Genomic DNA, 72,089 nt, shown 5'->3' on the forward strand with positions numbered 1-72,089 from the left:
AGTTGTCTTAGAAGTTTGGGTCATGGCACACACTTTAGCCCAATGCACTGTGCTAAGTGTAGAATCTTGTGGAACTGAACTAGTTTGTAACAGATCGTCAAAAGTGGGATGTTGAAGAGTGGATGCTGCAGCAGAGTTGGTCTCTGTTATAAGGGTAAAATAAAATAATTGGGAAACCTCTCCTAGTTTTTGACACATTAATGGACATTTCTGACTTCCTCCCCTGGATATAATTCTGAAGATTATTATTAGGATACAGTTCTGTGACAGAAGTGTTGGTGTGGTTGATTCTGAGAAACTAAAATTAAACGACTGAGAATTCCTAGGAAGACGTAAGTTGATTGGTCATATATATATGGAGAGAAAGAACAACCTAGATATAAAAAGAGCTGGGAATGAAGACCACAGAAGTTTGGGGAGGAACTTTTAACTTGTAGTTGCTGCTTTCCCCCATTTCCCTGCATGGGTTGTTGCCTACAGTAAGGAGAAGAAAAAAAAAAATAGTGCCACCAGCCTAGCACAAGTGACAGATGGTGGGAAAATAGCAGAATGGCATGTTTGTATAGCTGGGGTGGCGGGTGGATAACAACAGTTTCTCAGGTATTTTGGCGGGCTTCTGAGAATTCCTTCCTACCCAAAATCCCTGTGCAAAATACAGAGGAGGAAAGGAGGGTTCCCAAAGGGTAGAGTTTCTTACTGTTGGGACACAGAGAGTGGTTTAGCCCAGATTGTAAAATTAGAAAATCTCAAACTTGAGGTTCATCCCTCTACCCTAGAGAACTAGTGGACCAGAAAGTTAAATATAAACAAAAGCTTAAAATATAAGGTAAGCACAATCAATATTCTCAAAGAGGTATAGAAGACTATTGGAAAAGATAAGCAGAATTATAATCTTTAAAGAAAAAATGAAATGAAGAACCCAATAGATGGATTAAAGCATGAGAATGAGAACAACTGGTTAACAAATTAGTGAGCTCAGAGATTAAGTTGAGGAATTCAGAGAAAGTTATCAGGAAGGGTAAAGAAAAAGAATAGTAAAACAGAAGTTTAGCGTTATGGAGGATGGATGCTCAAGTGTTAACCTCCGCATTAAAGGTTTCCCAAAAAGCAGGAGAAAGAAAATATTTGAAGAAATAATGACCTAGAATTTCTAAGAATTAAAGAAATATAAACATTGAAAAGTTTCATAATGCCAACACTTATAGACAATTAAAAACATATTAGAGTGAATTTAAAAACATCAAAACAACTTTCTTAAAGTTCCCCAACACAAAGAGCAGATTATTTAAAAAGAAACAAGAAATGGATCAACAATATATTCTCAATGTTAATCTTATATTCAAAATACATACAATGTTGTATCTTTCATGAATACCATTGTTAAAAAGTTGGAATAAAATAACTTTAAATTGAGAATACTATATTCAACAAACAGTAATTTAAATGCAAAAGAAATATACTTACATATTCTTAGACAGGAACTGAGCAGTTTCATCAAGCAAATGGCTGTTTTGAAAACACTCCTTCAGAGGTACACCAGTAAATTATCCAATAAAGCTAGGAAGATCTGAAATATATATATATATATATATATATATATATATATATATATATATATATATATATATATATATATGGACTATAGAGGTGAGGAAATAACTTAGTAAGTTTTCTTGTTGCGTAAACAAACCTAAATTCTATAAAAGATCCATAAATCTCAGAGTTAAAATGGAGAATAAACAAACGCGGTGGTAGGAGTGAGGAGAATGAGAAATGAGAGTTTAGGTGGTATGGATATTAATACACATAAGAAATGGATAGAAAGGAAAAAATTAATGCAGATATATATTGTTTCACTGGTGAAAGAAAGAGAGAGAGAGAGAGAGAGAGAGAGAGAGAGAGAGAGAGAGAAAGAAAGTACACCATTAAATTTCATACAAGAAGAAACTTGATATGTCCAATGGAAAGTATGAAAGGAGAAGTAATGTATAGAAAATATGTAGTAGAAAAACAATCAATCAAATATGAAGGTAGAAATGAGTGTCAACAGCAATTGCAATAGACGTAAATATGTTAAGCTCACTGACAAAATAGAGGCCTTTAGAAATGGATCAGAAAAATATCATCCAACAATATATAAAATACAAAAGAAAGGCTTCAAATAAACGAAATAGAAATTGAGAATAAAGATAGGGCTTACAATTACAAATAATGTTGGATTAGTTTATTAGAGCCAAGTCTTTCATTATCGACAACTAAAAGACTGATAAAATATTAAAATCATTTTTATATTTATAGAAGAATTGATAAGACCAGGCCAAATTGAAGGGAAAGGAGAACCAAGAGAAAAAAAGCAAGTACAAAAGCTATTTTGACTAAAACCTGGCAAATTTGAACTATGCCTCTACTTCGTGAATGGGAAGTGCACTGTTTCCCCTTGAGGTCTTTTGTCCACATACACAGAAACATAGAAGTTACCGATAATTTACAATAGTCCCTCTTTGTACAGCCCTTACTTAACCAATAGCTGACATATGCAGGAGTATGACAGCTTAGCTTCCTTGATGTGGGCAGCTGTAAACTATAGGTTTCTTCAGTTCCCCTGCAGGCTCAGGCTCAAGCTACTGTGCAGGTTTTTACTGAGATTACACTCTTTGCTTGGCTTTCTTCTCTCCCCTCTTCTGCTTCCACCATTTTCTTGCTGGTCTCTCTAAAGAGTATTGCCTTACTAAATCATTTGTTCATGAATTCTTACTGCTTCTGGGAAAATTGACCAAAGTTACCATCTCATTAATAATGTCCCTTCCTTTTTTCTTTTTTTAAATTTTGTGGTACTGCAACTAAATGTCTATTACAGATTCATGTTATTCTCTGTTTTTTAACTTCCCTTTCATATGTTCCAACTCTATTTTTACATGTTATATTACAAATGATTTCTTCAGCTCTGTCTTCCAGTTATGAAATTTCCCATTAACTGTATCTAATCTACTATTTAATCCATCTGTTGTTGTTTTCTTTTCCTTTATTTCAGTTACACACTTCTTATATCCAGAAGTTCTTATTTGGCTGCTTTGCAATCCGCTTTGAATTTTTATAGTTTTACTCTTTTATTTATTTAAACATGTTAAACATATGATTTTATATTTTGGGTCCAAAGTCTTTCTGTCATCTGTTGTTTCCATTAGACTCTAGCGATTCCTTGTGGGTATTGTTTCATAAATTTTTTTCCCTGTAAATTCAAATCATGCTGGTACTTTATCTGTAGGGATTTTCAGCCGCCTGTGTAGAAGTTGTATTCCATCAAGGAGAATTTGCCTGGGCTCATCTCAAATGCCTGAAGGCACTACTAATGTGGAACTACTTTAGATTATTGGATTTAAGTTTGTTGAGTAACCAAGTCAGTGTGGGTGAAGGCTACAAAATCAGCATGAGGAGTGTTGTTTGTGAATAAATACAGAAGAGAGATTTTTTTTTCCCCCTGAACTTAACACTGAAGTCATGGCAGAGAACTTTTTTGCTGTCTTGTGCTATTGGGTAGGTTTATTTCTGGTACATCCCACACTTAGGATATGGCTTTTTAGGGTCCCAGTAATATGTAGAGATGTCCTATTGTTTTATCACCTGTGGTAAACTCTAGGCTTTGTCTTCCATGTCTTTTGACTTGTGAAGAAGGAAAAAAAAATAAGAAAACTAAGGTTTAACAAAATTAAATATATAGCCCAAGGTAAAATGGCTTCAGTGTTTTCTTAACTATCTAGATAACAATTTTTATTTCGTTTTTGACTTTGCAAAGTTCTTACAGTTTTGAAAGAACAAGGATATAGTTATGATTAAATTTATTTTTTTAACATTTTAGTTGTTTTTTATTTCAGTGCTTTTCTCAGAAATGTAAGTCAATTTCTCTGTTATTTTTTGTTGTTGTTACAATGCCCAGCACATGTGTGTTTCTCCAAATATTATATTCACATGACAGATTATTTATTTAGTTATCTCTTTATTTATTTATTGACATGGTTATGGGGGTTGGTCCATGCATATCGAACATGCTGCTGACTAATCATTCTATTAGTCATGAGGCAGGACAATTCAGTCTAGTCCATTTAAGTTTTACACAATTTATATTAATTAAAAAATAATGCATTGATCAACTGTGTAGCAATGTCTATGTTAACATTCTAGAATGCACCGATGAATGACATAGCATTTACCTTCAAAGAGTGTGAACTTTAGCAAAGGAAATAATAAAATAATATATGTTGACAAAGGTAGTGATAGTCTGCTTTGAGGAGGGCAAAGTTGATTAAGGAGAAATAAAATTAACAAGACAAGTTTACTATTTACATTTGAGTAAAGGAAAGGGTAGGAGTAAAAAATGACTTCAAAACCCCTTGCTTTTTAAATTACGTCCCTTATTTATTAATAAATGGAAGGAAGGACGAGGAACAAGTTTTGAGTAAAAACAATAATGAGCTCTTCAACTGTGAATATTTTTGAGATACATATTGAATATCCATGTGATGAGAAATCAAACCTATTAGAGGGAGGCTATGATTAGAGTTTAGGTTTAGAGGTTGGTTAGAGTTTATAAAATGAGAAAAGGAAAAAGCTGAGGAAAGAATCCTGGGTCACATCAACATGTGAGAAATAGAAGAGATGAGTGCAAAAGAAATAGACAAGAGGAGACTATGGTAGCATCTTAAAAACAAATGAGAAAAGGTTGAAAATGTAAGGGTAGTTATTGTTCTCAAATGTTACAATAAGGATTAAAAGTATGATGCTCTGTTTGGCAATTAGAATGTCATGAATAACTTTTTTCCCTATAACTTTAAGAGAGAGTTAAAAGTAAAATTAGACTACTCTGAAGAATTTGGACTGTGAAGAGTGAAACAATGTTAAAAAAATAATGGTTTTTTTTTTGTTTTTCTTTTTAAAGATTGGGGATAACCAAGCATGATTAGATATGGAAGTTAGGAAAATAAAAAGAGACCAATGGAAAGGTGGAGGTTGAAATAAATGAAACATTTGATGAGAAAATATTTTTAGAAGGTATAACATTGAAATTAAATTCATCGAAGCTGACATGTAAATGCTGCTCTGAAAGATCTCCAACTGATTCTAAAACCAATGTGTAAATATGAGACCAAAAATAGCCAAAACAATCTTGAAACAGAATGAAAAGGTTGTAGGACTCACATTTCTCAATTCAAAAACTTACTACAAAGCTACAGCAATCAAAAACTTGTATAAAGATAGATATATAGATCAATGAAATAAAATGAGTGTCCAGAAATTAACCCTTATATTTATGGTCAATCATTTCTGACAGAGATGCCAAGATAATTCAATGAGGAAAGAATAGCCTTTTCAATAAATAATGGTGAGACAACTGGATATCAACATGCAGAAGAATAAATCTAGACCCTTAATTCACATCACACACATAGATTAACTCAAAATTAATCCAAAGCCTAAATGTAATTGCTAAAACTATAAAATTCTTAGAGAAAACTATGAGTAAATCTTTGTGACTTTGCATTATATAATGATTTCTTAGCGATGACACCAAAAGGGCAAGCAAAGAAGGGAAAAAGTGATAAATTGGTTTGCATCAAAGTTTAAAATTTTGTGCTTCAAATCACATCATCAAAAACTTGAAAAGCAAAAATACTTATAAATCCTGTTTCTGATCAGAGAACTGTACCCAGAATATATGAAGAACACTTACATATAACAAAAAGGCAAATAACCCAATTAAAAATGGGCAAAAGATTTGAGCTGATAGTTTTTCAAGAAGGTACAGGAACATCCAATAAGCACATTAAAGATGCTCAACCTTATTAATCATCACAGAAATGGAAATCAAAACCACAATGACATACTACTTCACAATCCACTAGAATAGCTATAATAGAAAAGACTGACAATAAAAAGTTGTGAGGATCTGAAGGAACGGAAACCCTCCTACATTACTGGTGGGAGTGTTAATTGGTGCAGCTACATAGCAAAACAGTTTGACAGCTCCTCAAAATGTTAAATATAGAGTTACCATATGACCTACAAATTAAACTCTTAACTGTTTACTCAAAAGAAATAAAAACATGTATACATCAAAAATTGTGTACAGACATTCATAGCTGCATGACTCATAGCCAAAAAGTGGAAACAATCCAGATTTCCAAAAACTGATGAATAAATAAACAAAATGTGGCATATCTATGTATCTATACAATGGGATATTATTAGGCATCAAAAAGGAATGAAGCACTGATACCTGCTACAACGTGAATGGACCTTATAACAGTATCCTAAGCAGAGGAAGCCAGTCACAAAAGATTGCACAGTGTATGACCCTATTTATATGAAATGTCTACACTAAGCAATTCTATAAAGACAGAAGGTAGATTAGTGGTATCTAGGGTAGGGTTTGGGAAAGTTGGGTGTGGGCAGATTGGAAGTGAATGCTGACGGTTACAGATTTTTTTGTTGTTGTTGAGGTAATGAAAATGTCCTAAAATTAGATTATAGTGATGGTGGCATAAGTAAGTAAATATACTAAAAACCAATGAATTTTAAATGAATGAATATTATGGTATGCAAATTATATATCATTAAGCTGTTTAAAAGGAGTGTACCCTATGAATGCTTATCATAGAAAATGTACTGCTTCGGTTCAAATAGAAAGGCTTTTATTATTCTGGAATTTTTCCAAAGGTTGCTCTCTGGGCCATATACCAGGGACTTTAATACTATTGTTTAGGAAGATTGACCAAGCCATGGTAGTGGGTTGTTGCTGGACTGTTTTACAACTCTATCTCATTGTCACAAGAATAAAACAAAGAGAGTAGAACCAAATAGTTTTTAAGGATGAAAGCTCCATACTGTCTATCATTGTATATTTAGTTTGTTGACTGATTGGATGTTCTTTTGTACTTAAATTTTATTTCTGCTTTTACTCTGAGATTATGGATAAGAATTAATGATATTTTCCAACTTGACTCTTAAGGAAAGTTGGCCTGCAAAGATTTAAGTTTTATGTCTGAGGTCAGTGCGTTACTAATAGAAAAGACTAATAGAAAAGACTAATAGACAATAGAAAAGGGATAATAAGGTTGTGTCTACCTTATTCATGCTACTATGGTTTAATTTAATGGATAAATTAATATCCTTTGACAGGATACTAAATTCCTGCTTTTAGTTATAAAGTGAGTTGACAGAATTACATTGGATAGTCTTTTAATTTATCTATTACAATGCATGCATTTCTAAACATAAAGAATTTTAAAAAATTATTTCAAACTCGGATTTAGGATTGCTCGCAGCTTAAATTCCGTTCAGAGTCTTAAAACAGGACCTCTATCCTAGTTGTTATAGATTCAATGTTTGCATACCCCCAGTATTCATATGTTGAAGTTCTAACACCCAATATGATGGTGTTTGGGAATGGGGCTCTGGGAAGGAATTAGGTCATGAAGGTAGAACCTTCATGAATAGAATTAGTGCCCTTATAGAAGAGACCCCGGAGAGTTTTTTAGTCCATTTTCAGCCATGTGAAGATACAAGGAGAAGTCAGCAGTCTGAAGCCCAGGAAAGAGATCTCACCAGAACCTGGCCATCCTGGCACCCCAATCTCAGACTCCCAGTCTCCAGAAGCATGAGAAATAAATTTCTATTACTTATAAGCCACTCAGCTTATAGTACATAGACAGCCCGTTAAAATAGGCTGAACTGACTAGGACAGTAGTCAATTCCTTTGTACAAAAAAAAAAAAATTTTTTTTTGGTTGTAGTTTGTACAAACATACAAATACACCAAAAGGCATCTACTTAAGGTCAAATAACATACAAACCCCTTTGTTTTTGAATAGGAATTGTACTATTTGTTTATTTAGCCACATTTGATTATCCCAGGAAATAAAAACTGCTGTCATAAGATGTTCAGGAAATAAAGCACTCAAAAGCAAACTTGAGCTCTTATAAGATTCAGAGTCAAACAGGAGATTATCTCCACAGTGAGCTGAAATTTCAAAGTGTTGTACTTCAGGGTGAAATTCACTGGAATAATACAGCACATAGTAAATCACAGGCCAGGTCATGAGTTGTTTGTTGTCTCTGGTCTTGAACTGGCAGTAGTGCCAAGCAAATACAGCCCTCCTTAGAGGAAAATACCATTATTGTAGTCCTCAAAATATTTTCCAAACAATTTTCCAAATAAAATGTCTAGCATGTAGTAGAAAATATCCAGACATAAAGGGAAATAAATTCTATGAATGAAAGCCAGAAAACAAAAACAAAACAGAAAACAAATCCATGAAGCCCTTGTAATAGAGAATGTTAGTGAATTACAACAACATTAAAGCCTATTACTCGGCAATCATGAAAATAAAGAGCAAGTAGCATTATTATGGATTCAGGAACACATCCAGGGTCAGATTAGAAGACCTATCACTAATTTTTCATATATAATGTCAAAAAACTAGAAAATAAGTGTTTTATTATTTTCTTTTACATAAAGAGAAGGACTAATAATTTAACCTAAGTAAAAGAGGGATAGGAAACATTCTACCTTTTCCCCATTTGATCAGGTTGTCTTGTCCTGGAGTCAAGAATTATGCTTCTCCTTTGGATGCTATCATTGTGAATGAATCAATTATTGAAACAAATGTTGTTTTAAATGATGTAAAATTGAGCTTATATAGTATACTAGTTGTAATGAGTATATACATAAGAAAGTTTTTATTGATTTTCTTCAAGGGTTAGTTGAGATTTTAGGCTGAGGGAGAGTCACAGATAGAGTCCCAGTTCAGAGGGTGATAAAAGTAATAGATAATGATCCCTGTCAAAAATTCAAGAAGTCCTTATAGATGTAATAGGGACAATGAAAATGATTAACAGTACTTGTATAGGTGGAAGTATTTCTTCTCTTTCAGGGGCTTCTAATATTATTGCTACCAAGGATCATTTTTATTATTAATTCTTATGACTGAGTATTAAAAATATTTTACTCTCCAATTGCATTTAAGAACTAACCCAATTTACTTTTCCCTAGTCAAAGGCCCATAAAATTCAACAACATATCAGTAAAAACTAACCAGTAGACTATAGGGTTGATGTAAGTGAAAACAGAAGCTAATATTCTGTTTTTTCATTCCTTCCTTCCTTCATTCATTCCTTCACTCTCTTCATTTATTCTCCTATTCATTTCCTAGCTCATTAATTTTTTATTCATCCTCCTATGCATTTCCTAACTATTAATCATGTATCAGAAACTGGGCTTGTGAATCTTTATTGTGGTTAAATACAAGGTTGGTAGAGTACAAAGCTTTTTGACACATTTAAAATGACAGACTCTATAGACTGAAATTTTTGGAGGGCCTAATTTTTATGTGAAAAAAATTGAGACCTAGAGAGCTTAAGTGATTTGCCCCAGTTTGTATAAATAATTCATGGTTTTATTACCACTAGGTACAAAGTTAGTTGTAAATATATTCATAATACTTAAAAAATTAAAGATCCCTCATTTTTAAGTCTTCTCTCCTAGAATCTGTCATTATAATTGTTGCAGAATGATTTGTGTTATAGCTTTGAATTGTATCAATCAGCAACAATTTTTCTCTCTAAACTTTCATCAGAGAAATATACTTCTGGGTCTTTGTCAATTATAGTTACTTGAAAGTGGCCTTTGACTAATTAGTACAACTGAAAAGTATGGTCAGGCAAGTTTGTCATCAAACATGTAGACAATTGCCCAAGAGAGTTTGACAAAATGCAGGAGCAGCTAATCTTTGGTAGTACACCGAGACAATTGCTGCATAGCCAGTGCTGAACAGGGGTGGGGCGAGAAGAAGGAAAAGGAGAAGAAGAAGAAACTAATCAGTTTTGTTTTTTTTTAAATCACCCATTCAACAACCAACTTGGATCAACTCTACCTAAATTTAAAAATCAGATGAAATTAAGATTATTTCACCTCCCTCTAGGAAGATAACTTCTTAAACATTCAGACTCTACACTTTTAATAGAAGCTGACTGTGTCTTCATTATTTATTTATCCCAGGATGCACTTATAAATATGAAATATCATTATATGAGTTTGTTATACCATTAGCTTTAAAATTTTATAAACTACTGAACAGGTGACAAATGGGGAGTTAAAGAGGTTTATTGTTGTAAGAAATGTATATCAGTAGAAAATGCCTTTGGTAACACAAACAAACAAAAAAAACCCCTCAAGACTATAAATTTACTAAATCCTTTTGATTTAAAAAATATATTTTTCAAGCTTTCAAAATATTAAAGTTGTCTTAATGACTGAAATCTGTTTAAAAAATCCTAGCCAGGAGATTCGTTTCATTTTGCCTTTGCAAAAATGGTTACTAATTTTGTTTTCATGTGTTCCCATTTATAGGAATACACTCAACATGCTTCAAAAAGGAATTTATAATTGGTCATGGTTTTCTCATTGAGTATGTATGGATACTTGAAGATTTTTTTCCCTTTTTTAAAAAAAAACATTATTTTAATGAACACATTGGAGGTCCAACAAGTAACCTTTTTATTGGGAAAAACTTGGAAGAAATTGTTACTCTAGATTTAGTTTTGACCACCAAGAAATCTTGTTCAGTGGGTGTGTCAGTTGGACGTGGAGTATAGTGTGGGAGTGGAGTCAAGGGATTTGTAATAGATATGTATGATATTGGGGGGAAATGGGGTAGCGGATTGGGGGAGGAGGGTTGTCACTCCAAGGGGTAAAAAATATAACTAGTGACTATGTTGTACAGCTGAAACTAATTCTAAAAAATTGTGTATTTCATAATAAAAAATAATTTAATAAAAAAAGGATTAATCAGAAGCCATACCCTAGCGGGATACAGTAAGTATATTCAGTTAATTCTTTAACAGAGTGACTTATAATAAATGTTAGTTTGTTCTCTGGGGAAAAAAAAAAAAACCTTGGGAAAAAATATAAGAATTGGAGAAATGCTAAAATTAACAAAAAGGACCTTTACAGTTTTAATTCATTTAATAATTATTAACATTGATTAAACATCCCTTTGGTGGCAAGCATTATGAAAATCTTTGCAGAAACAAAATAAGGTCCTTGCCTTCTAACTTTTTATAGTTAAATGGGGAATGCAGACATGATAACAGCTGATTACAACATAGTGTGCTAAATTTCACAGAAGGCTGTCATGAGGTATCATAGCACATAGGAGAGGTGCCTAATTTCAGTTTGGAGGATCAATGAAACCTTCTCAAGGAGATTATATTTAAGAACTTTTGGATAAATAAAAGATAACAAAAAGGTTGAGAAGAAGAGTGTCCCCAATGGAGAAGACTTATGTAAAGGATAGGAATCATAGTTATGAATATATAATCCATCTCCCCATTGCTTAGAAAACATGGTGAGATGCTAGCAAATACAGACAGGAGGCAAAATCATTCCATTCCTATTTTGTATCTGCTTTTGCCATGATGAAAAAGTTATTATCAGAATGTATTAAAACACACACACACACACACACACACACACACACACACCATTAAGAGTGAATTGAAGTCCCAGAAAAAATTTAAAAAAGAAATTATAAAAAGCCACCCAGACATTTTAAATGAATTCTAGTTTGTAGTCATAGACAAATTACATTCCAAGGTGTTGAAAGGATTTACAGATGTAATCAAAGAATAATTGGCAGTAATCTACAGAAATTATAGAGAAAGGGTGTGGTGCCAGGAGATGTGATCTGAGCAAATATGACTCCAATTCTCTCACAAGGTAAAATGGTAGATACTAGAAACTATTAAATAAGTAGTGTTGATCTTTCATAACATTCTAGAATACATTACTCTAACAAAGAATTGAGAATGCTTCAAAAATAATGAAGCAACCTGTAGTAGGATCCAGTCTGAGAGCAATAAAACATTCCTGCCAAATTATGTCTGATTCCATTTTCTATAGGGTGAGTAGCCTGGGAAATTTCAGGAGGTTGGGAGATTTTAATATTGGTATCTAGGTAAGGATTTTGATGAAATCACTCAGAATGTCTTTGGGGACTAATGCAGATATATACCTGGATGATAGTAGAGGTAGGTGGATATGTAATTTGTTAAATATCTGTATCTAATTAATAATTTGGTGTCAGCTCATTAGGGAGGTTTCTCATGGTGTGTCATGGCCATCTCCTTGGCCTTGTCTTGGTCACATTTTAAAATGTAATCTGGGTGAAGAGATATCAGTCTGGAAGGAGTAAGCTAACATACTGACTGATAGAATTAAAAAATGTTTTAGAAGATAGAACATATTAGAAGATAGAACAATGCATGAAAATTGTGACTTTGAGATTTAGCAACAGAAATGAATGTAAAGTTTTGGCTTTTAAAACCAGTTACATAAGAGTTTTTAAACGTTCACCTTCAAGCAATACAAAGCAAAATTTAAAAAAACAAAACAAACCAAAAAAACCAACAAAAAAATACTTTATGTCCTTTGTCAACCACTAACTCCAAAAGTTGCACCTCTTAAGAATAAAAAGTGAATTCAAACTAAAACTGCATTAATAGAGGGATGGTTTCTAAAATGAGGGAAGTGGCAATAAAACTGATTCCTAATATTTCACTGAACTTGGGCTCTAGCGAGACCCAATGTGTTACATATAGTTATAGGTGAATGATGGACAGACGATATGGTTATTTTCTCAATGTCCTCTCCACTTGCCCAGTTGATACTAGCCATAAGGTTTGAGTGGACTTGATCGCACCACAATTTCAAGGGTAAGCTATGCTGCGCCAAGGCCAATCAGGAAAATGTCACCTTCCTTTGCACTGTAATTGGTTTAATTAATACAGGCCTAAGCTTACCAGTGTGTGGCATTCTCCTGGTTTTAGGGATTGGTTCAGGGGTGGCCGATTGATATAAAAAATCTCAGTGTTTTCTTTTTCCCAGCAGTTAATGGGAAGCAACCTGCCTCTCCTGCTGAATGAGGCATCATGCAGCACTAATTGATGCTGGCAGGCACCCAACAACTAGGAGGGAAGTCAGTGTGAGGAGAACATAAACACAGATAAAGGTGGAGAACAGCAGAGTGAAGGAAAATGGACTCAGAGCTCTGACCAAACTATGCCTAAATTAACCTGACACTGGAGTTTTTACTTATTCTTGAAGCCAAATTGAGTTTTGTTCTTTATCACCTTTAACTGAAAGCATTCTGACACATCCAAGAGCAAAATCTTAAGGAGATTATTGTCAAAACAGAGGGAGGTCATGGCGTAAGAAGGAAGTTTGGAAGAACTCAGAAAAAGGGACACTTAGGGTCCTTCCTATGTGTTGTTTAGAAACATCTGCCCCATGAAAGAGAGCGTGGATTGTTGTTACTGGCTGAGAATTCAGGACTAGGACTGTTGCTACAGAAGGGAAAGGAAATTTTAACTCAGTATAAAACACTCAGAATTACTCTTTCAAAGAACATTTCTAATTTTTAGAGGCATTGTAGAAAGAAAGAGTTGCTTGCCAATTACTGGAAGTGCTGAAGCAAAGAATAATGAACCATCTGTAAGTTCTATTTAGCCCCAGGATCTGATGGTATTTTGCCATCCTTCACTATTTAAATGAAGATAAGGTAGTTCCCGGATTAAGAGCTTGATTCCTGCCTTGACCTCCCTATATGGCCTGATCTATATTTTCTTTGGGTCTGTATCCTCATCTGAAGTGTGGCAGGATTAGGGCGACTGGTTTCCAAAACTGTTTCTAGTTCTAAAATGTTTAGTCACCCAAAGAAAATTGCTAGAAATGTGGCAGCAAGGTTTTTGGTCTGCTACCTCTCAAGATAACAGTAAAATCTAAAACTAGGAAATTAGAATATCAGCTTCCCATTAATCACATCACTTTTCAAAGTTAGAATGGGGGATTGCCTTGGGAAATACCACCAAGATCTAATTCCTGAAGATATTATGAGCATATTTCAGAAATGGAATCTTCTATTGAATGAATTATCAAAAATTCAATCTATCAACAAGAAGTTATTGAGCACTTCTATCCCCAGGCCTGTGGTAGGCACTATGATAGAGAAAACCTTACCTGTCTGGCTTTGTCTAAGATACAAAGTAAATCATAAGCTTTCAGTTCAGTACATTCTCTGTTATTCAGAGGCCACATAATACCTTCCTTAGCTTTTGAGTATTGCATGTAAGATATTGCCAAGATTCTCAATATGGAAAGACAAAGAAAAGATAAAAATGTATAATTTTAAGTGCTTATTAGATTATTTTGAGAGTTTCAGGAAGATCCTTTAAATAAAGGCTGTAAGTCTATTTTATACTACCTACACACACATATTATACTGAAATCATATTAAACAATAGATAAATATTTTTATACTAACTTATTTAAATCTATACTTCTTAGACAATATAAACCAGCAAATAGAGAGCTCATAAACATCCTGTATGTATCTAAGGTAGTCCTACTATGTATTCATTACTGTGCAGGCTCTGACTCCTAGGAGGTAACAATGGGAAATTATATAAATGTCTAACCACTATACTGTGCACCTGAAGCTAACATAAAATATGACTGAATGTCCAAAAATAAATAAATTACTTAATTAAAAAAAGTGTAAACTAAAAAATGGGTGAGTGAGCTTTTCAATAGTTTGGTGGGCATGTGCGAATCTATGCGGCACATGCCATGAGCGTCACAGGAGCAGAGAGGAGACGGGAGGCATAGAAATGCAGTCTGGTAAGCTAACATGGAGAGAGTAGGTCTTAGCTGGGCCTTGAAGGACAGGCTGAAATTTAAGAGGCAGAAGAGGTGAAGAATGCTGTTTAGATGAGGAAAGAGAGCTGTGAAGGTTCAGAAACAGTAGATTCTCATCTGGCGATGAGGATACAGACCTTATTAGACAGAGGAGTGGGGAGTTCTTGGGGAATAAGGATGTGACCAGATCCTGACATGTCTTAAAAGTCAAGTGACGTAAGTAAGACCACAAGATTTGAAGTAGGGTCTAGAATGTTTTGGAGCAGGGAGTAACAAAAGCAGTGCTTAGGGAGATATATATTGGCAGTGAACTACAACACAAATTGGAGGATAAAAAGGATTGCTAGGAAGCTGCTATAGTTATCTTGTGTGAGTAAGGATGTCAAAACATGGGCAGTTAACAGAGTAATAGCAAGAATAAAACTTGTGTTTATAGGAAAAGGAGTTTGATAAGTGACTGCACATGGGTAATTCATGCCATATCTTTCAGTTTGGAATACACTCATTGCCCACTTAGTATAAATTATATCAAGCCATCATCTGAGTTTTTAAGTATAGTCCAGTCCTTCCAAGTAGGCTGACTGTAAGCTTTTTCTCTGCTTCCAGGGACATCATGTCCTGCATCACTGGGGCTCCAGCCTGTTGAGGAGATGAGACAGGAAAAGAGTAAATATTGATAGGAAGCTTTCCCACCTAAGTAACCAAGGTGTCTCATCTACCTCTCTGATACACTCACAAGGATAGGATGATTGATTTTTTTAAGCAAGTGTTATATTTGAATACTAAACTGTAAAGCTCATGTCAATATTAACTTAAACATCCATAAACCCCCATTCTAAAAGAACTAATGCTTCCTCTTGTAAGAAAGGGATGGGAAATTGAAAGGAATTATTTGTTATTGATCATATCAAACTATGCAAAAGATGAATGCATAAATATTTGCTGAAGTTGCCTTTACTTTTTAAATGTCCTTCTCACCTTTTTATCTTGGGTGACATGCACCTTTCCTCCTCTGGTTAGTATTGTCACTAGACATGTAGGACACCAGGGTGTAGTTTGCTCTATAGTGTATGTTGTATGTTATACAGGTGGTTTTGGATTATATACATGATTAATAATTAAAAAGTTGAGTTTGCTGAGAAATGCAAAATTCATTATGGGAATCCAATAAGAAAATGAAAAGGCTACATCTATTACTTATTTCTGCAATCAATCGTGTTGATAGGCACACAATTACTTTGGGGAGAATAAAACTACTGAGATAGATCCCAAGAAGAAAATAGTAGCTAAGGTAAATTTTGTGTTTTTTAAAAAAACAAAGCATTTATTTTGTTTAAATTTTCAGAAAATATAGTTGGATTTCTAAATGGTAGTGAGAGTTCATTATATTATAAAACAGAAAAAAAATGTGGTTGAAAATGGGTTCAGATTGCCATCCCTTTTGAAAGGAGAAAGGCAGAGTGTGTATACAGGAATGCAAGTAGGTTGGAGGTTTGGGGGTGGGAGGATAAGTATGGTCTCTTTTTATGGATTGTTATTGCTCAGGGAACAAGAGACAAAATGATCACCTATGCAGTGTTAAGTAGGTGATACTTCAGGTTTTTAAAGGGAGGAGAGTGAATGAAATAATTATTTTAAACTGGGAGAGAGAACTGATTAATAAAATATAGAATTCCTAGACAGTACAGAAGTTTGCCTTTATAAATTTAAAGTAAGCCTGACTGCATTTTTTCCTTCAGGTTCAGCTGCATAGGCTTGGGAGTGTAGGTGAAGAACTATATTCAACCAGGATTAGCATTGTGTCCAGCAAGAAAGATTGTGGAAGAAAGGGGCAAGGAAATAAATGGTGTATGCAAAGGAGCGATTGTAATAATAATGCATGGAATCCGAGTAAGTAAGGAGAAAGTAGGGACATGGTGTGGTAGGAAAACTGTAGGATTTGGAGGTATTAGAGGTTTGAAGTGGAAAGATGAGAGATGGTGATTACATTGTGGGATGTTTGACATTGATATTTGGAACATGGAGCAATTATTGGTTATGACAAATCTAGAGCGCACTCAAAGAGGTGGATGGTGGTGAGGTTGGCATCAAGGAACCATGCTGCCTTGGTTTTGAAGGGATTTCCCCCATATCTATTGAACATCAAGACTGATGACAGGATAGAGGGAAGAACCAGTAATCTAAGAGCTCAGATCTTCACTAAATGAGAGGCAGTATCTGGAAAGACTGAAGATAATGGCACCAAATGCTGGGAAGCAATATGACACAGACAGTAAAAGAATAGATTCTGGAAACTGACTGCCAGGATTCAAATCCTGGCTCCAATATTGCCTAGCTGTTTGAGTGTAGACAGCTGACTTAACATCCCAGTACCACAAACGCGTCTGTAAAATAAGGGTAGGAATATACTTAACTCATAGTGTTGTGAGGATTAAATCCAATCAGTGCCTGAAACAGAGTAATCATTATATAAATGCTATTAGCTTGTGGTATAAACTGATAGGTAAGATTTTCAATGTGTGTTTGTGTGTGTGTATATAAGTAAGGCATGTATTTATCAAGGAGCATACAGGACCTGCATACAGGAGTTCTGCAATAAAGAACAAGACCTAGTAATACATGAGGTATTGGAGAGAAAAGAGCTGCCACTTGAGAAGGCTTCAGGGTAAGCTGTGACCTTGGGGTGGTTCAAGTTGCAGTGAGAGCACAAACGTAATGAGGACACTGAGCAGAGGCTGAAGATACAGGGATTAGTTAATAACAGCCTATGTGTCCCAGAAGGCACAAGGCAAGGATTGGAGTGGTGTAGAGGAGAGAAAGATTGGGTCAGATTTTAGGGATGTGCAGAGTCATGTAAAGACAGTGGTCTCATCATGATGGGTAACCTTGGAGGTCTGGGCTGGTTTTGCTGAGTCAGATAAACTAATAATGTGAGGTACATTCCTTCTGGTGACTGGTATCACACGGTTCTCCAGAAGATGCAGTGTGGCAGTCCTACCGAAACTGGCAAAGCTCCTTGTGTCCACTGTGTAGGTGACAGAAGCCATTGCCTAGCAGAAAAGCCAAAACACGTCCGAGTAAGTGATGAGAAGTTAACTGATGAGTGCTGAAACTAAGTTCTGATGGCTAATTCAGGTCTTCAAGACTAGATCAAAACATCGTTCTGCATCTTCAAACCACCTGTATTTCTTCTTCAAGGCATGTATCATAATATTGGGTTGTCAGAAAAGTCATGACATATTTTGTCTGTGTTTTTCCAAGGTCACTTATTTACATAACGAACAAATATCAATTGATACATTGCCCATTTTGATATCCTTTTGCCATCTTTCAGTGAGCTTCATAATTCCTCGTTCATAGAAGGACCTGTCTTTATTTGCAAAAAACTGAACAAGGTGCTGATTTACAGCCTCATCTGAATTGAACATTATATCACGCAAGGAGTTTTGAGGAGAGTGAAACAAGTGGAAGTCTGGCAGCACAAGGTCAGGCGAGTATGGTGGGTGTGGCAACACATCCCATCCAAGCTCCAGTAATTTTTGATGGGTGATCAAACTTGTGTGTGGTCTTGTGTTGTCGCAATGGAACACAACTCCTTTACAATTAACAAGCTCTGGACATTTCTGGATGATGGATTCACTCAAACTGTCCAATTGCCGCCAGTACACTTTGAATTGATTGTTTGGTTCCTTGGTAGGAGCTCGAAAAACACACCTTTAAAATCCCACCATACTGAGAACATAACCTTTCTCTGATGAATGTCTGCTTTCAATGTCGGTTGAGGCGAATCATCACATTAGGACCAAGACCATTTGCACACCGCATTGTTGTAAACAATCTACTTCTCATCGCTAGTTATCAGTCACTTCAAAAAAGGATCATTTTCCTCAGGTTTAATGAGCATATTGCAGATGTTTATAGGTGCCATCAAATGAACTTCTCTGAGTTCATGCGGAATACAAATATCAAGCTTGCTTACATATTCTAGCTTCTTCAGGTGGTCATGAACACTTGAATGATGGATGTTCAATGTTTCTGCAATCTCTCATGTCATGTAACATGGATTTGACTCAATCAATGCCTTTATTTTGTCATCATCAACCTTGTTGGGCTTCCCTGACTGAGGAGCATAGTTGAGATCAAAATCACCAGCATGGAATTTCGTGAACCATCGTTGGCACTGACGTTCTTGTAGAGCATTGCCACTGTAAACTTGATGCAACTTTTCACAAGCTTGATGTGCGTTCTTCCCTTTATGGAAGTAAAACAGTAAAATATGGCAAAAATGCACAGTTTGGTCTTCCATCTTCGGCTTGTTGTAAAATCTCCAAAACTCAACCAAATCACTCATTTTTTTTAGAATGAAGCTATAACTGACAGCTGTCAAATGACATAGCAATAACATAGATGCGAATGACTCTAGTACTTCCAAAAATGAACTAGTACCATCTGTCACAAACATGCGCCATGTCTTTTCCAACAACCCAATAGCAATTATATAATTAACTGTATGCTTATTTAATGACTGTTTCCCCTCACAGAATGGGCACAGTATATGCCTGTTCTATCCACTGATGGAGCTTTAGAGCTTGCATGTAGTAGGTACTATATCTAATCCATATCTATGTATCTAAACCTCTATTTTTGTCTATATCTATGGTGTCTGTCTTTGTGAGAAGTTAGGAGTTAAGTTGCCAAAATAGATTTACTGGCAGTGATTATATCTAATTGCAAAGTTTTGCTCCCCAAGCCAACTGCCCCTATGTCCACTTATCTGTGGTAAATCAAGGTTGTTTTGGGAAGCACAGAACAATGAGTAATGGGGTTCTTGTCTCCAGCTGTCCTGAGGGCTTTCCTAGCAGCATCTTTCTAGACTTTCCTCCAGGGAAAACAATGTGCACTTGGCCTAAGGACTGAAACAGACTTTGAAATGTTTAAACGTGATTAGCAGAATGCAATGGAGCTAGCAAGAATGAGTTCGCTTGAGGCGTCCTTCTCATCACCTAAATCAATGGACAAAGAGATCTTACTTTTATGTTGCCTGGAATTGTTCAGTGATTATTTCATGGAAGTTTGTTTTTTTATTCCCCAACTATTGATAGATCATAACTCCTAGTGACAAGAAGGACTTCCACATAGGCTGCAGGCAGCTAAGCTTCCTTTTGCCAAAGCCAGTGGTTTCTTATTATATTGTGTGAGCTGTGTTTGGGAAAGCCATAGCAGTATCATGTAATCCTGCATGAAAAAGGCCATCTTGTGGTCAGGGCACTGTGGTTAATGGGTGAGAAAACAAGGTTGCAGAGCACCGCCACCCTTTTAACAGGGCCTCCTGGAATTAATGAGGCCATGTTCTCAGGGCATATGGGATGAGAGCAGACACCAGATCATTTACTGCTGCTCTCCGGTAGTACAAAAATGCTGTCTGTGATGGCGATGGTGTACACTTTAATAATTATTTTTCTCAGTGACTGGAAATAGTATATATTTTTACTGTCACACTCTGCATAGCTGCTGTAGCGTTACACTTTTGTACATGGAATAGCACACTCAGTTGAAGCTGACAACATTCTAGAGTGGAGAAAGCTATCAGGTGACTGCTGAAATAGGGCAGCGTGTAGTGCGTTCCCCGTGCCTCCTTCACTACCTCTAATTGAATTAACACCCAATTTAACAGCAGTGTCTGTATTCAAATAGAAAAAAAGGGAAAAGAGGAGGCCCCAGGTAAGTATTTCTTGGAAAGGCAATAGTGCTTTGCTAATCGCTGGAGTCCAGTGAAGTTGAGGCAGTGAGCCAGGCTGGACCAGGTTAGGACAGGCAATGGCACAGATTCAGAGAAAATAGTAGGAAGGTGGGGAAAAAGAGATGGTGGGAGGAGGGGGTTAGAGAGTAAAAGAGTAAAGGACTCAGCTAGGGGAGGTATAGAGCCAGGTAGAGACATGTGTTCTCATCATAATGGGGAATTTGGGAGGTCTGAAACAACTTGTATACTTGACTTAGTATGCTCTTCTTCTTTTCATCCTAGCTTTGTCTGTTTGTTTAGCTAAAATCTGTGTCCCAAAGCAGCTATCTTAGGTGGGGCCCAGCTCTGAGCCCTGACTCGTAGGGCTTCACCCTGGCTGTCTGCTGACCTCACCTCTTCTGTGGGGTCAGAAGCCCATGAAACCAAGGGGGTGTGTTCACCTAGAGCTCAAGCACTGCTTTCTTGATCATATTTTACTACATAGGACCCTGGAATCCCATGCTCAATTTGCCCAAACCAGCTTCCGGTTCCCACAGGACCACTTTCTTCAAGACCTAGTCTGGCATGCACCGTACCACTTGACCTCAGCAGTGGCTGTTTCCATAGGTGTGGACAGAGCTTGAACAAGCATGCCTGTGTGCAGGGTTAGAAAGCCAAGTGCTGAGGTTGGGAAGAGAAGCTGATCTGGCTATCAGTAATTCCAGAATTGGTCAGACAGTTGTGGCTTCTTGAATGAAGAGACTCTTGCTTCAGGCATTTATGCAAAGATTTTTGCCGGTTTGTTCTGTAAATTTGTTGCAGTTGGAATAAGAAAGAAAACCAGTCATAGAAAATTACTATAACAGAAAAATGAAGAAAGTTGGTTGTTAATAAGATGCTCTTAAGAGTTAAAATAGCCCTTATTGAGAATTATATTACCAGGAAGGTGATTTATTTATTGTTTCTTTGGCCAGAGTATGAGGATTTTTAGAACATGCCAAGTCTTATATTTCACCTTTTCTCATGTGTCAGTTCTTGAGAAAGGAAGGAAAGTGACTTCCTATTTCTTAAGTATTCTCATGGAATTTATTATAGACTAGAAAATTATTTTTTTTTAATTCTTTACACCAACCTTCCCAAAGTTCTGCTCAGTTGTGTTGATTGCCTCTGTAGCTATAAAATGTCAAAGTTTGTGACTTGAAAGCAAAATATAGACATGTTCTCTTCATTCACTGCATCTACCTTAATATTTCATGTTCAGGGAGGGGGACGGCTATGGATCAGTTCTCATGAAATAGCTCTTGTTCCTGCCTGAAGAGACGTGGGAGTAGCCTTTTCCTCTGGACTAAAAGAGCAGCCATCCAGATTTACATCCACTCCCTCATTTTATTCTAGTTTATGTCCATGTATATGGGATTTGAGAAGTATGACATATGTATGCCCCCCCCAAAAAAAACCCCAAAATCATAGAACAATAGAAAATACATAAGTAAATTATTAATACATGTACATTTTTCATAAGGCCTTAAAGTGATGAATCTTATGATTTGGTTATATAGAGAATAGCTATCATTGTATACAACTTTAAGTTGTCTGTGTAGAAATACAAATATTAATTGTATTTCCTTTTAACAGTTGGTTTTGACACTATACACTTGTCAGTTAGAAGTCCTTAGAAATTTTTTAAGCATAGAGAGATAAGATAATTCTTAAAAACATCAATAAAATCACTAAGGAATGGATCAAGAAGGTGGAAGTGAATAGGAAAAAAAAATAAAAGGGCTAAACAGAAATATAATTGGATCTACTGAGAGTAATAAAAGTAAATAATGCAAATTATTATTACTGGGTTGAAGGGATTTAAAGTTAAAGGCTTCCTTTCCATATTAAAACAAAACAACCACCTATCTTTCTCTGTCCACAAATGCATAAGAATACTATTGTCTCTATATGACCTCTGTAGATTGTGTGATCAGGCAGGAGAGATATTTTGACAGTGCAAGTGTAGATTGAGGCAAAATAATATGGGCCACAGATTTTGCTAATGGCATAAAAACATCAAAATTCTTAAAACACATTTCATGTACATTCATTTTTCTCAAAGTTGTTGAAGTAAACTATACAAAACGGCATCTTTGACTTATTACTTACCTATTTTGTTTCTTCTAATTGAGCAACTTTGCTAATTGGAAATTATTATTGGCTTTATATTACTTTCTTGTGAGATATGGTATTGAACTGCTTTATCTTCAATTAGTAAATACAGAGCTCATACAGGTGTAGTGAAATCTGCTTACAGTGGGCATGAACATTTAAACATTAAAACTGTGAACTATTACATGGTAGGGTTTGGAGTGAGAAGAGATGGCAGTGAAAGAGTATCTTTGTGTTTCATAAGAACTGTCAAAGAGTCCAAATTTTTTCACATTGAGGAGCTATTTTCAGGTACTGTGTTGCTGATCTGGTACCGTCTCTCTGCCAAAAATTCAGGTGCTCATGTGAACACATACACGACACCATAGCACAGAGTAGAACAATGTACAAGAGATGTCATCCCCAGGAAATAGCGGTTATGGTTGGCATTTTGCAGAGCATATTGAAATAAAGTACACCTTGCATTTTAGCATTACGTGGATTAGGCTTAGAACTATATAAATACATTGGTAAAATCTGAAGTTTGAGTACTTTCTGCCAGAGAGACTGAAATTCAGCACTATTCAGTAAAAATTAGCATGGCACACGCATAGACTCAGAATGTGAACATTCAGACAAGACTAGTTGTGAGATACCAGAGTTGCTCTGCAAATTATTTGTAGTCTTTAAAAATCAAGCCATATAGTTTTTGAAAATGTATCACCCCTAATATACATAGTGTTTATATTTTGTATTTCATGTTGTGAAATTATTCATGCTCATATGACTTTGGGGGCTATTTTTTATGAATCCAGGAATAAAAGTTCTATAAGTAAATATTTATGAAGAGAGTTATTTAAATTGGGTCAACTCACACTAAACATTGTAGTTAAGATCCAGTTGCTCAGATTTGAAAACAGTTAAGAATCACTTTAGCAGAACGGTGTTTAAGTAGAATAAGATTTATTATTTTCTGGGTGGATTTCACATAATCCTTGAATGCATAATGTAAAATAGGCTGTAGTCTATGGTTTTTGTACCTAAAAATCACTCAAACTTTCCCAGGGTGAAATTACATTTTTATTCTTAATTAAAATTCATCAAAAACATAGTCACAGAAGAAGATAATGACAGAAATAGCTTGTCCCCAGGTCTGCTCCTTGATCCTACCTCCCAGCCATATTTTTTCTGGAGGACAGAATTAAAAGTTTTATATGATATCACTTTGGCATACAGAAACTAAGAGCTAATTGCTGCCTTTCCTAAAGTGCAATATAAATATTGCTTACCTAGCCTCCAGGGTATCTCAGCTGATTAGGATTGTGGTTACCAGGCAAAATGCAAAAGTGAAGCTTAAAAACATTCCACTTCCTGTTCACAATGGAATTTAGTTGGTATGATCAATCATGTACGTGTTATCAATTCTCTTTTGTATTGATAATGGGTCAATAAGAGCATATGCAGTTTTAACTCTTCAAATGGAAACATAATACTTTGGGTGTAAAGTATGAAATTTGAAAAAAAATCTAAGCGTCAGTCAAAATGCAAGCAGGTGGCCTTGTGAAAACACTTGCATTTCCCTAAACGCAGCATGTTCTCTCACACCATTTTGCCACCACACAAACTCCCTACAACACCTCTTTCCTTGTTCTAATTTAGCAAATTTCTGCTCATCTGTTAAAAGTCAGCTGGCCATTATATTCTCTAGGCATCCTTATCATACTTCTGTCTGAGTCTTTCTGGCGCTTCCATAAATACCTAGGCTTTTGTCTATCATACAACATTATCATCCAATATTGCATTCATCTCTTAGCTTACCTATCTTACCAGAGAACACCAAATTTATCTTTTAACTCTGAGTTATCAGTGCTTAATACAGTACCTGGTAGATTGTGTGTAAGAGAAATACTATAGCATATACAGTGATGTCAAAATGCAAAGGATCAGGCTATTAATAAATCCTCTCATGTGTTAAAGGATGAAATGTTAGTCACCATCGTGAAAGTGTCTTATTGCTGGTTACCTGGAACGAGCCATGTTTTATGAACCTAATGAACATACAGAACTACTGAAGAGACCTCTGTTAGATGCGACTGAGAAATGTCTTTACCAATGAGATATTGTTGGCTTTAGGGCAAAGGTAACTTAAAAGGGTCTTAACATGGAAAACTATGAATACAGGTTTCTGAAACACTCTAACAGCATCATCATCACCCCTGTTAACGTGTTCTGAGTGCCTGTTCTGCACTGGGCACCATTAAACATTTTGTGTGAATAATTTTTATCTAATCATAACAACAATCTTCTGAAATAGGCATTGGTAATTTACACATGAGAAAACAGAGGCTTAGGGAGAATAAATAACTTGCCCAAAGTCACAGTTAGTAAACGGGTGAGACAGAATTCAGACACTAGTCTGCCGCTAATGCCCATTATCTTCACTGCTGGGCAATCCTGCTCCCATTATATACAACTCAGATGTACTCACAGGCGTTTTGGTTCCTTACCCATTGTCACTACCAGGCATTTTCTAACTCTTTCCCTTCATGACAGTGGATCCCATAACTGGTTGTGACTCCCCATACCAAAATTCTGCCTCTGCCTCTGCCTCTTACCCTTCCCAGTGTCCATCCAGCAGCAAAAATAATTGATCAAGTTTGGATAGAATAAAAGGAAAAGTTTGACTTCCCACTTTAAGCTCTCTCTCACAATCTTCCAGCTCCTTCTGCTCTAGTATTAATTATGCAGGAGGAGCATAGAATTGAAATGGGAGGTAATGGCTGGAGAGGGGAAGTAAACTCCATTCTGCTTTTTCTGTCACCAATCTAATGCCATCTCTGAAAGTTTTACTGAATTGCTCCACTAAAAATTGTGTGTTAAAGAGAAAAGAGAAGAGAAAGAAGAGAAAAAGGAATAGTGTGGGAAACACAAAGTTAAGTAGCAATCAGTTTTTTTGTTCCACCTCTACTAACCAAATTCTCCTAATTGCCACACTCATTTATCCCTTGTATAAATAAATGTTTCTATTGAAATATGAAATACAAAAGTGCACAAATCATAAATGTACAGTTTCATAGATTTTCAAATTTTTACAAAATGGACACACATTTGTAATCCCCACCCACATCAACAAACATTATCAGCACATTGTGGTTTTAAATTACATTTTCCTGATGACTAATGAGGTAGAACACCTTTTCATGTACTTAACATGAGATTATTTATTTAGTGAGATGACTCCAAGTCTTGCCTATTTTTTTTACTGTGTTGACTGTCTTTTTCTTATTAATTTGTAAACATTTTTTAATATTCTGAATCCAACCTTTATCGATTATATGTATTGCAAGCATTCCTCTTTCCTTGCTTTTCTTTGAATGAATAGTGTCTTTGGTGAACTGCATTTTTTATTTTAATGTTTTATTGTATTTTTGTGTCATATTTGAAATAATTTTAGGTAATCATAAAATGTTAATGAAATACAATTTATCAATAATTTTCCTAATGGTTAGTACATTTTGTGCTCCGTTGAGGAAATCATTGGTTTGCTAATAAATTATAAAGGTATTCTCTTATGTTATCTTCCTGAAGCTATCTTTTCTTTCATATCAATTTAGATCTACAATCCACCTGGAAATGATTTTTGTGTGTGTTGTGAATTATGCGTCAAGAACCATTTTTTTTCTTTTGAATATGCAGTTAACCCAGAATTATTTATTAAAAAGCCCATCCTTTCTCCAAAGCACTGTATCATATTTGCCCTAAGCCAAGTGTTGGTGTAGGTGAGACTCTACCTCTGGACTTTCTGTTTTGTTCCCATTGTTTAATTGTCTACTTAAGTGCCAATACCACATTCATTTTATTAATGTAACTAAGTGAATTTTCAAATTTTGTTTTTCTTCAAAATTGTTTTGGCTTTTTGTGGCCCTTTACATTCCCATTAATATTAAAACCTGATTTTCTACTTTAAAAGAAATAAAGTACCTGTTGGAATTTGTACAGAAGTTCCATCAAATAGATAAATATTTTAGGAAAATTGGAAGCTACAAATACCGAGTCTTCCCATACAAAAATTTGGCATACACTCTCAGTTTCATAGGTTGTTTTAATACTTCTCACAATATTTCATTGATTTGTATGTTGAGAATTTTCTTATATCTTGTCATATTTCCTAGGTATTTTATTTTATTTTAAATTAAAGTTTATTGGGGTGACAATTGTTAGTCAAGTTACACAGGTTTCAGGTATACAATCCTCTAATACAGCATCTATATATCCCATTGTGTGTAAGGGTGGTGGTGGTGGTAGATGAGGGTAAAAAGGTATTTTATTTTTTGAAGCTATTTTAAATGTCTGTTTTTAGTTTAATTTTTCTAAATGATAATACATATAAATACCTTTGTTTTTTCATATTGTCTTTTTGTGCAAAGACATCCATAAAGTCTCTTATTGATTTTAATAATTTTGTTGTATATGCTTTTAGATTTTTAATGTATCATCATATAAACTGTGAGTGAATTTTATTTCTTTGTTTTCCACTCTTAAACATTTTCTTTCCTTCCCTCTTCCATCCTTCTTTCTTCCCTCCCTTTCATTTTCCCTTCCTTTCTTTCTTCCATCCTTCCTTTCTTTCTCCTTTTGCTTTGTTTTTGCCTTTATTGTACCAGTAGAGACCTTCAATACGATGATGAGTATACGTGGTGATAGAGACATCTTATCTTATTCCCAGTCTCACAGGCAAAGCTTTTAATACTACAGCATTAAAAAAGGTTTGCTGTAGATATTATTTTATAAATACCCTGTATCATATAAGTAAGTTTTCTAATAATTATAGTTTGCTAAGATATTTTAATCATGGTGCTTAATTATTTCAAATGCTTCTTTTGGGTCTATTGAAATAATCATATTATTTTTCTTCTTTGTTCTGTTAATGTGGTGAATTACTTTATTTTAGAATATTAAAGCAACTTCGCTTTTTGGAGTAAATCCAACTATGTTGTAATATAATATTCTTTTTTATATACATTTGAATTGGATTTGCTCATATTTTCTCAGGTTTTGCATTATGTTTATTATGTTTATTATGAAAGATACTGGCTTATAAATTCCCATTCTTATAATGAACTTATCATTTGGTATCTAGATTTCATTGTCTTTAAAAGGTGATTTGATATCTATCTATCTATCTATCTATCTATCTATCTATCTATCTATCTAATCTACCAGGGGTGCAAAAAAAATGTTCAGAAGTGAACAGTTTGGTCAACATTGCCCAAGCAGTAGTTCGCCATAATCAGAAGTGTCTGGACGCTTATGGTAACCACTCTGAGCTCTTGTAATTGCAGAAGTCAAACATGACTTATATCATTTTGTTATTGGTATATATTGAGTATTACAATTTTAATACAGTTTTCCTTTCTTAAAATGTGTATACATTGTTTTGGCACCGTGTGTGTGTGTGTGTGTGTGTGTGTGTGTGTGTGTGTGTGTAATTTCTGTGGACTATTTTGTGTAGATGGTTGTTATTTTTATTAAAATGCTTGGAAGAAGTCGCTATAAAGTTTTCTGTTTTTTACATTTCTTTGATGTTGGAAGATTTTAGTTCCAATTTCAATTTGTTTAATAGAGGACTGACTATTCACATTTTCGAATTCTTCTTTTGTCTCTTGAAAAATAGGGTTTTTCATTAATTTTTTCTGAATTTAGAGTATTTACACAAAATTGTTTATAGTATTCTCTTATCTTTTATAACAAAATCTGCAAAAGAAATCTCTTTTTATTCCTGATATTAGTAATTATTACCACCTTTCATATATACAATTTGAAATATTTGTTGTTGATATATAGAAAAGCAATTGACTTTTGTATATTGACCTTGTAATCTGTGACTTTTCTATACTCATTAATTCTAGGAATTTTTTTGTTGATTCTTTAAGATTTTCTACATAGACAATTATGCTATATATGAACCAAGACAATTTTATTTCTTCCTTTTCAATTGATATACCTTTATTTAATTTTCTTACCTTATTGCACTAGCTAGGACTTCAAGTATGATGTTGAATAGAAGAGGTGAGAAAGGACGTTTTGTTCTTGCTCCTGACTTCAAGGGGAAGGCATCCAGTTTCTCACCATTAAGTATGATTGTAGTTTTTTAGTAAATATTCTTTAAATTTGAGGAAGTTGCCCTTTATTTTTAGTTTGCTGAGGATTTTTATTATGACTGCTGTTACATTTTGTCAAATACTTTTTCTGCAACACTGATATAATCATATAATTTTTCTTCTTAAGCTTGTTGATGTGAATTGTATTGATTGATTTTTTAATATTGAACCAACTTTACATACCTAAAATAAATCCATTTGGTTATGGTATATAATTCTTTTTACATGTCATTGGATTTAATTTTCTAACATTTCGTTGAGAATCTTTGCATCTATTTTTATGACAGTATCAATCTGTTGTTTTCCTTTCCTGTAATATCTTTACCTAGTTTTAGCATTAGGTAATGTTGGTCTCCTAGAATGATTTAGGAAATGTTTGCTCTCCTATTTTCTTGAAAAGATTGTGGAGGATTGGTATTATTTCTTCTTTAAATGTTTATTAAAATTCACCAGTGAAACAATAAGACTAGGGTTATTTTTTATGAAAGATTATTATTTATTCAGTGTATTTAATTAACATAGAAATATTTATATTAGTTGTTTCTCCTTGTGTGGGTTTTGGTAGTTTGTGTCTTTCAAGAATTTAGTTCATTTCACTAAGTTATTACATTTGTGAGTGTAGAACTGTTCATAGAATTCTTTTGTTTTTCTTTTATTGTCTCTGAGATTAATAGTGATGACTTCTCTTTCATTTATAATATTGATAATTTGCATCTTTCTTTTTCTCTTGGTTAGCCTTGCTAGAGCTTCATCATTTTATTAATCTTTACAAAAAATCAAACTTTAGGTTCATTGGTTTTATCTGATGTTTTCCTTTTATATTTCAATAGTTTCTGTTTTAATTTTATTATTTCTTTTACTCTGCTTGCCCTTTCTCTCTTCTTTTTCTAGTTTCGTAATATAGAAGTTTATACTGTTGATTTTAGATCTTTTTTCAGATATATGCATTTAATACTATCAATTCCCACTTTAAACATTATTTTCACCATGTACCACAAATTTTGATAAATTGCATTTTCATTTAGTTCAAAATATTTTAAATCCCTCTAGAGACTTCTTCTCTGACCCATGTGTTATTTAGAAATATGTTTATTTAATCTCCAAATATTTTAGGATTTTCTTGTTGTTGATTTATAATTTAATTATATTGTCATTTGAGAACACACTTTGTAAGATTTTTATTTCTTTACATTTATTAAGGTATATTTCATGGCCTAGAATGTGGTCTATCTTAATGATGTCTATGTGGACTTGGCAAAAATGTGTATTCTGCTCTTTTTGGATGGAGTATTCTATAAATGTCAATTAGATCAAGTTGACTGATAGTGCTGTTCAGATCAACAGTGTCCTTATTGATTTTCTGCCTGCTAGATCTATCAATTACTGAAAGAAGGGTGTTGATGTCTCCAAATATAATGGTGGATTTGTCTATTTCTCCTGTTACTCCTATTTGTTTTCTCTCATGTATTTTCATGCTCTGTTGTTAGGTGCATACACATTAAGGATTGTTATATCTTTTGGGGCATTGATTCTTTTATTACTGGGTAGTGCTATACTTTATCCATGATAATTTTTCTTGTTCTCAGATGTGCTTTGTCTGAAATTAATATGGATAACTCTAGCTTTCTTTTGGTTAGTGTTAACATGTTATATCATTCTTCATTTCTTTATTTTTAAGTTACATGAGTGCTTATATTTCAAGTATGTTTCTTATCGTAATATATAGATGGGTCTTGGGGGATTTTTAAATATATTCTGACCATTTATGTCTCTTAATTGGTGTTCTTAGACCATTTACACTTAAAGTAATATTAATATTGGTGGATACATATTTGCCATGATTGTAACTATTTTCTACTTATTACATTCATTCTTTTTTCCCCTTTCCCCCTCTTTTTCTGTCTTTTTAAAATTTTATTTGAGCATTTTATATAATTTCACTTTCTCTCTACTATTAGAATATATACTATACTTTTCTTTTTGAAATCTTTGGTTGTTGTCATAGAGTTTACCTCCAATTGCAATTGTTTTTTTTTAACCAATCTAATTCCACCTTTGAATAATACTGAACTGCTTCAAGTGTAGTGCAAGTAACTTATAAAAGAGTATTCCTTATTGCTCCCTCCAACAACATGTGACACTGCTGTTATTCACTTTAATTATTGACAAACTATAATTACCCAATACATCATTACTATTATCACTTTAATAAATTTTGTGTAAATTAATTAAGAAAGAAAAATAAATAAAACATTCCACCTCTATTTATTCCTTCTTTTTCTCTGACACTTGTTCTCTTTTTATGTAAAGTTGAGGTTCTTGCCTATATCATTTTCTTCTCCTGAAGAACATCTTTTAATATATTTTCCAGTACATGTCAATTCTCTCAGTTTTCCACGCAATGTGAGGCAAGCACTATTTTTCTGGAGATGAATTCCCTCAGTTTACATTTGTCTGAGAAAGTTGTTATTGCTCCTTCACTTTTAGAGAATAATTTTACTGGATATATAATTTTAGGTTGGTTATATTTTTTGGTTATATTTTTCCTTCAACATTTTAAATTTTAAATTTTTCACACCACTCTCTTCTTACTTGCATGGTTTCTGAAGAGACTTATAATAATTCTTATTTTCCATATTCCTATGTAGGAAAGATTCCTTCCCCGTCTTGCTTCTTTCAAGATTTTCTCTTTTTTTAAATTGCTATGTTACCTAGAAATATTTATGTCTCTATAATTCTTATTCAGACATCCCAAATATCCTGGAAATTTTTGCTCATATACCTTACATGAGGTAAGCACTATTTTTATCGCCATTTTACAAACATTCAAAGAGTCAGAGTCAATGGGAGTTAGTAAGTAATTTGGTAGTTTTACTTCAGATCCAATGCTCTTAATTATTGCACTGTTGGCTCCCACCAGTAACATCACATTTCTACTACAAGTCCAGTAAGAGCAAATGCTGAATGACCAGTCTCATCAAATCAATCTTTCTCCTTTCACTATACTGACTACTTATCTCCTGGGTTCTACCCTTGAGGGGGATCTCTGGATCCTCCTCCTAAAAGTAAATAAGGAATCAGTGCTGAGCAGTGTGCAGTTACCAGCAATGCTGTCTTACTTATTGTATAGGTTACATATCTTAAAACAAAAATAATATGCATTTTGTTCTTATCCACTTGTAACAAAATTCTAATTATAACTACTATTCTGGTCATAGGTAATAGACATAATGTTGCTTCAATACACTTACACAGAAAATTCTCCATTTAAGACTATCCAGGTATAACTTAACCAATGAACAAGAAAAACATGAAAGAACTTACACAATAAAAATACTATTTATTACACATGCCTACAGTTAATTACCCAATAGCCTTACCATCTGATTAGAAAATGAAAAAAGGCATGAAATCCAACAAGTTTTCCAAAGAGATTCATCTTTAATGTATAATTTTAATTTGTTAAATTTTCCCATGATTAATGTGAAATTCATAGTTATAACATTCATTTTTACATATCTCTAGACAGGAAGGCCATATGAGTTCATTCTTCATGCTGGAATCTTTAGTTCAGATATAAGCAATATGTGTTCTCCCCTCCCAGGGATTTTCTGGCTTCTGAGTGCTTCTTTAAGATGTTTCTCTATGGAAATGATGCCTTTCTCCCCATTAGATACAAAAATAGGTTCTTCCCTCTTTAATAATTTTAGCTGATTATCATGGTAGCATTTTTTTAATGCATCTTGTTTACTGGTTTGCTCCGACCAAGTCCATGTTTGAATTACCCTGACTCCTTCCTAATGAGTGCTCTCTTGCAAAGAAATAAAAGAGAAGTGACATCCAGAAATATATTGCTTCTCCCCACCTCTGTGTATTAATACTGCATACAATTATTTTATATAGCTAAATTTGTTAGAATATGGATATTAATTTTCAAAATTAATGCTACAATAGAAATGTAATAAAGCATTTTACATCTATTTCTGAGAGTTCAAAATCCCTGAACTGAAAAGGAAAAGTAATACTTGCAAGTAAATTTCACCCTCAATCTCCCATCTTTCCCCATTCCAGCCTTCAGTATATTTCAGGTGTAAAGGCTTCTCTTTAATTCCAAAGCAGAAGATAAAGAAGGATTTAAGATCAGAATTCTAAAATGTGAAATATCTATTTAAATGTTTAACAGATAACATCAGGTCTTCAGTATCATATCATCTATTCATCAAAGTCAAAAAACAGACTCGATCAACTTAGGTGTTTAGTGCGGAGAAAGAGATCACTGATTTTAAATTCTCACATATAATAGGGAAATGTGCAGAAGTTAAATGGAGAAAAGAATCACTTGTGAAGAAAATGTTAGAAGTTAACTAGGGTTTATATTTAATAGTCAATCTTGAAAGATGGCCCACCAATTCCTCCTCTCCATGAACCACGTATTACATCAAGAAGAGCATTTATTTCCCCTTTGCTTGAATCTGGGCTGGCCTTTGAGCAATGGATTGCAGCAAAAAAGAGGCATTAGGAGACCACCATCAGCTCCTGCTTCTTTACTATTGAAGTGTTCACTCTTAGGATACTCCCTCTCAGAAACCAGACACACAGACAGGTCTTGTAGAGAAAAACTTAGGAGACCTGCTTGACAGCACAGATGGTTCCTGACTGATGGTGGTTGACTTATGATTTTTCAAATTTACAATGGTGCAAAAGTGATACACGTTCAGTAGAAACCTTACTTCAAATTTTTGAATTTTGATCTTTTCCTGGGCTAACAATATGCAGTATGATTCTCTCTTGTGATGCCAGGCAGTGGCAGTGAGCCTTGGCTCCCCAGTCAGCAACACAATCACAAGGGTAAACAAGCAATACTCTACAGAGTACTGTGTTTCCAGCATTTTGTACATATTATGTTTTATGTTTTTGCATCAGATACTGTCTGCAAAATGCCCATCTGTGTAAGGAGAAGAAGAAGGCAATTACTCTTGAGATGAAATTCAAGATAATTGTCCAAATGTAAGTGTTGTGAAGTGTTCTGAACATGTTTAGGTAGGCTAGGCTAAGCTGTTCAGTAGGTTAGGTGTAGTATGTGCATTTTGACTTACAGTATTTTCAACTTACGATGGGTTTATAGCAATGAACCCCATCATAAATTAAGGAGAATCTGTAGTTCTCAGCCAACAGCTAGCAGCAGCTGCCAATCATGTGAGGGAGCCACCTTGGATGCTGTAGCCCAGGCCAGTCCTCAGATGACTACAGTCCTACTTGACATTATGTGGAGCAGACAAACCATCCATCTGAGTCCAGTCTACTCAAAATGGTGAGGGAATATTAAGTCACTGTTTTGGGGAAAGTTGCATATAGCAATAGGTAACTAAAACATATATGTGATAGAAATAGTTGACCCGTGTGTGAAATTGTTAAACAAGGTCAGTACAGAAGGAAACATATTAGGCTGACGAGGGCAAAGAAAATTTAAGATAAATACCTGGCTAACTTGTTTATATTAGTTAAATGAAATATTCTCTTAAGGGACACAGATGTGTTTTTTGTTTGTTTGTTTAATTTTACGAATTTGAAAGTAAAGGAGACAAAATTTTGGAAGGCAACTCTTTATAGTGCAGTTTTATAGTTAATGTGGAAAGTAAAATTAAAGTTTAGTGATACTTCACAATAGTCTAAGTTTCCTTGAAATTTTTGTTATTTAAAAAGAGAGAGCAAAAAGAAGAGTGAAAAATCTTAAGTACAAGTGATTTAATTAAGAAAGAAAATTGTCAAAAGTTTAATGAAAAATATTGAGGAAGGCGAGTGTGAAGGAAAAGGAATGTGATTCTGGAGGAAGAAGTAACATGGAAGAAGTGAAATAAAATTTTAAGGTGTTACCATGTCCTCTTTGCTCTCATAATCCTTTTTCACATGTGCAATGGAAGTGACCACATTCAATTTTAACTTATTAATATGTCTGTCTCATCACTAAAGTATAAAAATTTCCAGGGCAAAGTCTTGTCCTGTTTACATTTATGTCACTGAGATAATACTGACATTAATAGATGTTTGTTCAGTGAATGAGTGATTTAGTATAAACTGATAAACATGAAATTATTTTTGAAATACAAACTCAACCTATTAGCAGAAGCATGTCCATTGTCAGAGATGCCTGTGTTATTTTATGGGCTGCTCTAATTCTCTTGGCCTGAGATTCAAAGAAAGCTGGAAAAGCCCTGTTCTAGACAGCCAAAGAGGCTGACCAAAATATTGGGTTGTCGGAAAAGTCATAACGTATTTTTTCTATGTGTTTTGTTGCAAAAATGTGTCATGACTTTTCCAACAACCCAGTACATAAGAAAAAAATGCATATTAAAAAAAAAATCAGCTCTCCCAGTACATGCACCAAAGAAAGGCCATGTGAGGACACAGCAAGAGAACAGCCATCTAAGAGAACTCTCACCAGAAACCAAATTTGCTGGCACGTTGATCAAGGACTTCCAGCCTCCAGAACTGTAAGAAAATAAATATCTGTTGTTTAAACCACCCCTCTCCCCAAAACTCAGTAAGTACATATTCTGAAAACTAAAGTTGACAACAGCTCTGAGCATCACAAACAAAGTAATTGTCAAAGTCTTCCAATCATTTCAGGTCATTAAGCAGCAATTATGTGCTAAGCATTTTTTCTGGAGACATGAATGTAGGTAATCTATGGTCTCTGCCCTAAAATGCCATGGGGCATTGGGCAAGATTAGAATGGAAAGAGAAGTGCCTATATGTGCAAAGAATTATTCTAAAGTTTTTTTATTTTATTATCCTTTCAAAAACTCACACATTGAATAGTTTTGTTCCCATTTGTAGGTAAAAAAATCAGGATCAGAGCTATCCAGTAACTTGTTCAAGGTGAGAGAGCCAATATTTAGGAATTCCTTCCCTTCCTCATCCTCCCCTCACCCCCATCTCCCAAATTTCATACCACAATACATTGAGTTTCAAGTATTGAATTGACATAATCTATACAAGGTACTTTGAGAACAGGGCAAAACTCTCCTGGAAGGAGTAACCTGTGCATATATGGGATGTTATGATCAGACTCCCACGTGTCTACATCCCTGTTCTCTGCTGCTCTCTACTGGTGTGGCTATTCTGGCACAAAATGGTTAAGAGCTTTTGGAGTGAGGCAGGTTTTGGTTGTAATTCGGGTAAATAAGGCAGATGTGTGACTTTGGAGAGCTTACTTAGTAGCCTCTTTTTTCCTGCGCATAAAATAGGTAGCAACATGTCTCTGGTAGAGCTGTTATGAGGATCCTACATGAGCTATGTATTAAGTACTTAGTACAATGACTAGTATGAATACCATCTTAGCAAACGCTGGGAGTTAGTCTAATGAATCTTGTATTGTAGCTATTCTGATCTGTGATTGATGGGTCTGGTTCAGTGGGTCTGGACAGGAATGTTTTCCCAGGCACCCAAGATTTTGTCAGATCTTCTGTGATACCCTTGCTGAAATAAGGGGGATAGTGGGGTACTTTTTCTGACCCAACCAATAATCGTAGCCCTTTCATTATAAACCATATCTCCAGGAATGAGGCATTGAATGTTTTTTAGAGACCTAGCGGCACGCTTGATGATCTGTTTTTTTGGCATTCAGAGCGAGGGAATTATTCAGGAGCGGAGGCTTTGCTTCACCTCATGGAGTGTCCATTTCTCCTCAGCCTTGTCTGGTAGTTAGCTTTTGCCTGTGGCTCTCTGCAGATATGGAAACTAATCCCTAAACATGTATTCATCGTAACATTCAAAAACAGAATATTTGATCAGGAATCTTTAGGCTCATCTGCTGGTTAATACTTTTACTTAGCCCCTGAATCTGAATAGAAATAGTTAATTTTCAGAAGGCTGTAACTGAAATTAATTAATTAATTAATTAATGCTTATTTTCACCCCGCTCCTGGCCTCATCCCAGCCAAAGCTGGATCTTCAAAATCTAAAATATTTGAGGTCTGAGGGTCTGCCTTCAATTCTCCTCTGGCAGCAGGACGAGGAGGGAGGTCAGAGCTCACAATCCTGACTCCAGATAACAAGGGCGGCTCGGTGAAAAATAGGTGAAAAGACATGAATTCATTAAAGAATAACAGCTGAAGCAGGCACTTACCAAGTGAATTGGGAAGGAAATTTCTGAGAAGGCCTTAAGAATGTGGAGGAAAAGGAGCAGTTAATGTGAAATGCGAAATTGAAAGGGATGGCAGATGCATGATTCTCCGACTTCCAGATAAGATTCCTTCTGGAATTCAAAAGCATCTAAAAGAAGCAAGACAATTGGCTGCTTGGCTCAATATGTAAACACAGCGCTGGTTGACACAGCGAAGATGTTTATTAGAAAAGTTAATGCAATGTCAGGGCGGAAGATCAATGTTTAACCTGATTTCATTGCAATCTATTGGTCTGCCTTGGAATACAGAACAGAAAATTAGCAAACCAGGAGTGGAAATAAATGTAAGGGGCTTTTTCATAAGAAAACTATGAAATCACGGACACTGATATTTGTGGTAAAAAGTCAAGAATCACTTGCAATTTTAGTTAATGCAAGCATCTGACAAGGTGTATTCATATATTTTTATTAATTATTAAAAATTTAATAATTATATTAAAATTTTTATTTGCCTCAATATCCAGGTAAAGTCACAGGATCTTTGAGAATCACTGTTCAGTCCTCTGATTGCATACAATAAAGCTGAAGGAAGAGAGTTGTCACATGATTTTCCCGAAATTACACAGTCAGGTAAAAGTAGGGTCAGTGACATGCACTGGTTCCCAGATTACAGGTAAAGAAAGAGGGGCATGAGACCAGAAGAAAGACCAGAATTAATATCAAGGCCTGTGCCATGAATCCAGTCTGACATTACTATCTGACAAGCCTATGCTTAATATATTAGTCATTCTCACTATAAAACTACCTTTAGAGTTCTTGGGTGTAAAATATTCTGCAAGCATTATTTAACTAATCCTCATCAACCTGTAAACAAAATAAAGATCATTCTACATGGTATAGGAATAAAAACATTTACTTGATTGTTGGATTCAGAGGTGAGATAAAACAGCTTTTTGACACCTCCACATGACCTGTAGCTTCTCTTAATTTGGTAATGTGGATCATAGCTAATGGAGTTATTGCAATCTTTTTCTACTGTGATTATTGACGTTTCAGTCTACATTTAAGAAATTCTCACTGGAAAAGGAAACTAAGAAATTGTCGTTTCCCATTGTTTTGTAGTTGAGACAGAAAAACACTCAGAAGAAAAATGCTGTATGTTTCCTGGGTCTCAGGAAGCCTGTCGATAGCCTGGGTCTGAGAGAGTGAAGGGCGGGTCTCTGTGCAGCGGCAAAGGGCCCACCTCACAACGCATCTGCTGCAGCACTGGCCTGTAGGAGCTCCCTCCTGTCGGAGGCGCGGTTAGTACATCTCCCAGTGCAGCTGTCTGTTTTGGGTGACCAATTTAAAAACCAGGAGCCAGCCAATTAATGACATCGTCAGTAATACATATAACAATGGGTTGTGGTGGCAATCCAGTCCCGTGAGGCACCCAGGCAGCCTTCTGTACGTCTGTCTTTCCCATCCACAGGACACTTGTTGCTGGAGAATTGGTGTAGACCAGTGGCTTAGCAGCCAGGCAGCAGACAGGAACTGCCTCTCCCCTCCTCTGTGAGGCTGTCTACTTACAGTTTCACTCCTTTCAGAGGAATCGACTTGGAATGCAAATCGGGGTTCAGCAACAGCCGTGGCCCTAATGATAAATTAACAGATCATTCATTCAATCTTGTGTTTATTCATTTAACTAACGTTTATTGAGAGATTTCTGATTGCCAGGCACATGCCAGAGAAGTACATGAGGGGAACTGAGTACATCAGTATAGGAGAAATTACTGTACATTAACACAGCAACACTAGTGATTTTCTGTATATTTTGTGGTGAATGCACTGGATAGTTCTCTTTTAGATAAATCCATTTTTATGATCCATGTGGACAATTACAGTGGCTGAGTTCTTCCTTCCCCCGAAGTAAAAAATAGTAAATAGTAAAAAAATAGTTTTTTACTATTCTTTCTTCTTTGAATTCTTTGAGTCAGCTTTGAAGGTGGTTATTTATGAAAAAATAAAAAGAAAGAAAGAAAGAAAAAGAAAGCACAGAAAATCTTATTTAATGCTTATCTACTTAAATTGAGAACAATGAGTCCTGGTACTTTGTTATTGATTAACGTCTGATCTACTATTCCTTTGGCCAAAGATGGTGCATCGCCAGTTTGATAACCAAATCTTAATTTCAACTAGATTTCATCAAATTCCAGAGTGATATCATTCCAGTTCTGCTCCTCAGTAGCAGAGCACACTTTAAAATCAGTTGGATCTTTCTCCTGTTTATGCTCAGAGGGCAGCACTTAGAGTTGAGGATTGAAATAGTTGAAGAGCTCTAACTAAGTAAACATTACTCTAAAGCCTCTTCTTCTGTTTCTACTTTCCTTTGTATTGTCCCTTTCTTTTTCTATTTCTCTATTTTTGTCTTTTTCCCCTTTACTAACTAGATCTGGGCTTCTCACCTCTAATTCCAATCCATAAATATGAAGCACAAGTAAGTACTTTTTAAAAATAAATGATACTTAAAGTTTCTGTTTTCTTAATTTTACATAGCAGATAAGATAAATATCTGACATTTGCCTTTTCCTAGAGGTTTTCTCCTCCTTTTTAATATATCTGAGCCTTTTTCTAAAATAAACAAGAAGGAGAACCAGGAGAAAAATGGGAATTTTAGTAAATCTATTCTACCTTACTCCATTTGTTCCATTTTCCTCAAATAGGTTTTGGTTTTTGTTTTGTTTTTGTTTTTGTTTTTTTTTGTTTTTGTTTTTAGTTTCAGGTGTACAACACAGTGTAATAGTTATACTTTTTACTCCTCAAAGTGACAGCCCCCCTCCCCCAATCTGCCACCCCACTCCCCCTCCCTCCATATTATACATATCTATTACAATTCCATTGACTCAAATAGGTTTTACAATGAGTTGGCATTTAACATAAATATCCTGTTACTCTGATGAGAGGAAAAGCACACACTGACATGTGATTTGAAGCAAAATATAGATTTGGGTTGAAAATGAGTTTTGATGATATTATAGTAACTATCTTATTTTTTGAGCATTCTTTTCTGGGAAGAAAGAAAATAAAAATAACATTTTCTTTCTTTCCTCCTTCCTTCGTTTGCTTCCTTGCTTTCTTCCTTTTTTTCCTCTCTTTCTTTCTGTTTCTGTCTCTGTCTCTATCCCTCTACCTCTCCCTCTTTCCCTTCCTTCTTTATTTCCTTTTTTTTTCTTTTATCTTGTATCTTTAAGTACTTAGTACATGTGAAGACTGAGCTGGGTGTTGGTTAAAAGCAATGAACATAGCCTATGCCCTGAAGGAATGTATAATACAGTTGGGAAGATTGACAAGTCAAAAAGCAATTTCAATTCCTTATTTAAATGCCCTCAACTAGGATTTTTTGAGTGGTCTTTTATAAGAGAGATGCCTAACTTAGACTTGGCTGTGTCTTCTAAGTAGACATCTGAAGCTGAATTAAGCATAAGTTAGGTAAATAGAGATGTGAATTGTTTTCAGGGCATAGGAAACATGCCGTTTCATCTTTGACATTTCATCTTTGTTTCATCAGAAACAAAGGTCAAAGAGCAAAAAGAGAACATAGGACTTTCAAGATCACTTTTTCTTGTAATCTTTCCCCCAACCTAGTTATGAAAAATTTTGTGAGTTCGAGGGTGTGTGTGTGTGTGTGTGTATGTGTGTGTATGCGTGCACATGTGCGTGCGTGTGTGTTTAGAAGATGATAAAAAGAGTTATACTTGTCTAGAGAATGTAGAATTGTCAGAATTCTGCTTAGAAATTTTTGGAGAGGAGAAAGGAACATTTAATATATGAATAATGTAATAAAAGCCACTATTTACTGGGTCCTTTAAGATGTGACAATCATTGTGCTAGATGATTTATTGTAATTTTAATTTTGGAAGATACTATTATTGTTGTTGTTATTATTATTATTTTGTTTATAAGTGAAAAAGTTAAAGCTCTGAGGGCTTAAGCAACTTGCCCAAGGTACGATAAATAATAAGAGTTTGAGGCAGATTCCAAATCCAGTTGTTTTATTTAATAACTCCTTTAATAATGCCTTATACTGCCTCATGAAAATAGTAAGAAGTAAAGATCTAAAAGGAAAAAAGAAAAACAGAGACACAAGAAACAGGAGGAGCACAAACAGTAGCAGTATAACACTTCTGCAGTACCATTATGTGTAAGGTGTCACGCCAGGCACTTTGATAAATATATAAAATAATTGTATTTCTTATATCATTCTCATATAGTTGTTATTCTTATATAATATTTTATGTAATTGTTTCTTATGTAATTAATTATTTTATTTATATATAATGAGTTTATCTCTAATATTTTAGAATTTAGATGTGGAGAAAAGAAATATGTACATAAAATCATTTGTAACACTGAGTAGCCAATGATCATACGTAGCATTTAAATTATGATTTGCAATTTCTAAAATCAGGAGCTGGGATTCAGGTCTTTGTCTTAGGATGTTGACTTTGGTGTACTTTGCTGTGACACAAAAGTCCTCTGAAAAGATAAAGTGATTACTTAAGGCCAAAGAATTTGAAAACTTTTGGGGAGAGGTGATATTTGATATGGATGTTGAAAGATATGTAGATATTATGTGGGTTAAATCATTTGAGTTTCATAAAAGTATGTCGGATGGTAAAATCAGTCAGCTTTTGCGGAAACAAGGCTATGTAATAACCCCCAATTTTAGCGGCTTATTGCTGCAAACATTTTTTCTCTTGACGTTTCATCTTGTAGGTTTTGGTTTCCTGATCTTGTGTGGGCTTGCCTGACTTTGAGGGGGTTCCTGCTTGACTCCTGGCTTTCAGTTAACTTTAGCTCTGCTTCATGTCTTCATTCTGAGACCCAGGATAAAGTAATAGCTTCCTAGGGCATGTTATCCTCAGAGCGGATCGCAAGACCACAAAAGCAGGCAATCTAAGCCATGGAAGCTCATTTAAAGCATGTGCTCATGGCATGTCTCTTAACCGTCCATCAGCCAAATTGAGTCACATGGCCAATACCTGAAGCAAGAGGCAAAGGAAGTGCATTCCACCCACAGTGGGAGGCATTGCATATTGCACGACAAAGGCTGTGGATGTATCAAACTACTATAGGGAAGAAAAGAAAGGAGAACAATAATCCCATTTACAAATGAGGATAGAATCCCAGAGAGGTTAGATGACCTGCTCATGATCACACAATTAATAAATCGAGGGTCTGAGATTCAGGTCTTTGTCTTTGGATGTTGACTTTTGTGACATCCAAAATGCTCTAAAAAAAGAAAGTGATTACTTAAGGCCAAAGAATCTGATAGCTTTTGGGTAGAGATAATATTTGATATAGATGTTGAAAGATATGTGGATGTTAAGTACGTTAATGTAGATGCCAGTCCCTGAGCAATCACCCTTTCACCCACCTGCACTCCCTCTCCCAGAAAAGGACTCCCAGTTTGGAAGATATAGTGTATGGTCACTTTAGGCGTTGATAAATGGGTAGGAATAAGACGTGTGTCCCATTAAAGAAGAATTTTGTGTGTAATTCCTGAAAAGGGGCAAATATACACATGGTATATTCAAATGCAATGAAGAAACTAATTTGTTTGGTGTGGAAGCTACAAGTTGGGGGGTATTCAGAACAATTTTATTGGAGACGTAGTTGAGACCAATTTGTTGGTTGTCAGACAGGGAGATGGGGTAGAATTTCATAGATCCGTAGGGAGTTGCTGAAAATATTGGATCAGGATGGTGAGTGTATTACAGGTAGGTAGTGGTTTAGGGATTTAGATGTAGGACAAAGTGAATAAAAGAAAGTATGTGGTAAGGGAATCAGTTATTAAGAGAATTCAGTAGTCTTGGTATGAGATCATGACAGTCTAGATGAAATTGAGGAGAATGAACTCTAAGGGACAGGCAGTAGAAATATCACAAGAGAAGAGTATTAAACATCTAAGTGGAAATGTAGAGAAGGCAGTTGGAAATATGGAACTGGAACTCAGGCAGAGGTTTATGTTAGAAGTATAAATCTCAGAGTCTAGTCTTGACATTTACTGTGTGACCTTAGACAAGTTACTTAACTACTTTGAACTTCATTTTTTTTAAATAAAAATCTGAAGAACAGAGTCATACTTCTATGCAATAGTGAGTTCTCACTCCTAAAAAAAAAAAGTCAGCTATGATTATTCTCTTGTACATTATGAAAACATTTATAGAATTTCTTCTATGTTATTGGCACTTGAGTATTTTTTTTCTGAGAAAAACAATGTTCATTAAAAATAGGTCTACTCTTGGGCCGGCCGAGTGGTGTGATGGTTAAGAACTGGCTTGGGACACCAGAGGGCCCCGGTTCGGATCCCACATGTGAGGGCCAGTGACGCTGCCCTCTACAGCTAAGATGCTGAACAACAGCTCAACCTGGAGCTGGTTGCCGTGAGTGGCTGGCGACGGCAGGTGGGTTGCCATGGGCTACTGTGTGTGTGGCCGTTAGCCAGCGTGAGCAACCAGCAGCCACAGTGAGCGGCTGTCCAGAAGCCGGCGACTGATGTGCCTCTCCCGGGAAGTGCACAATGATGGTGCCAACTTGGGCCAGTGCAGCAACGTCCTCCACAACTAGACTGAAGAACAAGATGACAGCAACTTGTCTGTTCCCCTTCCCCAATTCCCCAGCGCTGTTCCCATACCCCCAATTCCCCAATAAAAATCTAAAAAAAAAAAATAGGTCTACTCTTAGGAGTTTGTGGTCTAGGAGGAGCGATACACCTAATAAGCCAAAATATGCAAGACAAAGAGGCATAGAAAAATACTATTGCATTTTGGGGTATGAGTTATTTCCAGTTGTGGAAAACACTTATAAAGAAGAAAATAAATGAGCTGGGTCCTGCCAAATTGCTAGTATTTGAATATATAAAGATGATAGAAGAACATATTTAGCAGAAGAATGAACAACATAATATATATTTTTTAAAGATTTTATTGGGGAATTGGGCAAGGGGAACAGTGTTGGGGAATTGGGGAAGGGAAACAGCCAAGTTGTTGTCCTTCAATCTTAGTTGTGGAGGGTGCAGCAAGCTCAGCTCCAAGTCTAGAAGTGCTGCTTAGCTCAAGATGCTGTGTTCAATTAGTTGCAGGTGGGCATAGTTACCATCTTGAACAGGTAACCTTGTTAAAAACACGTGCTCTCACCAGCTGAGCCATCCTGCCACCTGTTGGCAGCTCAGCAGCAGCTCAGCTTGGGTGCAGCTCACTGGCCCATGTGGGAATCGAACTGGCAACCGTGTTGCTCAGAGCTTGCACTCTTGAACAAGCTCTTAACCAACTGAGCCACTAGGCCAGCCCATGAAAAACATAATATTAACTTCATATTTTACCAAATATCAATCTAGTGGTTAAGTTTAGCTTATCTTATGGTCACGTAGAAAGAACTAGTGGGAAATAAACTTGAGAGTGAGGTCATGGAGAGCCTAAAGTGCTTTAAATATTAGGCTGAGGAACATAAAAGAGCCATATTGGGAGATCTAAGGAAAGAGAAAGGAATGAAAATATCAGAGAAGTGCTTTATTTAGAAATATTTTCACCATATTTTAAATTTGTTAGTATAAATGGAGACTTTATTTAGGAATCTCTTACAGTAACTCAAGAAAGAAATAATTAGGCATAAACTGGGATATAGGCAATGAGATTAGAGGGCGGATGAGCGAAATATTAAAAATGTAGATTCCAAAGCACTAAGAAAGTGGTTGAATTGGAATATGGAGTACGTGGATCAAAGGAAACAAAAGAATCTTTAAGAGTGCTGAAGTTTTAAACCCAAGAAAAACAGTCATAGCATTGACAGAAACAGTGATGACTGGATTTGTGTACAAAAGCACTAAGTTCCATTTTGGCTGATTGGGTTTTAGGTATAAGTGGAATAGCCAAATAGTGATAGGTAGCAGACAATTGGAAATATGGAGCAAAGACTTAGGAGAGAGTTCAAATCTGAAGATATTAACCCAAGTGTTAACTACATAGAACTGAAATAATTAGATTTTTGGAATGTCATGGAAGAAAATGTAAAGAGAAGAAGAAAAATAAATCGAAGGACATAAATGAAAAATAATAATTTTGAGAGGGTAAGGGGAGGTCAAGAAGACAGAGGAGAAATGGAAACAGAAGGAGAGCCATGAAGAGGTAGCAGTACCATATAAATGAAGGAAGAATCTGGCCACTTTCTAAAGAAATCATGAAGGAAGCTGCTGTGGGGGAGATGAGAGTTCATCGCTTTGGTATTTGTAGGATAAATAAAATTTGACTTCATATTAGAATGATCACAGTGATGCCGAGTAGCATCAGAAAGAAGTTGGCACCACAGAGGTAGATAGGGGAGTCTTGTGTATAGAAGGATCAGGTAAAGTTGGGGAAACTGAGTGATGAAGGGAGTTAAACTAATCAGAACAGAACATTGAGGCCCAAGCTGAGGGACAAAAGGATGATGTGAGTCAATCTTTTTATAGTTTTTTTAGGAATAAGTAGGTTTAAATATAGCAGGTTATATATGTGTTGGGGTTCACCAGGCTTATAAGGAACCCAAAGCAGAAATTTAATCTTAGAGACATCCCTGGATTCATACATGGTCCTCTGGATCAATGCTTATTATTTAAATACTCCTGCTTACCTCCACTTTTTTTATTTTTAACCAATAACTGACTTCACTCAATCTTTATTTTCTGGAAAGAGACCATTTTTCGAAGTCAACATTCTAGTGTATTGATAACAGTTCTTCATAATTTTCTGTTTTTATTGACTTCAATACAAACTAAGGTAATTTCCCTTGGAATGAACTAGCGTTGGTTTTGTGAAGCCTGCATGTTTTGCAGGTTCCACCTTCATTTAGAAATGAGGGTTCAGAACATGAACCAACTCCACTAGACAGGTGGATAATGTGAATTGGAATGGCCACAGCAACAGGAGGGCTTGTGCCCCTTTTTGGGGACACTTTTTCGCAATTAATGCTAATTGGTTGCTCAGTCAATATACTCACTTAATATGTACCACTGGGGATTTCATGACTTAGGAAAAACCTGTTCTCTGCTCCCAAGTGTGGGAGACAAACTGTTCCATAACGTGAGTTCTATCTGTCCTGCAAGCTGGACTTGGGCCAGAATGGAGCTTGCTTTCTGCAAACCCCCCTTAGAGACCATGATCATAATTGATGTTTATTCTGACATAAATTAGCACCTCTCCCTTGCCTCCTGCTATGTGCTGGTTCCCAGGACAGGTTGCTGTCCTGACCTGGTCAAGCATGTAATTTTGCACACCTGGTAGCATTCACCATTGATTATCCTCTCCCCAACTTTATATCATCTTTTGGTGACTGCCAAGGAGTGTGGGGATCCATTTAATCTCTCAGGCACCCAAGATGCACCTCGTATGTGTTTTCTTAATATACTACATTAATTACCAGACTTGAGTGGCCAGCCTCTCCCTTTGTTTTATTCCCCGCCCTCCATTTAGGGAGGTACGTTTTCAATGTTGGGGCTTTTCCTTGGGTCTGTGTGTATGAACACCAAGGAATCTTTGAAGGGCTCTAAAATCTTCTGTAAGAATGGATAATATTCTATCATGCTACAGAAGAGGGCTCTGGTTCCTTTACTAAAACATGTGATCTTATAGAAGATACTAGATCTTCTCCAGAGGAGAAAAGCATAGGGTTGTCCCTTTAAATCTTCTGGATTGTCCCAAATGATAATATTGCCAGGTTGTATCTGTTTATTTTGTCCAGTTGTCTTCTTTGCCTGTGTCTGACTACAAGGCATCTTACTGCCTACTGCTCTGCTAGAACTACACAAAATATTAGCTCAGTTGTAGCTTCTTCCTGGTTAGGTGTGTTCCTCAGGAGCTGCACCTATCAATTTCTACCCTATCTCTTTCTACCCCTAACATAAGCCCCTTTTCCAAAACTAGAGCTCACCTTGGGCAGTGGCATTCTGCATCCTCTAGTGTAAAGCTCCATCTAAACATTCAGCATCGCTGTGAAAGATGACACGATAGTGTGGATATCTCTATGCATACATAACTTCTCTCATCTCTTAAGTCTCCTTCTTGTTTCTTAAGAGCTACATATTCTCAAGCTTCAACTCTGGTCCTTCCACCAGTGCAGACTTCCTATTCCCTGCATGCTGTGGAAAATTTCAGGCAGGAAGTCGTGTATGGTGGGAAGAGGTCAGGGGTGATAAATCAGACTGGCGTTCTGGCTTCAGGTTTTTTACTCTGGGTGAATTCTGATCTTCTGAGTCTTATTTTCTCCGTCTGTAAGATAAAAAGGTTGAGTTAGATAATCTCTGAGGACCAAGGCCAGACCAAGACTTGGCATCCCTTGTTGCCAAATGATTTGGCAGTCCTTCAAACTGATAACCTTCAAACAATTGTTCAACGTGTATTTAGTACAGCCAAGGTCAATAAGGTCAATGCTGCAAGGATTTATTTTATCCACTTAAGGCCCCAGTCTATATTGGCAGCAATGAGATCAATTTATATTTTCCCAGTTATACAAGAATTCCCTCCTTCTTGTTAACTGGCCCTCTGTTTCTTCTGAATGCTTGCCCTGTTCCAGCACCCTTTATAGAGCAGTGCTCAAGAGTGCCCCTCGATATAGCTCTGATAAGTTCCCTTTGCTTCGCTGTCATCTACAGGTGCCTAATTCAACCAGCCATGCCCTGTCTTGCCTATATTCTCCTCCCTGAAATATCCTCACTCTACTTCTCCCCTCTTTGTCCGAATGGTCCAATGTTGTTTTCCTTTATGGACAACTTTCCCCCAACGTCTCAACACAGAATGAGGTGTTCTCAACTCTGTGCCTTCTTGTGCTATTTTCAAACCTCTGCAAAATTTATTTTATTGATATAAGCTATTAATTTATACATATATCTTTGTTAATAAACTGAACTTGAGGAGGTTAAAATCCCTGTATTTATTTTTGTATCTCATGTCCCAAGCTTTTAGAGCCTTTATTAACCAGCAAATGCTAAAATGATGTTGCATGGCAAAATAAAGCACTTCAGAACTTCATTGTAATAATAAATATGTTTCATTTGTGCATCTGTGGATCAGCTGGGAGGGTGCTGCTTCAGTCTGCAGGTCTGTGGGTTGGCTAGGGCATCTCTGTACTACATGCCATACTCTGTAATTTTTTAATTTTTTTCTAGGTTTATTGAGATATAATTGACATATACATGTATAAATTTAAGGTGCACAAGGTATTGATTTGATAAACTTAGATATATATTGCAAAATGATTACCATCGTAGTATTAGTTAGTGTCACATCACATAATTACCATTTTTTGTGTGTTGTGAGAACATTTAAGCTCCACTCTCTTAACACCTTTCAAGTGTACACAATACAGATTATTAACTAGATTAGATCCCCAGAACTTATTCATTTTATAACTGAAAACTTGTAACCTTTGACTGATATCTCCCCATTTCCCCTACTCCCAGTTTCTGGTAACCACCATTCTAGTCTCCATTTCTATGAGTTAGGCTTTTTAAGATTCCATGTATAAGTAAGATCATACAGTATTTGTCTTTCTCTGATTTATCTCACTTAGCACAATGCTCTTAAGTTCTTTCCACGCTGTCGTAAATGAAAGGATGACCTTTCTCATGGCTGAATAATATTTTAGTATGTATGTATGTGTGTATGTGTGTATGTAGTATATGTATGTATGTGTGCATGTATGTAGTATGTGTCTGTATGTAATATCTATCATCTCTCTCTCTCTCTCTCTCTCTCTCTCTCTCTCTATATATATATATATATATATATATATATATATATATATATATATTCATATACCATATTCTGAGGCCCAATGGAGAGAGAGACAATGGTTATTATTTTCATGGCAATGGCAGAAGAGCAAGTGCTATTCAAGGCCCTAGGTAAGTCATGAACACTATATTTCATTGGTCAAAGCAAGACACATGATCAAGTCCAAAGTCAAGGGGCATAAAATACACTCCTCTCACCATGAGACCAGGAAAAGGATGAGGATGCATAATATATTATGGTGGTGTGAAGAATTAAGACTGTACATTCAGTCTACCATAATACTTGACAATATGTTTGTTGTTGAATGTTTTTGAATGAATGCATATGCATGAATAAATTTCAAAATTACGGGTGATTCAACAAGGATATAATTTAATAAGTGGGGAAAGAAGAGAGCAAAGCGCTAATCTGAGCTGCAAGTTGTGCGACTGTCTAAGGCTGTTCGTTGATTAATAAAATAAAAGCCAAATGACATGACCCAGCCATGTTCAGTGGCACCACGAGGTCCTAGAAAACTGCAGTGTCTGTGGTGATTCATTCCTTAATCTAGGCCTAAGCTCGGGTATAAAAGCAGCCTTTTTTCCTATCCTGAGAGCAACTGCCTATAAGGGGGAAAAGGAAAGGAGAATTAATTCCTGTTTCCTGTATAAATCCCTGACAGCGAGTATAGGAAGTGATTCCTCCCTGTTATCATTATGTTCTTTCGTTTCCTTGGAGCCTCTCCCCTTAACCATCCCCAAGAAAAACCCTCACTGGGATTAGTTAGCAAGAAATGATTCTTTACTAAAGAAAACCTGATACCTACCTTAAACAAACCTGTAATTCTTTTTATTCTAAAATGGGAGGGGAGATCACAGGTCGGGAAATAAACTGTGAGTTTGGATGGAGGGATAACGTCAGATAAAAGAGAGCATGTTAATGAGGTAAAATGGCCATATAAGGCTTTAATATTTTACATGTTTATAGAAAGACCAGGGGACCCTCCCAAACCTGGGGGTGTGTCACGGACATGTGAGGGTTAACGTCTTATGGAGCGTTTCAGAAAGCCAGTGTTCCAAGAGAAAGAGAACAGCAAGAGCAAAGAGATTTGAGAATTCAGGCAGAGTTAATCAGGAGGGAGCAGGCCAGAAAATCAGCTACCAGGGGAATCTGGATCAAAGGCAGAAGAGGAGAGCTAAGGAGAGATACAAGCTCCAGAGTTGCTCCCAGGCATTGTGCGGCGCTGGTGTGGGGAGGCCTGGGACAGGGCAGCAGCAGCTTCAGCCGGAAGCCGAAGGATGCTCACTTAGGAAGAAGCATTGTTTTTCCAGATACTGAATGGAGATCAGAGGCCCTGACATGGTGAGTGCAGAGGGCCTGGATGAGAGACTCCGCAGTCCCAGAATCGAGTCCTCTCATACCTGTAGTTTACAGAAGAGACAGATGACAGGGTAGGCTAGGGTGTGGTGTGATGCTAAAACCTGTGCCACTGTGAGTGATGGGGGACACGTCGGTGATTTTCCTTCCCTGCATGTACTTTGTATGTCAATATGCACTGATATTCCTAAAGTCATGAACAAAGTGGGGAATGTAAAGCCAGAAAAGAAAAAACACAAGGGAAGATAATAGGCACCCCAAACATAAGTTTCCTTCTCTTTCTTCCTACCTTCCGCCTTCCTTTCTTATTTGGCAATTAAGAAAAAAAAATAGCCATAGTACTTCCTTTCTTTCCCTCAGGATTTTCTGAAAAATGATTTATAAATTATTGCAAAGCACTTGGAAAGGGTAAAGCACTTAATAACATTCCAAACCTGGCCGGGCACTGCAAATTTGCTGAGCGTTGTGAGGAATTTCTTTAGATTTTTCAAGTCCCAATGAGTGTGAAAAGCGTGATATTTTCCCTTTTTGTAAACTTCAAGATAGTAGGTGCATAACTAAGTCAAGTGAGGCTATTTGACATTTTCAGGCAGAGGGATAGGAACTCAAAATTTCACCTATCTACATTTTTCTACCCTTCCCTGTACATCTTTCAGACCCTTTAAGTGTTTACTCTTGGGGGGGAAAAAACCAAAAACAAAAATATTAAAAAATAAAAGGCCAAGCTGCCCGGACAAACCTCTATATTAAATCTGCTTATCTTTGCTTGTATTCATTTGCTAAAATAAACAAAAAGACAGGAAGAATGGGTAAGGACCAAATACTTAGTCAGCGTACATATTCTGAACATCGTTAAGTCTGTTCAGTGTTGTTCTAGGCACTGCGGAGCTCACTCTTATCTTCACAGTGATTATAACTCAGTGGCAAAGACAGAATAAATACAAGTGCAATGAAATAACAAATACAAGAAAGTATGGTTTGACACTGACGTGTGAGTGTGAGTGTGTGTGTGTGTGTGTGTGTGTGTGTGTGTGTGTTTAGGCAAATTTCTGGCATAAGATAGACGTATAGCTTAGTGTTTTCTAACAGTTATAGCAGCATAGAATGAAAGAAAAGAGACTGTTGTATCAGGAAATCCTTTCCAAAGCCATTTCATCCACAATATTTGAAATATGGATGGCCTAGATTATAGAGATGGGGATATGTGCGGTAGGTAACAATGGAAATGGAAATGCCATAACCAAACAAAAATTGATAAGATTTTATAAATGACTCAGTTATTTTTAACAGTGACCAGGCTTCAAGCGTATGGTGCTTTCCCACATCCATACTGAGGAAGGCCGAAGGAAAAAACTTATCTGCCTCGCCAGACTTCTTAAAATGCCAATTGAAGAAATACATATTGGTTTAACCCATTTAAAACTATGCATTCCTCCTTACATAGAATTTGTCAACTGCTTCAATATATGGAGACATACAGTGAGAAATATATTAGAAGTAAAGCTTAAAGTAACTTTGGACCCAGTCTCCTGTCTGTCCTGCCTGTATTGCCTCATTCATCTGCCTCACACCACTCTCCTTTCTTTGGCTCAATAAATGTCCTGTCTCATCAACATCCACCCAACTCGCACATCTTTATGCCTGTGTTCTTGCCTTTTTGCTTATGCAAGTTCTTAGACCTGGAATGCCTTACCCTTCCAGCCACAACCGAGTCCCACAATGAATTCTTGAAGGACCACCCCCGACAACAACCTGTATCTGAATCCCTTTGACACCTTCTTGCCACCTATTCTTGGCAGAAGTAAACAGGCCCTCTTCGGAGGTCCCCCAGAACTTTGAATATATTTCTATTATATCACATTCCAGATTGTTCTAGGCCTATACAATTAGTTGTGTCCATGGTTTTTCCTACTCCCTAGACTTGAGTTCTTTGAGGGCGAGCACCTGGTTTTTCCTGATTTGTATTCCCAGAGCACAGTGTAGTGTTGGGCAGTTAGCTGGGATTCAATAAACAATAAAGCCCTGAAAAATAAAGAATATATTTTGAAAGGAGGCATTATAGTCCAGAGTTGAAAAAAAAGAGACAGGTCATCTCAGATTAGTATTCATACCCATTTGGAAATTTACTTTCTATTTTAATCTCTCTTCCTTCTTTGAAACTTCAAGCTAAAAAAAAAAATAGAATTTTTCTAGGTCATACGACTGGCAGAGTGGTTGTGACTGCCTTGATGTTTTCTGGAAGAGATTTTGTAGGCATGTACCTATAAAAATACTGAAGAAAAGGCATGGGAAAACAATTTTTCCAATAAGTGAATGATAAAAATATAAATCTGTGTAATATGTATCAATGCATATATGCATATGAAAAACTAAAAGTACAAAACCAATTTCAACCAAAAAGCAGTTTTTACCTCAACATTTAAACTGCAAATTAATTTGCATTGACTCAGGGGTTATTTAGATTATTCATTGTTTAGGTCTTTGGCTTCTTCACCTTCTCCCTACTGCAGCCTAGATTTCAGTGGTTTCGCTGTTTATTATGTGTCAGAATATAAGTGATGCTAGAAAAAAAAGTTGACATTTTAAATCAATCAATGAGGGTTTTTTCCCCTTGAGAATTTAGTCTAGACAAATGTTTGGAGATTTAAATTTATTGATTAAATACTATGCCCATGGTTTCATCACCTCTTTTGTAATAGTTAGCAATAATTTAAACAATATTTAAGTGCCATTGACTTCTGAAATTTTAAAGTTGAGCACTTTTATTTTTCATATTGAATATAGACCCAGGTGTACTAGAAACAATGTGTCTCTAATTTTTTTAGGTATTTAAAAAATATTTCAAATTTAATTCCTGCTTGTCTGGCATCACTTAATCCCCAGTAGCAATAAATGTGGGGGTTCACTGTGGTTCTGTCATACTTCCAGGGTAATTACATATTGGAGTTTTGTAAGCAGCCTTCTAATTTTGTATCTGCTCTTATAGTTTATCATGCAGATACCCATTTTCTCTGCCTACATGGGCCATTCAGTTCCAACTTCTACTGCTTCTGTGCCATATTTGGGGAATTTTGGTAGAGACTCGAGACCCATGGCCATCCAAAGCCATTGCCCCCTGGGCCTGCTGCCTACCAGGGCGCAGCCAGGAAGCCCCCACAGGCCTTAGCTGGTCTAAGCCCACTGACCTCTCTTGTCCCCTACTCCTCCCAAAAGGGGAATCCCTTTTCAGTTTGAAAGAATTCTTTCTCTTTTAAGTTTCTTAAAATCATTTGCCTCCACCCATTACTCCATTTTCCATCCTGGGCCTTAGTTTTGGGAAACAAAAGCCAAGAATTATTGTGCAGAAAGCATTCTTTCCTGCTCTCTCTTACATCATTTATGTTCCTCGCTGAAATAAACAAGAGTGTGCCACCTGTCTGGATTAGGAGAAATTGAAAAGGTGAAAATAGAGGGATTTTTTTTTTAATCTCAAAACAGTATCTAGCCATAATAAATATAAGAGTTGAAAAGTGGAAAAATGAATTCATCTTCTTCTCAGAATCACTCACTAATCATTAATTGCAGACTCTCCACCATAACCTGTATTTCCCTAAAAGTGCAACAATTTGGTTCCTATGAAGGAATTAAAGAAATGAGGAACTGAAATTGTATCAATTTCATTACTTACATTTCTTTAAAATGCAACCAATGATGTGTGAAATTATATAATTATTATGTGAATATAATTTGTTAATTAATATTTCTACTGATAGTTAATTCAGAAGTTCTTGCTTGACAAATTTTTATATTACTATTCACTCCCTTAGGCAACATATATCTCTCACTACTGAGCATGTTTTGGGCCAAAATTATGATGCTTGTCTTGGCAAATGGAGAGTTATAAACCTAATGATCAATTTTTCATTACAATTGCTCCTCTTCATCAGGAACATCAGCCTTTGAAGGAAGTTATTTAAAAAGAAACAAACAAAACACATCAGAATTTTGCTACCTAAAAGAAAGATGATAATGATAGTATCCGCCTTAAGATTAACTCAGAGAAGTAGAAGTGATCTCATCATTTCACAGATAAGAAAATTAAGTATAAAGGTTACATACCTTTGTGAGTCATATAACTGTTTGATGAGAGAAAAGGAACAAAGCCTTTCTTATTTACTAATATCTTAACATTTTAAGGTTTAGAAGGCACTTTCATATGCTATGCACTTTTTATTTAAACTTCAGAACGCTCTAAATGGTGCCTTATTTTATCCTCATTCCATACATTAAAAAAAAAAGTCAGTGACTAAATAAGAAGCTAAAACCTACATAGCTAGAAATAGTAACATAGGTCTCTGATTAAAAATACTGTGTTATTTTCAGTAAACTGTGAGGATTTTTCTAGATTATAGATTTTTACCAGACGATGTGATTGTCCATTCAAGTAGTACTACATAAAATAAGAATTACTGGTGTAGACAATGCCTATTTGGTAACCTCATCTTCTACCACATCTACCCACGCACATCCTTCTTCATCAGGATACACAGGATAGATGGCATGCTCGTGCACAACCCAGGGTTATATATATATAATTTCCAATTGGCACACTCTGACTTTTCCCTTTTCTCTTTCCATCAAGAAAGAACCACAGTTAGCCAGGCTACGATTCCAAATCTGCCCAAGCCTTCCTACACACTGTAAGGAGTTAGTCCAACTACAAAGTAAGAGGCAGATTCCACACAACTCTCACTTCTGACATCCACTGAAAATTCAGGGGTTTTCCAAATCTACCCTCAGGTTTGATAATTCACCTGAAAAACTTACAGAACTCACTGAAACCTATTGTATTCACAGTGATGGCTTATTATAGGTAAAGACACAAAGGAGAAAGGGAGGATCCTAATGTAAATCATCCATTGTCCTCAGGGTGTATGACCCCCTTGGCATGAATGTGTCATAATACACAGGGAGGATTGCCAACCTGAAAGCTCACCCAAGCTTTGGTGCCCAGAGTTTTTATTGGAATGAGTGACTTATTGATTGATTGATTGATTGATTGATTGATTTGTTGGTTGCCTAGGAAGTGAACTCTGTCTTCAAACACCCCCACTTCCTCGGAGGTTGAGGCAATATCTTGTGTGACCCAACAGGCCTAGCAAGCATAGGTCGCTTTGTTAGCATAGTCTGCCTGATATGATCTGAGGGGCACACCATAAATAACAAAGACATTCCTAATCACTCTGGAAGTTCTAATAATTTAGAGGTTACTTCCCAGAAGCCAGGGACAAAGGCCAGACCTCTCTTTGGGCAAGGCCAAAGTCTTGATTACACAAAAGATATCAGAATGGAATGAGGTACTGACATCATTTGAGGGAGAGCTTTAAATCCTCTCTAATTTATCTCAAAAACTGAAGCAGCCACAAACCTCAGCATGTTAGTATTATTAGTAACAAGTTACATCACACCTCACAAATGATTGCCACCCAACATATAAGTGTGTCTCTGCAATGAAGTGAGAGCTGCTGCTCTAGTCACTCAGGAACTCAATACACTCCCTGTCCCCTGCACTCATGCTCATATTGTAATCTCTTCATTAAAAGCACTCTCAGCCCTACACTCTACACAAGGAAAACTCTTATTCTTCCATTCTTTAAGATGAGGTTCAATTGTCATCTTCCTTTTTTTTGTGGCTCTTCTCAAGCTTCTCAGGCAGAAGTGTCTTCTGTGAGCTGGGTGATACAAATATTGGCAAAGCGTGATCCTTCTCTAAGAGGCAATCAGTCCATTTTTCCCTTGCAGACTGGGAAAATGTGAGGGTAAGTACCATTTCTTACTTATTTTTGTATCGTCAGTCTCTGGTACAGTGACTATACTCAATATTTGTTAAACTGACCTGTAATAATAAGCAGTCTTAAAGTGGTAGGTATTTAGTGACCATGGAAGATTCTTGAAGAACAGAGTGACATGATAAAAATGGAGCTTAGGGAAATCCATCTGACATAGAGTTTAAGATGAACTGGATGAGAATGGTGCTAAATAAAGGACGGTCAACAAATTAGGAGGCACTTGCAGGATTCAGGATAATAGTCCTGACCAGTGACATTTCAAAGGAAGACCTCTACCTGACTTGTAAAAACTGTCACAGCTAATTGAGTAAATCAGTAATGTCAGTCAATCATTGGCCAAAGTCAGCCCTCCCCTGTGGGAGATATAGTTTGACCAAACACCAATCCCTGAATAAAGGGACATCTGTGAGTTGTTATTAGCCAACACTCATGGCAGCTATCTGACTACATAATACCTGGGGTGGGAGTTGTGGCTAGTAAACAAGAGTGGGTCAGTAATAGCATTTACTATAGTCCATCCCTGAAAATACTCAGGTCCACTTACATTTCATTTAAGCTTACTCAGTCCAGGAACAACTTCTTGAGATTTTCTGGTTAGTCACAGTTTCTGAAAAGACTTCTAAGAGTTAGTAGAAAAATGATAGTTCTTACTCACCATTGGTCCTAAGTACAGAGCTAATACTCATTCTCTTTCTCACCCTGCTGGTCTATGTGTCTTGCCTGTTAGGTTGTTCTAGGCTCTTGACCCTGAGGGATCTGAGCTCTGGTTACTTTCTCAGATTATAGCTAGACATGAGCATATCAACAGATGCTTTCTAGTAGATGATCGGAGTGTCAAATATATTCCTTCCTGTCCCTATTATGTAACATCAATCCTATCCTTCATAATAGGATCTATTATGCCTGCCAGAGATTTTTTTTCTTTTCCTACTAATTTGCTGGCACAAGGAGCCCGAAGTGTTAAGATGGTAGCTACAGCATAAAGTTCAGTGGGACTCATACTGACTTCTTTTGTGGGAGCATTCTTCCCCTTAGAGTAAGGCACTCTAGACCTGCTAAGCCCAAAGTTGAAGAGACTGGAAGCAAAAATTCCCTAAGTAGGTTAGTGGAATGAATAGTAAGCAGGACCACTTCTACTTCCACTCCTTGTTTGTTTCCTGGAACCATATATTCTATTTCATGGGTATATGGTATCATATAATGACCATTGGTTTAAGGTATATACCACATCTTGAAGAATACCACCTCATTCTTGTAGGATGTTGCCTCCAAGCTATACCTCAGATAAATCTTCAGGAGATCATTCCAACATTTTATTAGAATGGCAGCTTCTGAATGTTTGGGACCAGTGGATCTCATGATAATGTACCCATTGCTATACTTCCTTTGCCACAAAATGAGACTTTTAGTTTAAGACAATATTTGAAAACTTTCATATCAGTTGCTCAGATACTCTGTGAGTCCTTGGAGGGTGCTGGCTGTAGCACTTTAGGCAGGAAGACAAACTCATATCAAAATACATGTCAATGGAGGTCATGATTGAACATTGCCCTTCCTAGGATATAAAGGGCATAATGTTGTCAACTTGCTACCGGATTTCTTGTTGGTACCACATGGGGAATTCAGCATTGAATTTTGTTACTGGTAGGTTGGACATTTAAGAGCAGCAGTAGCTAGATCAGCCTTTGTGAGAAGAAGCCTGTATTCTTGGATCCATACATAGCTTCCATCTCTTCTACCATGCTTATTCTGTTCATCAGCCTATTGTAGAAGCACTGAGATGGCCAAGGAGAGAGGCTGGTTGACATCTACTGGCCAAATTACCCTGTTGCTCAGTTATTTCATGCCCCTTCTTCAGTGGATGTCTTTTGTGAACAATAATGTGTGGCACAAAGATCCTAACATTTTTTTCTTTTAAACATAGGTTCAGCCACTTGTTTCCTTGACCTGCCTTTTCCTGGTCTTGGAATCTTCCTCCTACCATGACTTTGACTAGCAAACTAAGTCATTTACCACTGCCCATGAGGCTGTAACCTTTTTAGGCAACTTTTTCTCCACTCCAAGTAGATGAACAGACCTATAGCCCAAAGATCTGACCTTTGGGAGGATATTCCCTTGTTGCTGTCATTTAGCGTTATTCTTGAATAGGGCCTCTAGTAGTCTAGTATAAAACCCATTGTCTGTTTTTACCCACATCCCATGCCATTCATTTACCAAGCTCAGGCTCTTTCCCCTAAATGTGGTTACTCGAGTAAATGACCATAGACCCCTTTAGGAAAGAACGGAGAAAAAACACTTCTGAATGTGTGCTGTAGTGTTTCAGGGTCCTTCTCTATGAAGATCTTGCCTCTCTTTTGGTTGACAGGTTTTGGTCGTAAAGCTGTTATAAATCTGGAAACTGAGTGAGGATTCATGACTTTCCACTAGGGCAGCTGATCTCAGGCTTCTTCTCATTTCACTCTTGATCTCTTTTGATTACAGGTTAAGCAGTTCTTTTATTGGTGGCTCATATTTCTTGCTTCTAGAAACACCATGTTCTGTGATACACCTCAATAGATTCCTGAGGGTCAGCAGTCCTCCCCACCTATACCCTACTCCTATTCTGGGTACTGTCCTTTTGAACTTGCTGCCATTTAAAATAATTCTATTCACTCTGCTTCTGAAGCTAAGTGCTGCCATCTAGCCTCTGGCATTCCAGGGCCTATCATGCCCCTGGGTACTAGAGATTTGTAACAGCATCTTCTGCTATTAGTCCCAGTCTGCAAAAGATACTCATTACAGAGTTTTTAATGACCCAGTGCCTCTCATCACCAGCACATCTTTTATTGCCCCAGTAAAATTTTGTCTGGCAAGAAGTGATGGATTTGGTGGCTGATAAAAACTGGTTATTTGAGAAATTGCATTGCATTTATTCAGCATTTTTCCAGAAAGGGAGGGGGGGAGGGGGGAGAGAGAGAGAGAGAGAGAGAGAGAGAGAGAGAGAGAGAGAGAGAGAGAGAGACTTGTACAGTGTACTTATTAGAAATGTTCTCTCTGTGGTTGGAAAGGAATAATTCATGAGGCTTTTTCCATGACTTGAGGGAAAAATTTTATAATAATATGTAATTTTATTTTCTATTATTCTAAGTTTAGAAAGCATCCTTCTGATTATTCATTTAGTTTCCAGATACTTTGATAATGAAAAATAGTGACCAGAATAGCACTCAAGTGGTTCTATTTTCTGAAGCTCTCTGGCGACCTGAGACATTCAGATGTCTAGGCCTAAAAAACTTAGTACCAGCAGCAACAGGAAGCTATCCATTGAATATAAGATAGAATTGAGTTTTCCATTACCAAGTGAGTAGGTAGAGGTGAAGGACTATCTGTTATGGGTGTTGTAAAGGAGATTTTTGCTTTGGAACAGGAGACGATATCTTACAAGTAGTGTTTGCCTTACTAGTGAGGCCTATGATATTTGACAGGATTAAGCTGAACTGCCGTAATTGCAAAACTAGTCTTTGCGATTAACTAGTCTTTGCAAAATTGTGTGTCACTGCTTAAGTGTTTTGTCTTCTGTTGCTAAACATCCCTATTCCTCTGAAATCTTCCCCCATGGCTTCTTGAGGTTCAACTTTGACACCCCAGCAGCCTCCTGAGATATTGCATCTATACTGTCTGTGGATTATGCTAAACCTAAGGGACTTCCAACTATGAGGGCCTGGAGCCCAGCTGCTCTCCCAGCTATGAAGGGAGGCTTGTCACACTGATTTCTGTTAGGAGGGATCTGTGAAAAATGGTAAAGGATGACTGTAAAACTGAATATATATTTGCTAAGTGGATGCAAGCAGGTGTACAACATAGATGCCTTTGGCACATTACTGAAATTATACATCAAGAAATAGAGCAGCTGCTGGTGGGTGAGAAGCAATAGAAGAAAGGCTAGGACACAATGATCGGAGAAGATGCAAAAGTATCACTGAGTGGAGAGGCAGTTGCTAACAGCAAGGATGCTAGAGTCAGATAGGCCTTGGTTCCATCCCGCACCCTGTCACCAGCAGCTCTGCAAAGTCAGATAACGTGGGTAACAACTTTGAGACTGTGTCCTCATCTGTTAAAGAGGATAATAAACTTATTGTGTGGTGTCGGTGATTAAATTAAATGATATACGTAAGCCTGAACACAGTGCTTAATCACATAAGAGAGAGCAATAACTATTATTATCAACAGTGCAATTATTATTATTAATAAAATTCAAAAGCTAAATAATTACAAAGCCTTACAAATACTAGTCACATCTAAAAGTCAGGGTCTAATTGCACTCTTTTTAGGTTTAGCGTTGTTATTTATAATCTATACTGTCTGCTTGCAGACCTACCCCACTAGCATGTTTAAATAAGAAATTATATATAAGTATAATATTTATTTATTGCACTCACATATAGTATATATTTCTGTGATATATGTTTCCATCTATACAACATATCTATCTATATATATGCTATATGACATTTGATGTAATATATGTTATGTATGTGATATCACATACAGATTATATCATATAGCACATACGTGTATATTTCATACAGATAGTGATATATATATATATATATATATATATATATATATACTACAAAAATACATATTGTTAAATTTGTTAAAATAGTGACCTTTATCTCCTTATAACCATTTTCCCAACCATTTCTGTTACAGCAGACGTAAAAAATGCTATTTGTTCAGCCTACTGTGATCAGCTGGGCGTTTACTAACTTAACTGAGGGTGTACAGGAGCTGGGAGCTCTGGCTGCCCCAGACCCTCAGAGATAGTTGCAACCTCACTATAACCTAGAATATGGAGGAACATCAAAAAGTATAATCTGAGGCAGAATCCCTATCTCAAAAGAAGGATAGAATCATAGACATGTTGACATAAACTGGATGTTTTCCACAGCACTCTTTTTCTGATGGTCATGTAGCATTTACTTACATTCCACTAGTAGTAGGGAGCTCCCAACTTTCTACAACAGTTATTTCATTCTTTAACAATTTTATTTTGTGGAAGGTTTCTTATCATGTTTACATCCGCAAACCCCAACTCCCTCTTTCCGCCTGCGTTTCATTTCCTAGTCTTGCTTTCTGTTGGAACAACTCAGGAAAACCACTCCGTCTTCCATTTTTAGAGTAGCTATTTTGTGCCTTTCCTTGGTTGCCCAACATTTGAACCCTTTCTGTAATTGAGAATTCACCGATTTGTGAATCTTGTGGGGAGTGGAGAGAGACAAAGGCAGAAATGTTTATTCCCAGTCTCCCTTATCTCAACTTTAAATCTAGTGCTAGTGACCCACAAAAAGGCGGACCTCGGACAATGCACTGTAGCAGCAAGCAGTGGTGAGAGAGATTGTGGCGTTGTGTTTCTGAGGGCAGCAGTGCAGCAGAGCGCCAATGGCATCCAGGTCTTAGAGCCATGGTGATGGAAGTACAAGCCATGAGGTCACATATCTATCCAGTTGAGTGGCAGCAGTGTCTGCTCATAGGACTGGTTTTGTGAGATGATTTGAGATGGGGTCATGGCTGCTATTAAACCTTCCTCATTCCTGCCCATTTTCCAAGGCTGGTTCTCCAGCCTTACCATTGATTTTGTCAACTACTCCACAATTTACTTTTCGGCTTAAACCATTCAAAGTCCATTTCTGTTGCTTGCAACTAGCAACTCTGGATGATACAACACGACAGCCATTCAGATTGTTTGAGATAGCTACTATGTCTTCTATAGTTCACTATTTACTCTTCTCTAGAGATATAGGCAGTTAACATCTACATCCTCAGCAACATGTATTATTTGCATTCATGTGAAAATCTGTTGACTAACAGACATTTTTAAGAAAATTTATAAATTTGAGATTTTTGGAATTGTTCACAATCTGGTTGTCTCTGCACATGGAAGGGGAAGGTTGAACTTCTTAAATATAAAATATATACTGTTCTCCTTCCATCACCATGTATTTGATCCCTTTTACCCTTATCACCCCAATAAACTTTAATTAAAATAAAAAAGTATATATATTATATACTCTTTCTGAAAACTCCTATTCTCAGAGGAGAGCAGGATTTCCCTGTAATCTACTCTTTTGTGGAGCTGCCAAGCTATAGAATAAGATGAGACTGTAACCTATTATCATAACAGTGAGTGACTGGATGAGTATGAACGCAAGGAAATTATAGATGAATTAGAGTTCAAACAGAACATGGCTCTCACATTCCCTATGCAAGTTGTAATTTAAAAATAAGGTACAACAATATTGAATGGTTTCTGTGTGCCTTTCAACAATCTAGGTGCCTTATATAAGATTTCTTATCATTCAAAAAATACTACAGTAAGTCCCCGACTTAACAAACAAGTTCCGTTCCAGGAGAACATCCATAAATCGCATTCATTCGTAAGTCCAACAAAGTGAGTCTTATACACCTTTGACACAAATATACAATGTAAAGCATAAACACACACACACACACACACACACAAAATGTGCCAGTGGTTGAATGATTCATGTTGTAAGAATGAGCAACGTCTACCATCTTTTCGCCTTGGTCCAATCTCTCAATTATCTTCACTTTTGTTTCCATGGTTATTGCTTTGCACTTCCTAGCAGTCCCCTCCACATCACCACTGCTTTTCCTCTTGCTTCCGGACATCCTGGGCTCTGACTGAGCACTGTACTACTGTACACTATTGCACTGTACAGTAAGCACACAGCAGCACAACTGTGACAGTAGCGTGAGCTACTTCTGTGATTTGTTCGCATCTATGAATGTTCATAATGCAAGGTTCATTCGTATCTGTGAAAGTTCACAACTCAAATTTTCATAAGTCTGGGACTTACTGTACTAGATAGATTTAAATCCTACTTTCAGATAAGAAAGCAGGCTCAGAAAATTTGAACAATTTACCTCAAGGTCTGAAAGTTAATAGGCGGACTAGAACTCCATGTGTTTAAGACTCCAGAAGCCTTCCCCTGTGCCATTTTGCTTCCTAAATGCAATCAATGTTTTAAATAATTCCTCACGTGAATTGTCAGCTAAAATAGATTATCATGCTCAATATCATTTATTATCAAAATAACTAAATGTATGGTTGAAACTATGTGTATGTGCGTGGATGTTTTCATGTGTGTGTGCCTATGTGTAATACTGAGATATTTTTGAACCATTCATCTGTGACTGTCAGACACATGTGAGTTTATACCACTTGGCCTTGAAATTGAAATCTTTAAAACTGCTCTTGGAAATTCAACAAGTCAGCAAAATGGAATCAGGATATAAGATCAAAACTTTTTAAAGCTATAACTTTATATTTAATATGTGTTTCACAACCACGAGCGCCTTAACTTGCTACAAAGGAGCCCTGTTTATTAAGATTAAAAGACAAGGTTTAAAGGGATAAGCTAAATACTTCAAAATTGAATAAAGACAACTTCAGAATTTTAAATAGACTGAAACAAAGAATTTCAGAGGAAAGAAGTAAATTCTATCTGGCTCTTTTATATACACTATGTCCTTAAATGCACTCAGTATCAGAAGACTTGGTCATGATCCTGACTGACATGAACTAAGTGAGTGACCTTGGGTAATTTCTTATTCTCTATGAATCTCAGCATACTTATCTATAAAATGAATGTGTTAAGCTGAATGATCTTATTTAGCCCTAAATAATTATATGATTCTAAGAATCTGTGCATGTAATTGGAGAAACAAACCAATAACTATTAGTTTTATATAACCCTATTAGTTTTATAAGTCAAAAATTGATTCCTATTGTTAACATGTAATAAAATTAATTTAAAGGTCTCAGTAAAATTTGTTACCATTGAATAATGTTAAAAGATCTGGTTAATTTTATATAGACTTAAATTTGTCATTAGTTACTAAATACATTTATTTATGTAATTTGGTAAATTATATGCAATCATGTATGTAACATGAAGGGAAATTTATGTCTAAATATCAATCTGCATGTTAAGAGAATATCTCAGAAGAGAAAACAAACACTGATTTTTAGTTTTACAGTTATAAGCACCATTTATTTTATGACAGAATAATACTTATTCATTGTTGTAATATTAGAAATTACAGATAAGGCAAAAAAACTTCCACAACTCCATCAACTAGAGATAATCGTTACTAATCCATGCTTATATCTGCTTAAATGATTTATTTTTTATTCACTGCTCACAAAAATGACAAATCACTACACATACTATTTTATAATCTGCCTCATCCATTTTAACAATACATTGTAAATGTCTCCTCATATTAATAATAAATATTATCAATAATATCCTCTACATTGTTTTCAAGATCAATTGCTAATTCTGCACCCTTCTTCCAGGGTCAGTCAATTTAAGAGAGCGCTGATTCATTCAGTCAAATAGTGACCTACATCTAGAGCAAGAAAATGTGCCATCTTTCCTACAACTTACTTGTAGCCTCTTCCTTGAGCTCTCCTTATACCTTTCTGTTACTGGATAAGTGAGAAAACAACTTCCCGTGTGATGATATATTTTTATTGACTTTACACATTATCTAACAATATGAGTCACATAGCTCAGAAAATTTTATGTAACTTTTTAAATTTTGGCTTTACCAAATCAGTCCTATGGAGCCTTACAAAGTATTCATAGATATTGTATCTAAACACAGTTTACTCAGTACACATTCTATACATATTTAGCTATACTACATTAGCATCATATGCTTTGGTTAATTTCAAAGCTGTTCTTATAATACTATAAGCAAATTAAAGTGAGGTTTAAAATAGTACAGAACCAACTGAAATTATCTTTGCGTGTATGGGGAGGAGTATCAATGAACTTTAAAATTTACTTTTGTCCACTTTAATTGGCTTAATCTCAACTTTGGACTTGTTTTTAAATCTCTCCCAGGCTATTCCTATCCAATTTTAGTAAAAACGGTTATGAATTATTTTTTGAATATTATTCTTTGAATTCTCAGAAATATCTGTAAATTGTATATGAATTTGCATAAACATAATCGGCATTTGAAGCTGTACGTTGAAATGGACAATATATATCCAGATGCTAAAAATTATGGAGGTTTTACAAAATTGTTTTTGAGATATTTATAAAGAACCTTTTATTTAATTGCATTTAGGCTTTGAACAAATCATTTCTTTTTTGTAATGTACACATATCATTTAATATCTAAAAGTAAATTTTTGTTGACTGATAAAATCAGAGTAAAGTGTGTCCAGTATCTACAGCAAGTACAAATTAAAATTTGGAGGAGAAATTGGAATGACACAAGCTTGTCCTGCTTGATGGAAAGCCATATTTTGAAGAAACCAACATACAAATACTATATCATCCTTCTGCATTTTGCCTTATCAGTGCAGTGTATAAGCCAGGGCTGCAAACAAGGAGATATATAAAAGAGATGGTGACAATAAGTGAAAATTTTTCCCTCATGATATAACCTTTTCTTTCAGAAAACATGCCTTGCAGTTTGGCTTTAGGCTTCCATCTCTTCTGGGAAGACTCTTTTTAAATTTATCTAAGTATTATTTGCAGAAATCTTCATTTGTTTCATAAGTATTTATAGTGCTCTGCCATATATGTCACTGCTTTAAAGTAATGATTGTCATATGGTACTTATCTCAAAGTTATTATTAAGGTTCATCTCTTCCATTTTAGCAATTGTTTGGGTGGGTAGGGAGAGGATTCTATTTCTATTTTTAAAGGTGTGACGAGTGAGTAGAGATAAATTTTAATTGATTTGTCAAAGGTCAGAAAGCAAGTCAAAGGCGGTTCTTGGTCCAGAGCTCCAATTTGCTGACATCAGCGCAGTGTTCTTAATCATATATATGTATTGATCAATTCATATTTTTATTCCTCTACTACCTCCTTGAGAATTACAGTGACACATAGATCCTATTTTTATTTGCAAATCGTCAATTAATCATTTGATACATACTATTTTTTACAATCCAGTACTATTTGGCATAATCCACTCTGGCTTTGATATCAGACAAGTAAGCAGAGAAATAACATAGGTGGCACACCATTTTTTTTTTCTTTTCAGTAGAGAGCCTACTTTCTGAGTCAGGTAGATGAAATAAGTTGTTTTCATGTATTTTGATTTATGAACCCTCCAACCCAGCAACTAAAATGTAAACATGGGCCAATGTGCTCAGGACCCTACTCCAGCATTATGGCCAATGAGGTACTGGATGTTCAAAATTTTTGATGTCATAATTACATGGCCCCTGATAAGTTCCACGGCATCCCCTCCCCTGTTTCCATCTCCTTCTAAACAAATTTTCACCATTTGCTCAGTTCGCTTTCAAAATCCCTCTCGTTTAGGAATAAAGATTTGTCTTCTATAATTAGTGATGACTTAATAGAAATAACCGTACACTATGGAGAACCGTACACTAGTAGAGAAACTGGAGATATATTAAGAAAAAATGTGGAAGATTGAAATTAAAGGGAGACTTGGGGCTACTAGAGAATAGCTTCCCTTTTTCTGAGTTCCCGTAGCTTCCCTGCTTGCTGATGTTCACTAAGATTGAGAAATGTAAGTACAGTGACTGTGGATTCAGGTGAAGATGGTAAGTAAAGAAGAAGGTTACAGCTGATAATTGCAAAACCAGCTTCCTGGCTAGGCCTCTGTGGTAAATATGGGAAGAGGAACAATGAGTGTATATTCAGGTCTTGAATCTTAATGTATCTTTAGAGCTAGAAGGGAGTGATTTTCAGTATAGGAGTCCCCCCTCATCTGTGGTTTCACTTTCTGTAGTCTCAATTCTGTAGTCAACTGGGGTCCAAAAATATTAAATGGAAAAGTCCAGAAATGAACAGTTCATACATTTTAAATTGGGCACTATTGTGAGTACTGTGATGAAATCTTGCACCCACCAGCTCCTTCCCACCCAGGACGTGAATCATCCCTTTGTCCAGTGTCTCCATGCTCTACACACTCCCTGCCTGTTAGTCACTTAGTAGCATTCTCAGTTATCAGATCGACCAGCACAGTATCACAGTGATTGTATTCAAGTAACCCTTATAGTAGCCTAATGCTACATCACAATACCTACTCCATTCATTCACCTCACTTCACCTTGTCCCCTATGATATCACCTCATATCATCACAAGAAGGGTGAGTGTAGTACAATAAGATGTTGAGAGAGACCACATTCACGTAACTTTTATTACAGTATATTATTATAGTTGTTCTATTTTATTATTAGTTATTGTTAGTCTCTTACTGTGATTAACATAAATTAAACTTTATCATAGGTGTGAATGTATAGGAAAAAACATAGTCTATATGGGGTTCTGTATTATCTGTGGTTTCAGGCATCCACTGGGGGTCTTGAAATGTATCCCCCACAAGTAAGGGAAACTACCATATTTCTGCAAGAATGATTTCTCTTGTTTCTAATGGAATGCCTTGGCAAGAAAACTTAAAAGGCATTATTTTCATGTTGAATTTCATATGATAACCCCAGGGTGTTACTCTGGTCCATATTTTTCACTGTGGTCTCTTTATTGCATATGATTATAGCTAGCCCTAGCTGTGTGATGTTCCTCTTTCTTGCATGAACTATTTCATGCTCCTTTTGGGTCCACAGAGCCTGATGTATTCAACCATGTCAATGTTACTACCTCTCTTCACCATCCTTATTTTTTTGCTAAGCCATAGAAATTTCACTTTTGAAGTATACCCTCCACCCCCCCGCCACATTATTAGTTAAAAGGTAAAATAAAAGTGCATGTATTTTGAAATCTACGAACATTTTTATTATATCCTTTTTCTAAATCACTGAGCTTTCCACACACTTTGTTCTATTTCCTGCTTTTGCTTTTTTCAGGAAAATATAAGAAATTAAATTTAATAATAAATACAGTTACTGTGGTAGGATTTGGTAGAAAAGAAATGTAAAATCACAAAATGAGAGACTAATCTGGTCATGTCATTTTGCAGTTCCCTGTGTTGCCTCTCCTCTAAGCTTTTGTAAATATACTCTTTATATTTACAACATCCTTTCTCATTTCACCTTCACGTGGTTTACTACTGTTGTTTTGTTCTATGCCCCATGCCCTCCTTGACTAGCCTGTGGCTGTATTAGGTACTTCCTTAAATGGTTCTGGATACTATGGGCTATGTACTATTTTAGCCCCTCTCACGCCATTGATAATACCACTATACTAAGGATTATTTGAGGGCAGTAATAACATGTTTGCATGTTTTTATTGTTAAATCTTATACAGTGGTCTAGAAAATTTTTTTTAAAAATTGCAGGCAAGGGGAAAGAAGAAAGGAAGGAAAGAAGGAAGGAAGGAAGGAAGGAAGGAAGGAAGGAAGGAAGGAAAGAAGGAAATCAGCAGGGGCAGATGGAAAAGCAAATGCAATTTTTAAGTGATTAATGAACATTAATTTAGTAATGCCATTTGTCCTTCCGATTTTAACGCCACAGATCTGTAACTATATTATTTTTATCGGTTCATAGAAAAATAGCTGGAGGCTGGGATAAAACAGTTGTCTAGTCTAAGCACATGCACAGAAAGTGGGACATTTTTATTTTGTTTTTAGAAACAATATGGTGACACGATACAGGCATACCTTGGTTTTTGTTGTGCTTCACAGATACTGTGTTTTCATCAAAACTGAGGCAAACCCTCCACCAGAAAAAAAGATTATTACTTGGGAAAGGCTCAGGTAATGGTTAGCATTTTTAGAAATAAAGTATTTCTTAATTAAAGGATGTACTTTTTTATTTTATAAATAATACTATTGTACACTTAATAGACTACAGTATAGTATAAACATAACTCTTATACACACTGGGAAACCAAATTATTTGTGTGACTTGCTTTATTGCAATGTTTGCGCTATCGTGATATTTGCTTTATTGCAGTGGTCTGGAACTGAAATGGTAATATCTCCAAGGTATGTTGTAGAGGGTAAGACAATGCTAAGAAGACATGAAATGAATCAGTGTGAAATCCAGATCCTGAGACAGGGAGAGGACGACAACCCCACCAAACCACTCCTTTGCCATAATGTTGTACCCAAGTATGTGTTTAATAATTGCAGCTTGATGATGATGGGGGTGATGAAAGCAGCAATGGGCAATAATTTCCAAAATTGTTCCTTTCCGATTCATGTATACACAATCCCTTCCGTCTAAGGGTAGTGTGGATTTACTCTCGTTTACTCTCATACTACCTTATTTAACACAGGTTATATAAAAGAAACTCTCTAAGTAACAAGAAATTTAGAAGCAGTAAGCAGCTTCTGGTTTTTACCTGTGTGGACTAGTGCATAAATGCCCCATTTCTGTGGAAATGCCAATTATTTGTGATTTATAATGCAAACATTAACTCTTCCACAGATTATGTATTTCTATAAATTGAAAAATGATGGTCAGCACTATCTGCTTTGTAATCATGACTCAAATTACTGGTGGCTAGATTTCTAAAGATCCCAAGCATTTCTTGTAAATACCTCATAGTAGAACAGCTCCCAGCTTCATTCTTTAGTCTCCTGAGCAAGCTATCAAGAAACGCTGCTGAAGGCATTTCCTGTTTCCTTTGCACGTCTTTCAGATTTCTATGACATACTTAATCTGGGTCTTGTGCCCTGTCAACTTTTAATAGTTCTAATTGCCCAACTATCTGCTCTTGTGTGCTCGTAAAATCCTTTTAACATTTCACTTTTCCCCTCAAGAAAATGTATCCCGGTTTCCAGGATGTGACCTTCAGCGTCTTTTGTAAATACAGCAGGCAGAGAATCCATTCAGGCTCTCAGCCACAGCAGCCTCATCTGTCACTGACTTCCCCCTCTCCCCTTAATGGCCCTATGGGTGCCTTGCTCGGTTGTGTGCTTTTAATGTCATAAAAAAAAGTTTGTCCTCTGATTTGGTCATTTCTTTGCCTCTTTTCTCCCCTAGGTCCTTGTAGAGTTCCCTTCCAAGTATAGGTGATGTGATTTTCCATTCCTTTAAAAATGGGTCTTGAAAAGGGAAGGGGAGCTTTTCTTTGCTGCATCATTCTCGAAACATTACTTTTCCACTTTGATCTTGTAAAATGCTAAACAAATTTACCACTTATTAGTGGGAGGAATTCTGGGGGATGCTGTGTTTTTAAAAAACCACTTCCCTGCTCTTTACCCTGACCTTAATTCAGTGGCTTGTCTTTCTGAATTAATGATTATATGCTGTATTTTATTTTCTGTCTTTCTGAATTTCTGTGTTGTCTCTAAACACCTCTCGCTTCCATTTGGTATTAAATCATATGCTTAATGAGATTTAATCACTGCTTTCCACATTCTCTCTTTATTTTGAGTCCTAAACGTTATTTAATCTTAAACCTGGCACTCTCTCCTCCCTTTTCAGGTTGATGTACTCATTAAATTAGAAAGCAGCTTTGTATTAGATCCAGCCCTACTTCCTCCACTTGGTGTAATCCTGTCCTATGCATAGGTAATTAAAATCTTCCACTATTACTAGCCTGCCCTTTTGCCGTGTGTGTGTGTGTGTGTGTGTGTGTGTGTGTGTGTGTGTGTGTGTGTGTGTGTGTGTGATATTCCATAGTTCATATCTGCGAAGACAGCCTATAACATTACTGTTATCACATTTTAACCCATTTATATTACATAACTCCTGTCCTCCATCGCAGCTTGCTTCAGAAAACTGAATGATCAAATTTTCCCTATAAACAAAGCAGCATATCCTTTCATGTTAATTCTTACAAATATGGGTGCCTAATACAGAGTAGTCATTAAAAGGTCTATAAGAGCCCCAGTATTGATGTGCGAAACTTAACAAGGTTTTGTTAAACAATAATGGACCACTTTAGGTAAGCAATTACACGTGGTGGCTAGGAAATTATTAGGATATACGCACGCATCACGTGTGGGCTGATGACCTTATAAAATGGCCGCATATTTTAAAAAGAAACAGAGCCCGGCATATAAAGGACATTTTGAAAATCGAGGAGCAGTCTTTGGATTGTTTGCTGCCACTGCTTCTAGGCAACAGGCAAGAGATGTTTACAATCTAGGCTCTCCCCTGCCCCCACCTCCAGAAGCTTTTCATCTGCGGCTGCTGCCACGGGTTGATAGAACTACAAGACCGGGTGCCTGATGATGCCCCTCCTCCACCTCGCTTCCATCTCCCGGAGCCCAGCTGTTAAGGCCTATCTAGCTAATCACCCCCTTTACCACCAGGCTCATTTGTGGAAGTTAATGTCATGTTCAGAGAGGACAGTGCTGCAGGGAGAGGAGAAGATTTGATTTCTCCTTTTACCTGTTAGAAAAACAACATCCGGAATAAGCTGCTGCTTTTGTCCTTGATACTTGACTCCATTGTCACTCACCTTCTGCTGCCTCGGGGTAGCCCAGCGAAGTGGGATCAGACCCTCCAGCGGAGAGCAGAACTCCGAATAGCGACCTTTGACCCGAGCTTCACAAAAACCGTTTTGCTCAAAGGGTATGCTCATGTTTTCCAAAATGACAACCAAACAGGAAGGAAGGAATAGGATTTTAATTTACTTTTTAAAAAACATGCAGCCTACGTCTGTTTAAGAAATGGAGAGGTGGGAATTAAAAATCAGTAATAGAATATCAATTCTAAAGGTAACAATTGTGGCCTCAGGAAATAAACTGTAATTCTTCTTTTATCTTGTGGAAAGCAAGGAGACATTTGAAAAAGAAAGGAAAGGCATGTAGGCTAGGATTGAGGGAAGGAAAAATTGAGGAGTGGAACTGCTAGGCCCAGGGTACTCTTCTAGTTGCCAGGAAACCTCCTTCACCTTGCTTTGATACCACCCAAACCTGGCTCTGGCTGGGGCGGACCAAGTAGAACAGAGGCTGAGTTTGGAACATGTCAGCCAGACAGAAGCAGGGTGACATCTTTCAGGGATGGTGTAGACAGCCTCCATTTCTCCACCTGAGGGGAGGGTAGACTAGATCATCTCTTAGTGCCATTTCATCCCACTATCACTGATTCACAACTGGCCCCATGTATACTGCACAGTCAAATGGAGCATTTTGTAGTCTACTTGTTTTGAGTCCACACGCTGGGGCTGATGCCTGTGTTCCAATCCTGGTGCTTCTCAATCAGATAACTCCTCCGCCTTTCAGCTTCTTCTTTGGTTGAGTGGGGATGATACCTTGTAGGACTAGTATAATGATTTAATGAGATAACATGCATAATAAGT

Source organism: Hipposideros armiger, unplaced genomic scaffold, assembly GCF_001890085.2.
Source record: "Hipposideros armiger isolate ML-2016 unplaced genomic scaffold, ASM189008v1 scaffold_722, whole genome shotgun sequence".
NCBI lineage: Eukaryota > Metazoa > Chordata > Mammalia > Chiroptera > Hipposideridae > Hipposideros > Hipposideros armiger.